Raw genomic sequence first — 55,000 nt, forward strand, 5'->3', positions numbered from 1 at the left:
AGGATAAGGGTTAAGGTAAGGTAAGTTTAGGGTCTGGATAAGGGTATGGTCTGGGTAAAAGTTTAGGGGTCAGGTAATAGTTTAGGGTCAGGATAAGGGTAAGTTTAGGGTCAGGATAAGGGGGTAATGGTAAGTTTAGGGTCAGGATAAGGGTATGGTAAGGGGTAAGTTTAGGGTCAGGATAAGGGTAAGGGTAAGTTTAGGGTCAGGATAGGGTTATGGTAATGGTAAGTTTAGGGTCAGGATAAGGGTAAGTTTAAGGATAAGGGTTAGTGGTAAGTTTAGGTCAGGATAAGGGTTAGGTAAGGGTAAGTTTAGGGTCAGGATAAGGTAAGTTTAGGGTCAGGATAAGGGTTATGGTTGGTAAGGGTCAGGATAAGGGTGGTAATGGTAAGTTTAGGGTCAGGATAAGGTAAGTTCAGGGTCAGGTTAAGGGTCAGGTAAGGGTAAGTTTAGGGTCAGGATAAGGGTTATGGTAAGTTTGGTCAGGATAAGGGTTATGGTAATGGTAAGTTTAGGGTCAGGATAAGGGTTATGGTAAGGGTAAGTTTAGGGTCAGGATAAGGGTAAGTTTAGGGTCAGGATAAGGGTTATGGTAATGGTAAGTTTAGGGTCAGGATAAGGGTAAGTTTAGGGTCAGGATAAGGGTTATGGTAAGGGTAAGTTTAGGGTCAGGATAAGGGTTAAGGTAAGGGTAAGTTTAGGGTCAGGATAAGGGTTATGGTAATGGTAAGTTTAGGGTCAGGATAAGGGTTATGGTAAGTTTAGGGTCAGGATAAGGGTTAAGGTAAGGGTAAGTTTAGGGTCAGGATAAGGGTAAGTTTAGGGTCAGGTTAAGGTAAGGGGTTAAGGTCAGGAGGGTAAGTTTAGGGTCAGGATAAGGGTAAGTTTAGGGTCAGGATAAGGGTTAAGGTAAGGGTAAGTTTAGGGATAAGGGTTATGGTAATGGATTTAGGGTCAGGATAAGGGTTAAGTTAAGGGTCAGGATAAGGGTTAAGGTAAGGGTAAGTTTAGGGTCAGGATAAGGGTAAGTTTAGGGTCTGAGGGGTAAGGGTCAGGGTAAGTTTAGGGTCAGGAGGGTTAAGGGTAAGTTTAGGGTCAGGATAAGGGTAAGTTTAGGGTCAGGATAAGGGTTTTATGGTAATGGTAAGTTTAGGGTCAGGATAAGGGTAAGTTTAGGGTCAGGATAAGGGTAAGGGTAAGTTTAGGGTCAGGATAAGGGTAAGTTTAGGGTCAGGATAAGAGGGGTTAGGGTCAGGATGGTAATAGGGGTAAGTTTAGGGTCAGGATAAGGGTTAAGGTTACGTTAGATCTAGTAGATAGTGGAAATGTTACTGATAGTCTGTAGAACATCTACAGATGGACTATCCAAATAAGGTGTTACCTTGGTTTTTGCCGAACACTACACAGCTGATTACATTTATCAAAGTTTGATGAGTTGATTATTTAAAATCAGCTGTGTATGACTTGGACAAAATCTCAAATACACACCCCTTAGGGACCCCAGGGCAGAGTTTGCGAAAATCTGTCTCACTACAGAAACAGGAGACTATGAGCTGTTCCAGTTCACACAACCCAAGACTTGTGCTGCTGCTTACTCAGGAGGGAGAGGTGGAAGGGGTAAGACGGGAGGGAGAGGTGGAAGGGGTAAGATGGGAGGGAGAGAGGGGTTCACTCCTCCTCTCTACATTTTCCTCCTCTGTCTCTGCTGCTAAAGCCACTTTCTACCACGCTAAATTCCAAGCATCTGCCTCTAACCCTAGGAAGCTCTTTGCCACCTTCTCCTCCCTCCTGAATCCCCCCCCCCTCCTCCCTCTCTGCAGATGACTTCGTCAACCATTTTGAAAAGAAGGTCGACGACATCCGATCCTCGCTTGCTAAGTCAAACGACACCGCTGGTTCTGCTCACACTGCCCTACCCTGTGCTCTGACCTCTTTCTCCCTCTCTCTCCAGATGAAATCTCGCGTCTTGTGACGGCCGGCCGCCCCAACAACCTGCCCGCTTGACCCTATCCTCTCTTCTCCAGACCATTTCCGAGACCTTCTCCCTTACCTCACCTCGCTCATCAACTCATCCCTGACCGCTGGCTACGTCCCTTCCGTCTTCAAGAGAGCGAGAGTTGCACCCCTTCTGAAAAACCTACACTCGATCCCTCCGATGTCAACAATTACAGACCAGTATCCCTTCTTTCTTTTCTCTCCAAAACTCTTGAACGTGCCGTCCTTGGCCAGCTCATCCCGCTATCTCTCTCTGAATGACCTTCTTGATCCAAATCAGTCAGGTTTCAAGACTAGTCATTCAACTGAGACTGCTCTCCTCTGTATCACGGAGGCGCTCCGCACTGCTAAAGCTAACTCTCTCTCCTCTGCTCTCATCCTTCTAGATCTATCGGCTGCCTTCGATACTGTGAACCATCAGATCCTCCTCTCCACCCTCTCCGAGTTGGGCATCTCCGGCGCGGCCACGCTTGGATTGCGTCCTACCTGACAGGTCGCTCCTACCAGGTGGCGTGGCGAGAATCTGTCTCCTCACCACGCGCCCTCACCACTGGTGTCCCCCAGGGCTCTGTTCTTGGCCCTCTCCTATTCTCGCTATACACCAAGTCACTTGGCTCTGTCATAACCTCACATGGTCTCTCCTATCATTGCTATGCAGACGACACACAATTAATCTTCTCCTTTCCCCTTCTGATGACCAGGTGGCGAATCGCATCTCTGCATGTCTGGCAGACATATCAGTGTGGATGACGGATCACCACCTCAAGCTGAACCTCGGCAAGACGGAGCTGCTCTTCCTCCCGGGGAAGGACTGCCCGTTCCATGATCTCGCCATCACGGTTGACAACTCCATTGTGTCCTCCTCCCAGAGTGCCAAGAACCTTGGCGTGATCCTGGACAACACCCTGTCGTTCTCAACCAACATCAAGGCGGTGGCCCGTTCCTGTAGGTTCATGCTCTACAACATCCGAGAGTACGACCCTGCCTCACACAGGAAGCGGCGCAGGTCCTAATCCAGGCACTTTGTCATCTCCCGTCTGGATTACTGCAACTCGCTGTTGGCTGGGCTCCCTGCCTGTGCCATTAAACCCTTCAACTCATCCAGAACGCCGCAGCCCGTCTGGTGTTCAACCTTCCCAAGTTCTCTCACGTCACCCCGCTCCTCCGTTCTCTCCACTGGCTTCCAGTTGAAGCTCGCATCCGCTACAAGACCATGGTGCTTGCCTACGGAGCTGTGAGGGGAACTGCACCTCAGTACCTCCAGGCTCTGATCAGGCCCTACACCCAAACAAGGGCACTGCGTTCATCCACCTCTGGCCTGCTCGCCTCCCTACCACTGAGGAAGTACAGCTCCCGCTCAGCCCAGTCAAAACTGTTCGCTGCTCTGGCCCCCCAATGGTGGAACAAACTCCCTCACGACGCCAGGACAGCGGAGTCAATCACCACCTTCCGGAGACACCTGAAACCCCACCTCTTTAAGGAATACCTAGGATAGGATAAGTATCCCCCCCCCTTTAAGATTTAGATGCACTATTGTAAAGTGACTGTTCCACTGGATGTCATAAGGTGAATGCTCCAATTTGTAAGTCGCTGTGGATAAGAGCGTCTGCTAAATGACTTAAATGTAAAATGTAAATGTGAGAGTGGCATGGAAGGCAGAGAGAGAGAGGGGTTGGAGAGTGGCATGGAAGGCAGAGAGAGAGAGGGGTTGGAAAGTGGCATGGAAGGCAGAGAGAGAGAGGGGTTGGAAAGTGGCATGGAAGGCAGAGAGAGAGAGGGGTTGGAAAGTGGCATGGAAGGCAGAGAGAGAGGGGTTGGAGAGTGGCATGGAAGGCAGAGAGAGAGAGAGGGGTTGGAGAGTGGCATGTAAGGCAGAGAGAGAGAGAGGGGTTGGAGAGTGGCATGTAAGGCAGAGAGAGAGAGAGGGGTTGGAGAGTGGCATGGAAGGCAGAGAGAGAGAGAGAGGGGTTGGAGAGTGGCATGGAAGGCAGAGAGAGAGGGGGTTGGAGAGTGGCATGGAAGGCAGAGAGAGAGGGGGGTTGGAGAGTGGCATGGAAGGCAGAGAGAGAGAGGGGATGGAGAGTGGCATGGAAGGCAGAGAGAGAGGGGGGTTGGAGAGTGGCATGGAAGGCAGAGAGAGAGAGGGGTTGGAGAGTGGCATGGAAGGCAGAGAGAGAGGGGATGGAGAGTGGCATGGAAGGCAGAGAGAGAGGGGTTGGAAAGTGGCATGGAAGGCAGAGAGAGAGGGGTTGGAAAGTGGCATGGAAGGCAGAGAGAGAGGGGTTGGAGAGTGGCATGGAAGGCAGAGAGAGAGAGGGGTTGGAAAGTGGCATGGAAGGCAGAGAGAGAGGGGTTGGAAAGTGGCATGGAAGGCAGAGAGAGAGGGGTTGGAGAGTGGCATGGAAGGCAGAGAGAGAGAGAGAGAGGGGTTGGAGAGTGGCATGTAAGGCAGAGAGAGAGAGAGGGGTTGGAGAGTGGCATGTAAGGCAGAGAGAGAGAGAGGGGTTGGAGAGTGGCATGGAAGGCAGAGAGAGAGAGAGAGGGGTTGGAGAGTGGCATGGAAGGCAGAGAGAGAGGGGGGTTGGAGAGTGGCATGGAAGGCAGAGAGAGAGAGGGGTTGGAGAGTGGCATGGAAGGCAGAGAGAGAGAGGGGATGGAGAGTGGCATGGAAGGCAGAGAGAGAGGGGTTGGAGAGTGGCATGGAAGGCAGAGAGAGAAGTGTTGGTGAGTGGCATGGAAGGCAGAGAGAGAGGGGTTGGAGAGTGGCATGGAAGGCAGAGAGAGAGAGGGGTTGGAGAGTGGCATGGAAGGCAGAGAGAGAGGGGTTGGAGAGTGGCGTGGAGGGCAGAGAGAGGTGTTGGTAAGTGGCGTGGAAGGCAGAGAGAGAGGTTGGAGAGTGGCATAGAAGGCAGAGAGAGAGAGAGGGGTTGGAGAGTGGCATGGAAGGCAGAGAGAGAGAGGGGTTGGAGAGTGGCATGGAGGGCAGAGAGAGAGGTGTTGGTAAGTGGCGTGGAAGGCAGAGAGAGAGAGGGGTTGGAGAGTGGCATGGAAGGCAGAGAGAGAGAGGGGTTGGAGAGTGGCATGGAAGGCAGAGAGAGAGAGGGGTTGGAGAGTGGCATGGAAGGCAGAGAGAGAGAGGGGTTGGAGAGTGGCATGGAAGGCAGAGAGAGAGGGGTTGGAGAGTGGCATGGAGGGCAGAGAGAGAGGTGTTGGTAAGTGGCATGGAAGGCAGAGAGAGAGGGGTTGGAGAGTGGCATGGAAGGCAGAGAGAGAGGTTGGAGAGTGGCATGGAAGGCAGAGAGAGAGAGGGGTTGGAGAGTGGCATGGAAGGCAGAGAGAGAGAGGGGTTGGAGAGTGGCATGGAAGGCAGAGAGAGAGAGGGGTTGGAGAGTGGCATGGAAGGCAGAGAGAGAGAGGGGTTGGAGAGTGGCATGGAAGGCAGAGAGAGAGAGAGGGGTTGGAGAGTGGCATGGAAGGCAGAGAGAGAGAGGGGTTGGAGAGTGGCATGGAAGGCAGAGAGAGAGGGGTTGGAGAGTGGCATGGAAGGCAGAGAGAGAGAGGGGTTGGAGAGTGGCATGGAAGGCAGAGAGAGAGAGGGGTTGGAGAGTGGCATGGAAGGCAGAGAGAGAGAGGGGTTGGAGAGTGGCATGGAAGGCAGAGAGAGAGGGGATGGAGAGTGGCATGGAAGGCAGAGAGAGAGGGGTTGGAGAGTGGCATGGAAGGCAGAGAGAGAGAGGGGTTGGAGAGTGGCATGGAAGGCAGAGAGAGAGGGGTTGGAGAGTGGCATGGAAGGCAGAGAGAGAGAGGGGTTGGAGAGTGGCATGGAAGGCAGAGAGAGAGAGAGAGAGAGAGAGAGAGAGAGAGGGGTTGGAGAGTGGCATGGAAGGCAGAGGGAGAGCGGGATTGGAGAGTGGCATGGAAGGCAGAGAGAGAGAGTGTGCAGATATTGTTGGGGAAGAAGTGGCAAGTGAGATTGGAAAAGTTTGAGGAGAGAGAGAAGTGGAGAGTATGAGTGTGGAATATGTGTGTGGCTATTTCTGGGTGTACACAGTTTAAGTGGTTTCAGATTTCTCATCCTACTTCACACAGGCTCAGAATATACTACTGTGTCCGTGAGAAGCAGGGCTATTGCTCAAGTCCATGTAGAATAAGAGCACCTCCACCCAGCTGCCCACTGCTCTGAGGCTAGGAAACACTGTAAAGTCCATGGAGAATAAGAGCACCTCCACCCAGCTGCCCACTGCTCTGAGGCTAGGAAACACTGTAAAGTCCATGTAGAATAAGAACACCTCCACCCAGCTGCCCACTGCTCTGAGGCTAGGAAACACTGTAAAGTCCATGTAGAATAAGAGCACCTCCACCCAGCTGCCCACTGCTCTGAGGCTAGGAAACACTGTAAAGTCCATGGAGAATAAGAGCACCTCCACCCAGCTGCCCACTGCTCTGAGGCTAGGAAACACTGTAAAGTCCATGGAGAATAAGAGCACCTACACCCAGCTGCCCACTGCCCTGAGGCTAGGAAACACTGTAAAGTCCATGTAGAATAAGAGCACCTCCACCCAGCTGCCCACTGCTCTGAGGCTAGGAAACACTGTAAAGTCCATGGAGAATAAGAGCACCTCCACCCAGCTGCCCACTGCTCTGAGGCTAGGAAACACTGTAAAGTCCATGTAGAATAAGAGCACCTCCACCCAGCTGCCCACTGCTCTGAGGCTAGGAAACACTGTAAAGTCCATGGAGAATAAGAGCACCTACACCCAGCTGCCCACTGCTCTGAGGCTAGGAAACACTGTTACCACCAATAAATACACTATATTTGAGAATTTCAAAAAGCATTTCTCTACGGCTGGCCATGCTTTCCACCTGGCTACACCTACCCCGGTCAACTGCTCGGCACCCTCCACAGCAACCCGCCCAAGCCCCCTCCACAGCAACCCGCCCAAGCCCCCTCCACAGCAACCCGCCCAAGCCCCCTCCACAGCAACCCGCCCAAGCCCCTCCACAGCAACCCGCCCAAGCCCTCCACAGCAACCCGCCCAAGCCCCTCCACAGCAACCCGCCCAAGCCCCCTCCACAGCAACCCGCCCAAGCCCTCCACAGCAACCCGCCCAAGCCCTCCACAGCAACCCGCCCAAGCCCCTCCACAGCAACCCGCCCAAGCACCCTCCACAGCAACCCGCCCAAGCCCCCACCATTTCTCCTCACCCAAATCCAGATAGCTGATGTTCTGAAAGAACTGCAAAATCTGGTCCCCTACAAATCAGCCGGGCTAGACAATGTGGACCCTCTCTTTCTAAAATGATCTGCCGAAATTGTTGCAACCCCTATTACTAGCCTGTTCAACCTCTTTCAGTATCGTCTGAGATTCCCAAAGATTGAAAGAAGCTGCGGTCATCCCCTCTTCAAAGGGGGACACTCTTGACCCAAACTGTTACAGACATATATCTATCCTACCCTGCCTTTCTAAGGTCTTCGAAAGCCAAGTTAACAAACAGATCACCGACCTTTCCGAATCCCACCGTACCTTCTCCGCTATGCAATCTGGTTTCAGAGCTGGTCATGGGTGCACCTCAGCCACGCTCAAGGTCCTAAACGATATCATAACCGCCATCGATAAGAGACATTACTGTGCAGCCGTATTCGTCGACCTGGCCAAGGCTTTCGACTCTGTCAATCACAACATTCTTATTGGCAGACTTGACTGCCCTGGTTTCTCAAATGATTGCCTCGCCTGGTTTACCAACTACTTCTCTGATAGAGTTCAGTGTGTCAAATCGGAGGGCCTGTTGTCGAGACCTCTGGCCGTCTCTATGGGGGTGCCACAGGGTTCAATTCTCGGGCCGACTCTTCTCTGTACACATCAATGATGTAGCTCTTGCTGCTGGTGATTCTCTGATCCACCTCTACACAGACGACACCATTCTGTATACCTCTGGCCCTTCTTTGGACACTGTTAACTATCCTCCAGACGAGCTTCAATGCCATACAACTCTCCTTCCGTGGCCTCCAACTGCTCTTAAATGCAAGTAAACTAAATGCATGCTATTCAATCGATCACTGCCCGCACCTGCCCTCCATCACTACTTTGGACGGCTCTGACTTCGAATACGTGGACAACTACAAATAACTGGTTAGACTGTAAACTCTCCTTCCAGACTCGCATTAAGCATCTCCAATCCAAAATTAAATCTAGAATTGGCTTCCTATATCGCAACAAAACATCCTTCATTCATGCAGCCAAACATACCCTCGTAAAACTGACCATCCTACCGATCCTCGACTTCTGCGATGTCATTATAAAATAGCCTCCAACACTCTACTCAACAAATTGGATGCAGTCTATCACAGTGCCATCCGTTTTGTCACCAAAGCCCCATACACTACCCACCACTGTGACCTGTACGCTCTCGTTGGTTGGCCCTCGCTTCAGACTCGTCGCCAAACCCCCTGGCTACAGGTTATCTACAAGTTTCTGCTAGGTAAAGCCCCGCCTTATCTCAGCTCGCTGGTCACCATAGCAACACACACTCGAGGCACGCGCTCCAGCAGGTACATCTCACTGGTCACCCCCAAAACCAATTCCTCCTTTGGTCGCTTGTCAATGACTGGAACCGACTGCAAAAATCACTGAAGCTGGAGACTCATATCTCCCTCACTAGCTTTAAGCAGCAGCTGTCAGAGCAGCTCACAGACCACTGCACCTGTACATAGCCCATCGGTAAACAGCCCATCCAATCTACCTCATCCCCACACTGTATTTATTTATTTATCTTGCTCCTTTGCACCCCAGAATCTCTACTTGCACATTAATCTTCTGCACATCCTACCATTCCAGTGTTTAATTGCTAAATTGTAATGACTACGCCACTATGGCCTATGTATTGCCTTTAACTCCCTTATCTTACCTCTTTTGCACTCACTGTATATAGACGTTTTGTTTAATTATTTCTACTGTATTATTGACTGTATGTTTTGTTATTCCATGTGTAACTCTGTGTCGTTGTATGTGTCGAATTGCTATGCTTTATCTTGGCCAGGTCACAATTGTAAATGAGAACTAGTTCTCAACTAGCCTACCTGGTTAAATAAAGGTGAAATAAAAAAATTTAAAAATAACAATGCAAGCCATTTCAATATATACGGTGTCCACACATGGATGTATAGGCGGAAATGTTGGTCGGAACCAGTATCTCACAGGTTTGCTAAGCAGGGAACTTACATGTAAAAACACATAGAAACAAAAACATTCTAAAAATCAAACTGTACTAGAGCATGCTGGGAAATATGATAATGATGAGTGAGTGTGGTTTTGCCAGTTAGACCAGCATCACCAGCTTGTCCAGCTAGCCTGACCAGCTATAATTTTTTTTTTTTTTTAAATGTGATTTGATTTGACAGTGACTGACTGGAATATCAAACCTTCATGCTTCACAGGGAGGCCAGTGTCAGAAACAGCTGGACATCACCAGCTACAGTGTGGTGACCAGTGATGTTTCTATCTTGTCTTCACTAGTGGGTTTTTTCTCCCTTTTTTTTTCTCCCTTTTTCCTGGTATCCAAATTGGTAGTTACAGTCTTGTCCCATCGCTGTATCTCCCGTACTAACTCAGGAGAGGCGAAGGTCGAGAGCCGTGCGTCCTCTGAAACACAACCCAACCAAGTCGCCCTGCTTCTTGACACAATGCCCACTTAACCTGGAAGCCAGCTGCACCAAGTAAGGAGGAAACACTGTACACCTGGCGACTGTGTCAGCGTACACTGCTCCCGGCCCGCCACAGGAGTCGCTAGTGCATGATGGGATAAGAACATCCCTGCCAGCCAAACCCCACCCCTAACCTGGACGACGCTGAGCCAATTGTGTGCCGCGCCATGGGTCTCCCCGGTCGCGCCCGGCTGCGACAGAGCCTGGACTCGAACCCAGAATCTTTAGTGGCACAGCTAGCACTGTAATACTACTCGGGAGGCCCCTTCACTGGTGTTTCTGAATGTATACTGCAGTATGACTCTGCACTGTTTAATCACTGTTTGTGTGTGTGTGTTTCCATTCCTCCACAGAGCTTTCAGACTGTGTCCATCAGCTATTCGCTGCAGCCTCCACCCTCTGGTTTAATGGTTAGGACCAGCTAGTGTGGTGACCATGGAGTTGAGGGGGATCAGGACCAGCTACAGTGTGGTGACCATGGAGTTGAGGGGGATCAGGACCAGCTACAGTGTGGTGACCATGGAGTTGATGGAGATCAGGACCAGCTACAGTGGTGACCATGGAGTTGAGGGGGATCAGGACCAGCTACAGTGTGGTGACCATGGAGTTGAGGGGGATCAGGACCAGCTACAGTGGTGACCATGGAGTTGAGGGGGATCAGGACCAGCTACAGTGTGGTGACCATGGAGTTGAGGGGGATCAGGACCAGCTACAGTGTGGTGACCATGGAGTTGAGGGGGTCAGGACCAGCTACAGTGGTGACCATGGAGTTGAGGGGGATCAGGACCAGCTACAGTGTGGTGACCATGGAGTTGAGGGGGATCAGGACCAGCTACAGTGTGGTGACCATGGAGTTGATGGAGATCAGGACCAGCTACAGTGTGGTGACCATGGAGTTGAGGGGATCAGGACCAGCTACAGTGGTGACCATGGAGTTAAGGGGAATCAGGACCAGCTACAGTGGTGACCAAGGTACTGCTCTCATTGACAACCTCACTGTGACCTTCTACAGGCACCAAGAGTGTTGAACAGACAACTATACACACAAACAGCCATTTCATTTGGGGGGGGTGACAGATTTTTCTGAGGACTTCTTCCCTCGTCTTGGTGATGATTTGATTGTGACTGACAGGAAGATCAAACCTTCGTGCTTCACAGAGGGAGGCCAGTGTCAGGAACAGCTGGACATTACAGTTTATAGTGACGTGATGTTTCTGGAGGACTTCTTCCTTAGTAGTGGTGATGATGAGGCCCAGTTCTGGTGTTCTGGAGTTCTGGTGTTCTGGAGTTTTGGTGTTCTGGAGTTTTGGTGTTCTGGAATTCAACCTCAATTTAAAAAAGCTTTTATGCATTGAAACAACTTCACACTCAAACATTAGAATGTTTGGTTTTATGGCCCCTCAAAGATAACATTTGCTTATGATCAGCTTATATACTACTTCCCCAAGTTAGATTCAGCATGGGTCTACAATACTTCTACATTGTTAGAGTATTGGTACATAACAGAAAAACGCTCTGAGCCTGATTAGATATAGTCGACATGATAACTTTTCAGCTAAGCTAGCTAGAAGGCGTGGTAGACGATGACATGAACACATGTCAGTCCAATCAAAGTAACCGGAGAAAAAATGTTGACGTATCAGTGGCTGATGACCTCAAGCCTTATTGGACTGGCACTGCCAATGTAACTATGGCAGCACCCAAGTGCGCAGAAGTTGCCTGTTTTTTTTTTGTGAACTGATATGATATAATGTTTGGGGGCGTGACTTGTAGGAGGCGTGACTTGTAGGAGGCGTGACTTGTAGGAGGCGTGACTTGTAGGAGGCGTGGCCTTAAGAATCGCTCCGTTATGAACACCAGTGGGAGGAAGTGTCAACGCCAAATTGTCTGGTATGTTGACAATAAAGATGAAACTTGTGCGTTGCCAGTTCTGTAGTCTTAATGAGACTCACGTAAAATCACGCGATACCAAAGAGAACGTTAGGGTTCTATTTTCAAGACAGTGAACATTTTATCACGATATTATGACACGAATGAATGGCAGAATTAGATGTACTTACTCTTTCTCTCTCTTACCCTCTATCCTTTATCTCTCTAACTTTGTATTTAATTTTTTTATCTCTCTTACAATAGCTTACAGGGGGGATATCCGGGGGACTTGAGGTACCGGAACACACGAGAAAAAATGTGTCAACCACAAAGTAGCAGCGCAGCAGAGTAAACAGCCAAGTAGCCTACTATATATGGTGGAGAAACGGACAGCGCTCTTCAAGGTGATGATTCCTTCAAACCATTTTAGACGTCACTTACTGAACACCCGTCATACGCATAGCCTATCTATACCAGGGGTAATCAACTCTGACCCTGCGAGGTCCGGGGCCTGCTGGTTTTCTGTTCTGCCTGATAATTGATTGCACACACCAGGTGTCCCAGGTGTAAATCAGTCCCTGATTAGAAGGGAACCATTTTTAAAAAGTACAGTGGAACTGGCTTCAAGATCCAGAGTTGAGTTTGAGGGTATGCCAACCTACTCGAGTTTAGCTGTGGGGCTTAAACAAGTCTGAATTTCTTATAGCCTAATTTTCGAGACATCAATGTTGAGCAACATGTTTTGACGTCATTGCAGAACACGGGCCATATGCACATGAACACACACTCAGCTGTGGGCCTTACAACACATCAATGTAACAGTAGAACAAATATCACAATATCAGAACATAACTTCTATCATTGTAGACTACAGCAGAACACACATGAGGATATATCGGCCTCCTTATGTTATAATATGAAGCACGTTCACGTTAACTTCACACAACTGAGTTCCTGTCTTAGTTTTTCTCAACCTTCCCACAATGCCTTTCCACATGTCAAGTCTATTTAACTCCTGACAGTCAATGTATTGTGACTGTGACATGTATCCTCTTTGCAAGTCTGTTCCAAAGACGTCATTTTGAGCGTTTACTATAAGCTGGATGTACTCTTTAGCTTTGGTCCACAATGCTTTGCTGCCACTAAATGCACCTTGGTTCGGGATGTTTCATTTCTCAAAAGTCATTGTAAGGCTGTCAGGAAGACTGCATCTGTTCGGATCTATAATCAACTTCCTGCCGTGCAGATTCACTTCCTCTGTTTAGCTCCCCGGGCGACTGGACAAACATGACCGTTACCATGGAGACACCGTGAACTTAATTGATCAGGGAATATGAGAGTATGTCAATAGAATGTGTTTTTCAGGGGTTTCAGAGTGAGAAACACCAATGATTCTTGCATTCTGGTTCTGTTTGATTAAAGTGACACCTCTAACCTAAACAACACTCCATTATAGACTACTGTCCTGATCTGGGTTACTGTTTGATTAAAGAGACACCTCTAACCTAAACAACACTCCATTATAGACTACTGTCCTGATCTGGGTTACTGTTACTGTTTGATTAAAGAGACACCTCTAACCTAAACAACACTCCATTATAGACTACTGACCTGATCTGGGTCACTGTTTGATTAAAGAGACACCTCTAACCTAAACAACACTCCATTATAGACTACTGCCCTGATCTGGGTTACTGTTACTGTTTGATTAAAGAGACACCTCTAACCTAAACAACACTCCATTATAGACTACTGACCTGATCTGGGTTACTGTTACTGTTTGATTAAAGAGACACCTCTAACCTAAACAACACTCCATTATAGACTACTGTCCTGGTCTGGGTTACTGTTTGATGGAAGACACCTCTAACCTAAACAACACTCCATTATAGACTACTGACCTGATCTGGGTCACTGTTTGATTAAAGAGACACCTCTAATCTAAACAACACTCCATTATAGACTACTGTCCTGATCTGGGTCACTGTTTGATTAAAGAGACACCTCTAACCTAAACAACACTCCATTATAGACTACTGACCTGATCTGGGTTACTGTTACTGTTTGATTAAAGAGACACCTCTAACCTAAACAACACTCCATTATAGACTACTGCCCTGATCTGGGTCACTGTTTGATTAAAGAGACACCTCTAACCTAAACAACACTCCATTATAGACTACTGTCCTGGTCTGGGTTACTGTTTGATGGAAGACACCTCTAACCTAAACAACACTCCATTATAGACTACTGCCCTGATCTGCGTCACTGTTACTGTTACTGTTTGATTAAAGAGACACCTCTAACCTAAACAACACTCCATTATAGACTACTGACCTGATCTGGGCCACTGTTACTGTTTGATGGAAGACACCTCTAACCTAAACAACACTCCATTATAGACTACTGTCCTGGTCTGGGTCACTGTTACTGTTTGATGGAAGACACCTCTAACCTAAACAACACTCCATTATAGACTACTGTCCTGGTCTGGGTTACTGTTTGATGGAAGAGACACCTCTAACCTAAACAACACTCCATTATAGACTACTGTCCTGATCTGGGTCACTGTTTGATGGAAGACACCTCTAACCTAAACAACACTCCATTATAGACTACTGACCTGATCTGGGTCACTGTTACTGTTTGATTAAAGAGACACCTCTAACCTAAACAACACTCCATTATAGACTACTGTCCTGATCTGGGTCACTGTTTGATTAAAGAGACACCTCTAACCTAAACAACACTCCATTATAGACTACTGTCCTGATCTGGGTCACTGTTACTGTTTGATTAAAGAGACACCTCTAATCTAAACAACACTCCATTATAAACTACTGTCCTGATCTGGGTTACTGTTACTGTTTGATTAAAGAGACACCTCTAACCTAAACAACACTCCATTATAGACTACTGACCTGATCTGGGTCACTGTTACTGTTTGATTAAAGAGACACCTCTAACCTAAACAACACTCCATTATAGACTACTGCCCTGATCTGGGTCACTGTTTGATTAAAGAGACACCTCTAACCTAAACAACACTCCATTATAGACTACTGCCCTGATCTGGGTCACTGTTACTGTTTGATTAAAGAGACACCTCTAACCTAAACAACACTCCATTATAGACTACTGTCCTGATCTGGGTCACTGTTACTGTTTGATTAAAGAGACACCTCTAACCTAAACAACACTCCATTATAGACTACTGCCCTAATCTGGGTTACTGTTTGATGGAAGAGACACCTCTAACCTAAACAACACTCCATTATAGACTACTGCCCTGATCTGGGTCACTGTTACTGTTTGATTAAAGAGACACCTCTAACCTAAACAACACTCCATTATAGACTACTGTCCTGATCTGGGTCACTGTTACTGTTTGATTAAAGAGACACCTCTAACCTAAACAACACTCCATTATAGACTACTGCCCTAATCTGGGTTACTGTTTGATGGAAGAGACACCTCTAACCTAAACAACACTCCATTATAGACTACTGCCCTGATCTGGGTCACTGTTACTGTTACTGTTTGATGAAAGAGACACCTCTAACCTAAACAACACTCCATTATAGACTACTGCCCTGATCTGGGACACTGTTACTGTTACTGTTTGATTAAAGAGACACCTCTAATCTAAACAACACTCCATTATAAACTACTGACCTGATCTGGGTCACTGTTTGATTAAAGAGACACCTCTAACCTAAACAACACTCCATTATAGACTACTGACCTGATCTGGGTCACTGTTACTGTTACTGTTTGATGGAAGAGACACCTCTAACCTAAACAACACTCCATTATAGACTACTGTCCTGGTCTGGGTCACTGTTTGATTAAAGTGACACCTCTAATCTAAACAACACTCCATTATAGACTACTGACCTGATCTGGGTCACTGTTACTGTTTGATTAAAGAGACACCTCTAACCTAAACAACACTCCATTATAGACTACTGTCCTGGTCTGAGTCACTGTTTGATTAAAGTGACACCTCTAATCTAAACAACACTCCATTATAGACTACTGACCTGATCTGGGTCACTGTTACTGTTTGATTAAAGAGACACCTCTAACCTAAACAACACTCCATTATAGACTACTGACCTGATCTGGGTCACTGTTACTGTTTGATTAAAGAGACACCTCTAACCTAAACAACACTCCATTATAGACTACTGTCCTGGTCTGGGTTACTGTTTGATGGAAGAGACACCTCTAACCTAAACAACACTCCATTATAGACTACTGTCCTGATCTGGGTCACTGTTTGATTAAAGAGACACCTCTAACCTAAACAACACTCCATTATAGACTACTGTCCTGATCTGGGTTACTGTTACTGTTACTGTTTGATGGAAGACACACCTCTAACCTAAACAACACTCCATTATAGACTACTGTCCTGATCTGGGTCACTGTTACTGTTACTGTTTGATTAAAGAGACACCTCTAACCTAAACAACACTCCATTATAGACTACTGACCTGATCTGGGTCACTGTTACTGTTTGATGGAAGAGACACCTCTAACCTAAACAACACTCCATTATAGACTACTGTCCTGATCTGGGTCACTGTTACTGTTTGATGGAAGAGACACCTCTAACCTAAACAACACTCCATTATAGACTACTGTCCTGGTCTGGGTTACTGTTTGATTAAAGAGACACCTCTAACCTAAACAACACTCCATTATAGACTACTGCCCTGATCTGGGTCACTGTTACTGTTACTGTTTGATTAAAGAGACACCTCTAACCTAAACAACACTCCATTATAGACTACTGACCTGATCTGGGTCACTGTTACTGTTTGATGGAAGAGACACCTCTAATCTAAACAACACTCCATTATAGACTACTGTCCTGATCTGGGTCACTGTTACTGTTACTGTTTGATTAAAGAGACACCTCTAACCTAAACAACACTCCATTATAGACTACTGACCTGATCTGGGTCACTGTTACTGTTTGATGGAAGAGACACCTCTAACCTAAACAACACTCCATTATAGACTACTGTCCTGGTCTGGGTTACTGTTTGATTAAAGAGACACCTCTAACCTAAACAACACTCCATTATAGACTACTGCCCTGATCTGGGTCACTGTTACTGTTACTGTTTGATTAAAGAGACACCTCTAACCTAAACAACACTCTATTATAGACTACTGTCCTGATCTGGGTTACTGTTACTGTTACTGTTTGATGGAAGAGACACCTCTAACCTAAACAACACTCCATTATAGACTACTGTCCTGATCTGGGTTACTGTTACTGTTACTGTTTGATTAAAGAGACACCTCTAACCTAAACAACACTCCATTATAGACTACTGACCTGATCTGGGTCACTGTTTGATTAAAGAGACACCTCTAACCTAAACAACACTCCATTATAGACTACTGACCTGGTCTGGGTCACTGTTACTGTTACTGTTTGATGGAAGAGACACCTCTAACCTAAACAACACTCCATTATAGACTACTGACCTGGTCTGGGTCACTGTTTGATTAAAGAGACACCTCTAATCTAAACAACACTCCATTATAGACTACTGACCTGATCTGGGTCACTGTTTGATTAAAGAGACACCTCTAACCTAAACAACACTCCATTATAGACTACTGTCCTGATCTGGGTCACTGTTACTGTTTGATGGAAGAGACACCTCTAACCTAAACAACACTCCATTATAGACTACTGTCCTGATCTGGGTCACTGTTTGATTAAAGAGACACCTCTAACCTAAACAACACTCCATTATAGACTACTGTCCTGATCTGGGTCACTGTTACTGTTTGATTAAAGAGACACCTCTAACCTAAACAACACTCCATTATAGACTACTGCCCTGATCTGGGTCACTGTTTGATTAAAGAGACACCTCTAACCTAAACAACACTCCATTATAGACTACTGTCCTGATCTGGGTCACTGTTACTGTTTGATTAAAGAGACACCTCTAACCTAAACAACACTCCATTATAGACTACTGTCCTGATCTGGGTCACTGTTTGATTAAAGAGACACCTCTAACCTAAACAACACTCCATTATAGACTACTGTCCTGATCTGGGTCACTGTTACTGTTTGATTAAAGAGACACCTCTAACCTAAACAACACTCCATTATAGACTACTGCCCTGATCTGGGTCACTGTTTGATTAAAGAGACACCTCTAACCTAAACAACACTCCATTATAGACTACTGACCTGATCTGGGTCACTGTTTGATTAAAGAGACACCTCTAACCTAAACAACACTCCATTATAGACTACTGCCCTGATCTGGGTCACTGTTTGATGGAAGAGACACCTCTAACCTAAACAACACTCCATTATAGACTACTGTCCTGATCTGGGTCACTGTTACTGTTTGATTAAAGTGACACCTCTAACCTAAACAACACTCCATTATAGACTACTGCCCTTAATTATCTCTCTCTCTCTCTCTCTCTCTCTCTCTCTCTCTCTCTCTCTCTCTCTCTCTCTCTCTCTCTCTCTCTCTCTCTCTCTCTCTCTCTCTCTCTCTCTCTCTCTCTCTCTCTCTCTCTCAGATAGATTGGACACCAGTGTCAGTGATAGAATGATGTGTGTGACAATGCAGATGTTGGTTGATATATCTGCCCTGCTGCCTCTTCCTCTCCACCCCTGCCCTCTATCCTCTCCTATTGTCCCATACAATAATCTATACTCTTATTTATGCTTTGGACGAGTGCACTGCAGTTCTCCCTCGAGTTCGTGACCCCGACTATGAATACCACTGCTGTAGATAATAGAAGACTCAGAGAGAGAGAGAGAGAGAGAGAGGAGGAAGAGGAGGGGTCGTTGGGGCGTTTTCCAGTCTAGAATACTTTCACTTTCAACGGTCTTCTGCAAAGCAGAACGAGCGCATTTCTTCTTCAGCTCGTCGAACAGAAAAGCGGAAGACTTCGCGGAGGGACGTTCGTTGTTAGTTCGATGGAAAATGGCGATTTTATTTGGTCTACTTATTTCATCATTGTCTCTGTATTGTGACTTCACCGGTAAGTTAGACTTCTGTCTAATTCCACAACTCTGTGGCGGAATTAAGTTGAGTTTAATAGTTTAGGTATTTTTTTCCTGTTTTATTTCCTTAAATAAATGTTGGTACTGTGCATTTGATTTAAAGTATTTTAGATAACTAATGACTGACAGTGAATGGTTGAATTCTTTAGGAATACATCCTCCCTCCTGCCATGGTTCAATGACGTACTAAATTCCATGTGTGTGTAGGTGTTAGTGGTGCTCAGGTAAGCTGTTTGTTCACCCGCAACCGCCCGGAATTACTAATAACCCATCCACAACAACCTGACTAGATGTGATAAAGTGAAAATCTGAGGGCCGCACTCAACCCTAACCCGCTAATATAGAAAATATGCAATAGGCTACAGTCAAAGAGAGCGGAACGATTTTTTTGACAGGGGGATTAGTTTTTTTTAACCTGATTTAGAGATAAATGATAATTTCCTACATTTTGGTAGGCTATTTGTTAGTCGACTATTCTATAATTAGATGCATGTAGCTTCTCCTTCGTCATTATATGTTGACCTAGAATACTAAATAAACCCTTGATCAACATAATAATGTTCCTGTTCCTGGAGAGATGCCCTCCTGAAGGTTTAAACTCCAACCCTGTTCCTGATTAACACTGATGTAGTCTCTGATAGGGCAGCACTAACACTGATGTAGTCTCTGATAGGGCAGCACTAACACTGATGTAGTCTCTGATAGGGCAGCAGTAACACTGATGTAGTCTCTGATAGGGCAGCAGTAACACTGATGTAGTCTCTGATAGGGCAGCACTAACACTGATGTAGTCTCTGATAGGGCAGCACTAACACTGATGTAGTCTCTGATAGGGCAGCACTAACACTGATGTAGTCTCTGATAGGGCAGCAGTAACACTGATGTAGTCTCTGATAGGGCAGCAGTAACACTGATGTAGTCTCTGATTGGGCAGCAGTAACACTGATGTAGTCTCTGATAGGGCAGCACTAACACTGATGTAGTCTCTGATAGGGCAGCACTAACACTGATGTAGTCTCTGATAGGGCAGCACTAACACTGATGTAGTCTCTGATAGGGCAGCACTAACACTGATGTAGTCTCTGATAGGGCAGCACTAACACTGATGTAGTCTCTGATAGGGCAGCACTAACACTGATGTAGTCTCTGATAGGGCAGCACTAACACTGATGTAGTCTCTGATAGGGCAGCACTAACACTGATGTAGTCTCTGATAGGGCAGCACTAACACTGATGTAGTCTCTGATAGGGCAGCACTAACACTGATGTAGTCTCTGATAGGGCAGCACTAACACTGATGTAGTCTCTGATAGGGCAGCACTAACACTGATGTAGTCTCTGATAGGGCAGCACTAACACTGATGTAGTCTCTGATAGGGCAGCACTAACACTGATGTAGTCTCTGATAGGGCAGCACTAACACTGATGTAGTCTCTGATAGGGCAGCACTAACACTGATGTAGTCTCTGATAGGGCAGCACTAACACTGATGTAGTCTCTGATAGGGCAGCACTAACACTGATGTAGTCTCTGATAGGGCAGCACTAACACTGATGTAGTCTCTGATAGGGCAGCACTAACACTGATGTAGTCTCTGATAGGGCAGCACTAACACTGATGTAGTCTCTGATAGGGCAGCACTAACACTGATGTAGTCTCTGATAGGGCAGCACTAACACTGATGTAGTCTCTGATAGGGCAGCACTAACACTGATGTAGTCTCTGATAGGGCAGCACTAACACTGATGTAGTCTCTGATAGGGCAGCACTAACACTGATGTAGTCTCTGATAGGGCAGCACTAACACTGATGTAGTCTCTGATAGGGCAGCACTAACACTGATGTAGTCTCTGATAGGGCAGCACTAACACTGATGTAGTCTCTGATAGGGCAGCACTAACACTGATGTAGTCTCTGATAGGGCAGCAGTAACACTGATGTAGTCTCTGATTGGGCAGCAGTAACACTGATGTAGTCTCTGATAGGGCAGCAGTAACACTGATGTAGTCTCTGATAGGGCAGCAGTAACACTGATGTAGTCTCTGATAGGGCAGCAGTAACACTGATGTAGTCTCTGATAGGGCAGCAGTAACACTGATGTAGTCTCTGATAGGGCAGCACTAACACTGATGTAGTCTCTGATAGGGCAGCACTAACACTGATGTAGTCTCTGATAGGGCAGCACTAACACTGATGTAGTCTCTGATAGGGCAGCACTAACACTGATGTAGTCTCTGATAGGGCAGCACTAACACTGATGTAGTCTCTGATAGGGCAGCACTAACACTGATGTAGTCTCTGATAGGGCAGCACTAACACTGATGTAGTCTCTGATAGGGCAGCACTAACACTGATGTAGTTTCTGATAGGGCAGCATTAACACTAATGTAGTCTCTGATAGGGCAGCAGTAACACTGATGTAGTCTCTGATAGGGCAGCAGTAACACTGATGTAGTCTCTGATAGGGCAGCAGTAACACTGATGTAGTCTCTGATAGGGCAGCACTAACACTGATGTAGTCTCTGATAGGGCAGCAGTAACACTGATGTAGTCTCTGATAGGGCAGCACTAACACTGATGTAGTCTCTGATAGGGCAGCACTAACACTGATGTAGTCTCTGATAGGGCAGCACTAACACTGATGTAGTCTCTGATAGGGCAGCACTAACACTGATGTAGTCTCTGATAGGGCAGCACTAACACTGATGTAGTCTCTGATAGGGCAGCACTAACACTGATGTAGTCTCTGATAGGGCAGCATTAACACTGATGTAGTCTCTGATAGGGCAGCACTAACACTGATGTAGTCTCTGATAGGGCAGCACTAACACTGATGTAGTCTCTGATAGGGCAGCACTAACACTGATGTAGTCTCTGATAGGGCAGCACTAACACTGATGTAGTCTCTGATAGGGCAGCACTAACACTGATGTAGTCTCTGATAGGGCAGCACTAACACTGATGTAGTCTCTGATAGGGCAGCACTAACACTGATGTAGTCTCTGATAGGGCAGCAGATAACTCACTCGGGTAGATAACGTCGGTAGTCCAGTTGTGAAGGCCTGGTGGGGAGGATAGGTGATTGTAGCCCAGGAGTGACTGATGGAACTCTTCAGCTGGCTAGCTCCGGAATAATTGAGGTTTGCTCCGGAATCGACGTAAGCCGATAGTCACACGGATAGCAGCTAGCTAGCTGCGAGATCCAGGTATGAATGTCCAGAGTTAGTGGTTGAAATCCGGGGACATGGAGAGAAAAATGGGTCCGGTATGTTCCGAGCCGCACCGTACAAAACTGGCGATAGATTTTCGAGCTAAAGGGTAGCTGATGATCACAAACTGTGGTTAGCTGAATACTAACGATTAGCCAGTAAAGAAGCTAACTAGCTTCTGATTAGCTTCAGGCTAGCTTCTGGATTATCTTCTGGCTAGTTTCTGGATTAGTTTCTGGCTAGCTTCTGGATTAGTTTCTGGCTAGCTTCTGGATTAGTTTCTGGCTAGCTTCTGGATTAGCTTCTGGCTAGCTTCTATGGAGGATTACAGATTTGAGGTAAATAATACTTTATTTTTTTATAAATATAAGTTGGTTAGGCGGGTTGCAGGAGAGTGTTTTGAAGATGAGTTTATAGAAAATCAAAAATATAAATAAAAAGGTATGCGAAGAAAGTTGTAGAAATATATACATATATATACGGACAAGGACAAAAGACGTCTAAAATGCTATGCCATGTTGGAGCAGAGGAAGGATGCAATGCTCATTTCCTCTCTCTGTTCCGTTAACCTTTGGGGTGGTCGTCTTGGTAACGGTAGGTCATATGCAAAACCACTTCAGAAGCAAAAAAAAAATGAATCTGAGCATCCTTGTATATGGAGTATGGGAATTGTATCAGGATTGAGATCCACATACGAATGTAGTTTAAATCAAAACTCAAAAGATAAACTCATGTCGTTTTTTGAGCTGTTGACATATTGGGGAAAAAAATTCAGATGTATATCAGACATGCCAAATTATTGTCAAATGATCAGAATTGTGTTGCCTGTGTAAACGCAGCCTAAACTTCTGTTTCCCTCCTCAGGAGCTTCCTGTCAGGCTGCTGGAAGTGCCTTGGTGGCTGTGCTGCTCCTCCAACTCATTCATTGGCTTTAAGACCACTTCCTGAACCCACTGATTGGCTGAATACATGTGCTTTTATTTATTTTTCTTCTTCAAAATCCCTCCCACTGTGATTGGTGGCTGTCTGTCCACTTTCTGCTAACTACTGATGAATAAATAAATACAATTATTGATTGATTGATAGCCATGACAACAATACTTTGATAATATTACCTTGTAACTTTATGATTTTGCCTTAAATCAACAGTTTGGATCCACCTACACATTAAAGGGTTTTTCTTTATTCGTACTATTTTCTACATTGTAGAATAACAGTGAAGACATCAACTATTATGCTGTGCCAATAGTAGGACACACCTACTATTCCATGGTTTCCATGGTTTCTATATGTGTATATATATATCATGTATTTAATTCATGTTACACCTACTATTCCATGGTTTCTATATGTGTATATATATATATATATGTGTATGTATGTGAATATATATATATATATATATATATATATAAAATGGATTTAATTCATGTTACACCTACTATTCCATGGTTTCTATATGTGTATATATATATATATATATGTGTATGTATGTGAATATATATATATATATATATATAAAATGGATTTAATTCATGTTACACCTACTATTCCATGGTTTCTATATGTGTATATATATATATATGTGTATGTATGTGATATATATATATATATATATATATATATATATATATATATATATATATATATATATATATATATATATATATATATATATAATGGATTTAATTCATTTTACACCTACTATTCAATGGTTTCCATGGTTTCTATATGTGTATATATATATATATATATATATATATATATAATGGATTTAATTCATTTTACACCTACCATTCCATGGTTTCCATGGTTTCTATATGTGTATATATATAATGGATTTAATTCATTTTACACCTACTATTCCATGGTTTCCATGGTTTCTATATGTGTATATATATATATATATAATGGATTTAATTCATTTTACACCTACTATTCAATGGTTTCCATGGTTTCTATATGTGTATATATATATATATATATATATATATATATATATATATATATATATATATATATATATAATGGATTTAATTCATTTTACACCTACTATTCAATGGTTTCCATGGTTTCTATATGTGTATATATATATATATATATATATATATATATATAATGGATTTAATTCATTTTACACCTACCATTCCATGGTTTCCATGGTTTCTATATGTGTATATATATCATGGATTTAATTCATTTTACAGTGTTATTGCCTGCGTTTTCTTTCACTATCTCTGACCATTGGTGATCTTAGTCAGCTATGACACATAATACTTCATTTCACATTTCCTTATTAAGTTATGGTGTCAGATAACATACAATGAAACTAGACTTCTGTTAATAATATACAAATGACCTTGTTCCAGGTGAGGATGTTGTTCAGCACTAGTGTGTCAATAGCAGGGCATCTTTGACTCTACTAATCATATTACATTGTTTGGTGGGGATGTTGTTCAGCACTAGTGTGTCAATAGCAGGGCATCTTTGACTCTACTAATCATATTACATTGTTTGGTGGGGATGTTGTTCAGCACTAGTGTGTCAATAGCAGGGCATCTTTGACTCTACTAATCATATTACATTGTTTGGTGGGGATGTTGTTCAGCACTAGTGTGTCAATAGCAGGGCATCTTTGACTCTACTAATCATATTACATTGTTTGGTGGGGATGTTGTTCAGCACTAGTGTGTCAATAGCAGGGCATCTTTGACTCTAGATTACACCTACTAATCATATTACATTGTTTGGTGGGGATGTTGTTCTGCACTAGTGTGTCAATATTCATGTCCCAAATGACTCCCTATTCCCTACACACTACTTTAACCAGAGTAGTTAGTACCAAGGCCAAGGGTATTCATGTCCGAAATGACTCCCTATTCCCTACATACTACTTTAAAACCAGAGTAGTCAGTACCAAGGCCAAGGGTATTCATGTCCCAAATGACTCCCTATTCCCTACATACTACTTTAAAACCAGAGTAGTCAGTACCAAGGCCAAGGGTATTCATGTCCCAAATGACTCCCTATTCCCTACATACTACTTTTAACCAGAGCTTTAACTTTGTCTGTTTCATGCCTCACTCTGCCTCTCCTCTCCCAGCAGCAGCAGTCCTGTTGTTTCTGATGGATGGAAACTCTGTGTGTGTGTGTGTTTGTATTTCCCTTCTGATAAGAAACTCTCCCTTCCTCTGAGTAAACACGTACCACTCAGAGTCGGGGGGAGATGGAGGAGTGAAAAAGAAGGAAGGGGTAGAGAGTGGGGTTGAAAAAGTTAGAGGAGAGAGGGCAGAGGGATTGATGGAGAGAGGGAGAGGGAGAGAGGGCAGAGGGATTGATGGAGAGAGGGAGAGAGGGTAGAGGGATTGATGGAGAGAGGGAGAGAGGGCAGAGGGATTGATGGAGAGAGAGAGGGAGAGAGGGCAGAGGGATTGATGGAGAGAGGGAGGGAGGGCAGAGGGATTGATGGAGAGAGGGAGGGAGGGAGGGCAGAGGGATTGATGGAGAGAGAGAGGGAGAGAGGGCAGATGGATTGATGGAGAGAGAGAGGGAGAGAGGGCAGATGGATTGATGGATTGATGGAGAGAGAGAGGGCAGATGGATTGATGGAGAGAGAGAGGGAGAGAGGGCAGATGGATTGATGGAGAGAGAGAGGGAGAGAGGGCAGATGGATTGATGGAGAGAGAGAGGGAGAGAGGGCAGAGGGATTGATGGAGAGAGGGCAGAGGGATTGATGGAGAGAGGGAGGGAGAGAGGGCAGAGGGATTGATGGAGAGAGAGAGGGAGAGAGGGCAGATGGATTGATGGAGGGAGGGAGGGAGGGCAGAGGGATTGATGGAGAGAGAGAGGGAGAGAGGGCAGATGGATTGATGGAGAGAGAGAGGGAGAGAGGGCAGAGGGATTGATGGAGAGAGGGCAGAGGGATTGATGGAGAGAGGGAGGGAGAGAGGGCAGAGGGATTGATGGAGAGAGAGAGGGAGAGAGGGCAGAGGGATTGATGGAGAGAGAGAGGGAGAGAGGGCAGAGGGATTGATGGAGAGAGGGCAGAGGGATTGATGGAGAGAGAGAGGGAGAGAGGGCAGATGGATTGATGGAGAGAGGGAGGGAGAGAGGGCAGAGGGATTGATGGAGAGAGAGAGGGAGAGAGGGCAGAGGGATTGATGGAGGGAGAGAGGGCAGAGGGATTGATGGAGAGAGAGAGGGAGAGAGGGCAGAGGGATTGATGGAGAGAGGGAGGGAGAGAGGGCAGATGGATTGAGGGAGAGAGGGAGGGAGAGAGAGAGGGATTGATGGAGGGAGGGAGGGAGAGAGGGCAGATGGATTGATGGAGAGAGGGAGGGAGAGAGGGCAGATGGATTGATGGAGAGAGGGAGGGAGAGAGGGCAGATGGATTGATGGAGAGAGGGAGAGAGGGCAGAGGGATTGATGGAGGGAGGGAGGGAGAGAGGGCAGAGGGATTGATGGAGGGAGGGAGGGAGAGAGGGCAGATGGATTGATGGAGAGAGGGAGGGAGAGAGGACAGAGGGATTGATGGAGAGAGGGAGGGAGAGAGGGCAGATGGATTGATGGAGAGGGAGGGAGAGAGGGCAGATGGATTGATGGAGAGAGGGAGGGAGAGAGGACAGAGGGATTGATGGAGAGAGGGAGGGAGAGAGGACAGAGGGATTGATGGAGAGAGGGAGGGAGAGAGGGCAGAGGGAGGGAGAGAGGGAGGGAGAGAGGGCAGATGGATTGATGGAGAGAGGGAGGGAGAGAGGGCAGAGGGATTGATGGAGAGAGAGAGGGAGAGAGGGCAGATGGATTGAGGGAGAGAGGGAGGGAGAGAGGGCAGAGGGATTGATGGAGGGAGAGAGGGCAGATGGATTGATGGAGAGAGAGAGGGAGAGAGGGCAGATGGATTGATGGAGGGAGGGAGGGAGAGAGGGCAGATGGATTGATGGAGAGAGAGAGGGAGAGAGGGCAGAGGGATTGATGGAGAGAGAGAGGGAGAGAGGGCAGAGGGATTGATGGAGAGAGAGAGGGAGAGAGGGCAGAGGGATTGATGGAGAGAGGGATGTAGAGAGGGAGGAAGAGAGGGCAGATGGAGGGAGGGAGGGAGGGCAGATGGATTGATGGAAAGAGGGAGGGAGAGAGGGAGGGAGAGATGGAGGGAGGGCAGATGGATTGATGGAGAGAGGGAGGGAGAGAGGGCAGAGGGAGTGAGGGAGAGAGGGCAGAGGGATGGAGGGAGGGAGGGCAGAGGGAGATAGAGAGGGAGATAGAGAGGGAGATAGAGAGGGCAGAGGGAGATAGAGAGGGAGATAGAGAGGGCAGAGAGAGGGAGATAGAGAGGGCAGAGGGAGGGAGATAGAGAGGGAGATAGAGAGGGCAGAGGGAGATAGAGAGGGCAGAGGGAGATAGAGAGGGCAGAGGGAGATAGAGAGGGCAGATGGAGGGAGGGAGGGCAAAGAGAGGGAGATAGAGAGGGCAGAGGGAGATAGAGAGGGAGATAGAGAGGGCAGAGGGAGGGAGGGCAGAGGGAGATAGAGAGGGAAATGGAGAGGGCAGAGGGAGGGAGGGAGGGCAGAGGGAGATAGAGAGGGCGAAGAGAGGGAGATAGAGAGGGAGATAGAGAGGGAGATAGAGAGGGAGATAGAGAGGGCAGAGGGATGGAGGGAGAGAGGGAGATAGAGAGGGTGAAGAGAGGGAGATAGAGAGGGAGATAGAGAGGGCAGAGGGAGGGAGAGGTACATCTGAGAATCTGACTGAACACTACTTGAATGCACCATTAACAGAGACATTATAAACTCCTGGAATATAGGTCCCAAACAGCACCCTATTCCCTATGTGGTGCAACGTCACTGGTCAAACGTAATGCACTACATAGGGAATAGGGCTCTGTTCAAACGTAGTGCACTATATAGGGAATAGGCCACTGGTCAAACGTAGTGCACTATATAGGGAATAGTGTGCCATTTGGGACAAGTATAAGAGGAGGAGGAAGGCTGACATTACAGAGAGGTAGTTCAGGAATGTTGTGTGTGTTAAGATCTAATCAACTTCCTCAGTTCTGTTTAGCTCTCTGGCACACAAATATCATACCGCCCAATAATGTTACCCTCCCCTGTTATTGTAATGGTGAGAGGTTAGCATGTCTTGGAGGTATATGATATAAAATGCTAACCTCCCCTGTTATTGTAATGGTAAGAGGTTAGCATGTCTTGGAGGTATATGATTTAAAATGCTAACCTCCCCTGTTATTGTAATGGTGAGAGGTTAGCATGTCTTGGAGGTATATGATTTAAAATGCTAACCTCCCCTGTTATTGTAATGGTGAGAGGTTAGCATGTCTTGGAGGTATATGATATAAAATCGAAAATCAAATCAAGAGTCGGCTTTCTATTCCGCAACAAAGCCTCCTTCACTCACGCTGCCAAGCTTACCCTAGTAAAACTGACTATCCTACCGATCCTCGACTTCGGCGATGTCATCTACAAAATGGCTTCCAACACTCTACTCAGCAAACTGGATGCAGTCTATCACAGTGCCATCCGTTTTGTCACTAAAGCACCTTATACCACCCACCACTGCGACTTGTATGCTCTAGTCGGCTGGCCCTCACTACATATTCGTCGCCAGACCCACTGGCTCCAGGTCATCTACAAGTCCATGCTAGGTAAAGCTCCACCTTATCTCAGTTCACTGGTCACGATGGCAACACCCATCCGTAGCACGCTCTCCAGCAGGTGTATCTCACTGATCATCCCTAAAGCCAACACCTCATTTGGCCGCCTTTCGTTCCAGTACTTTGCTGCCTGTGACTGGAACGAATTGCAAAAATCGCTGAAGTTGGAGACTTTTATCTCCCTCACCAACTTCAAACATCAGCTATCCGAGCAGCTAACCGATCGCTGCAGCTGTACATAGTCTATAGGAAAATAGCCCACCCATTTTCACCTACCTCATTCCCATACTGTTTTTATACTGTTTTTATTTATTTATTTTTCTGCTCTTTTGCACACCAATATCTCTACCTGTACATGACCATCTGATCATTTATCACTCCAGTTTTAATCTGCAAAATTGTATTATTCGCCTACCTCCTCATGCCTTTTGCACACATTGTATATAGACTGCCCATTTTTTTTCTACTGTGTTATTGACTTGTTAATTGTTTATTCCATGTGTAACTCTGTGTTGTCTGTTCACACTGCTATGCTTTATCTTGGCCAGGTCGCAGTTTTAAATGAGAACTTGTTCTCAACTAGCCTACCTCGTTAAATAAAGGTGAAAAAAAATAATAATAAAAAAAAAAATGCTAATCTCTCCTGTTATTGTAATGGTGAGAGGTTAGCATGTCTTGGGGTTATGATATATATAATGCTAATCTCTCCTGTTATTGTAATGGTGAGAGGTTAGCATGTCTTGGGGTTATGATATATATAATGCTAATCTCTCCTGTTATTGTAATGGTGAGAGGTTAGCATGTCTTGGGGGGTATATGATATAAAATGCTAACCTCCCCTGTTATTGTAATGGTGAGAGGTTAGCATGTCTTGGAGATATGATATAAAATGCTAACCTCCCCTGTTATTGTAATGGTAAGAGGTTAGCATGTCTTGGAGGTATATGATTTAAAATGCTAACCTCCCCTGTTATTGTAATGGTAAGAGGTTAGCATGTCTTGGAGGTATATGATATAAAATGCTAACCTCCCCTGTTATTGTAATGGTGAGAGGTTAGCATGTCTTGGAGGTATATGATATGAAATGCTAACCTCCCCTGTTATTATAATGGTAAGAGGTTAGCATGTCTTGGAGGTATATGATTTAAAATGCTAACCTCCCCTGTTATTGTAATGGTAAGAGGCTAGCATGTCTTGGAGGTATATGATATAAAATGCTAACCTCCCCTGTTATTGTAATGGTAAGAGGTTAGCATGTCTTGGAGGTATATGATTTAAAATGCTAACCTCCCCTGTTATTGTAATGGTGAGAGGTTAGCATGTCTTGGAGATATGATATAAAATGCTAACCTCCCCTGTTATTGTAATGGTAAGAGGTTAGCATGTCTTGGGGGTATGATATTTGTGGGTCTGTAACCTTCTCACTCTCCATAATCACGGTCGCATCCACATGAATGTAGAAGTGTTTAGAAACATATTATATTCTTATTTATAATAAAAGAGACTCTAAAGTGACACAACACACTATTTACCAGTGATTTCTATTGGGTCCAAAATCATCTGAAACAATCAAAACAAACAGCAAATGTATCCAACAAGATTGTAGAGTCATGAGCTTTATGTGATCATCTGGTACTCGGAATATGGGACCAAATACTTACTACTTTAATACACATAGAGGTGAATTTATCCCAATACTTTTGGTCCCATAAAATGGGTGATACTTTGTAAAAAAAATAGTGCTATAATTTCTAAACGGTTCACCAAATTAAACCTGACAGTTTGCAGTTTAACCTCGTAGTCGTTGTATAATTTCAAATCAAAAGTGCTGTAATTTCTAAACGTTTCTAAACATATGTCACTGTCCCAATACGTTTTGTACACAGACACTGAGTGTACAAAACATTATGAACACCTGCTCTTTCCATGACATTGACTGACCAGGTGAAATCTATGATCCCTTATTGATGTCACTTGTTAAATCCACTTCAATCAGTGTAGATGAAGGGAGAGGGGGGGGGGGCGGGATAAAGCAGGATGTTTAAAGCCTTGAGATATTAGAGACATGGATTGTGTATGTGTGCCATTCAGAGGGTGAATGGGTAAATCTATTTAAGTGAACAGAGTATGTTAGTAGGAGCCAGACACACCGGTTCATGTCAAGAACTGCAATGCTGCTGGGTTTTGGTAAACTCAGTGTAGAACTCTGGTTAAAAAAACACAGAAACTGAAGTCATTTGGGTAAGTAACCTGCTCCCTTTCAATAGAATGGGCTCATCAGATGAGACACTGTGTGTGTTTGTGGTGAGAGACGCCTGGTGGCACAGAGAATAAATCAAAACAGTTTTCTATTTCTAATACACTACTGTCCTTATTTGGGTCTCTCTCTCCCCCATCTCCCTCTCTCTCTCCCATCTCCCCTCTCTCTCTCCCATCTCCCTCTCTCTCCCATCTCCCTCTCTCCCATCTCCCTCTCCCCCATCTCCCTCTCTCTCTCCCCCATCTCCCTCTCTCTCTCCCATCTCCCTCTCTCTCCCCCATCTCCCTCTCTCTCTCCCCCATCTCCCCTCTCTCTCCCCATCTCCCTCTCTCTCTCCCCCATCTCCCTCTCTCTCTCCCATCTCCCTCTCTCTCCCCCATCTCCCTCTCTCTCTCCCATCTCCCTCTCTCTCCCCCATCTCCCTCTCCATTTCTCTCTCTGTCTTTCACACCTCTCTGTAGCCTGTAATGTCACACAGAAATAGGGGAGGAACAGAACAACGTTTTTCTTGAGCTTTTTAGGAAATTCCAAACCAATGACACCGACAGGAACCTACTACACCCCACCCCCCGCCCCCCATCCTCTCCCCCTCATTGAGAGAGAGAGAGAGAGAGAGAGAGAGAGAGAGAGAGAGAGAGAGAGAGAGAGAGAGAGAGAGAGAGAGAGAGAGAGAGAGAGAGAGAGAGAGAGAGAGAGAGAGAGAGAGAGAGAGAGAGAGAGAGAGAGAGAGAGAGAGAGAGAGAGAGAGAGAGAGAGAGAGAGAGAGAGAGAGAGGGGAGCAGGGCGGATCGTTGGGGAGTTTCCAGTAAAAAAGATTCAGCTCGCCTAACAGAATACAGTGTCCTTCACTGAGGGACGCTCAGGGATTATTACAGGGAATGGAGATTGTAATACTTGTTTCATTATTGTCTCTGTATTGTGACTTCACCGGTAAGTTAGACTTCTGATCTAGTACAATGTTGTGATACAGGTGCTTGGTAAATTAGACTTCTGGTCTAGTACAATGTTGTGATACAGGTGCTTGGTAAGTTAGACTTCTGGTCTAGTACAATGTTGTGATACAGGTGCTTGGTGAATTAGACTTCTGGTCTAGTACAATGTTGTGATACAGGTGCTTGGTAAATTAGACTTCTGTTCTAGTACAATGTTGTGATACAGGTGCTTGGTAAATTAGACTTCTGGTCTAGTACAATGTTGTGATACAGGTGCTTGGTAAATTAGACTTCTGGTCTAGTACAATGTTGTGATACAGGTGCTTGGTAAATTAGACTTCTGGTCTAGTACAATGTTGTGATACAGGTGCTTGGTGAATTAGACTTCTGTTCTAATACAATGTTGTGATACAGGTGCTTGGTAAGTTAGACTTCTGGTCTAGTACAATGTTGTGATACAGGTGCTTGGTAAATTACATTCTACTGAGATTACATCGGGAATTGTTCTAAGATGATCGTACCATTGATCATTTAACTATTTGATTTCAGGATTCCTGTTAGTATCCCCCCCAAAAAATACTTAAAAGCGAATATATATTTAGCTTTGACACATATTTAACCCATTTTTTTGGGGGGGGGGACACCGCAATGTATTTATTTTTACCTTTCCCGTTTCCATAGTGATGTCACAGTAGTTTGTTTACCAAGAGGTTCGGACGCCACAGACGGAAGTTGGCACATCGGCGGTACCGACTTCAGACGAGTCCCGTGGGGTTTGTGAGGGTCGTAGAGCAGAACGGGGAACACATTCATATTCGCGAGAGTCTCATCGTTACACTGTAGCTCTGCCTCTTTCCACAGCAGATGCAGAATGACGACAAAAGGCGGATGCAGTAGACTGAGACGCAGCACACACATAACAACAGCTTCAACAGACATATTTTGATGGGGATGTTATTACTACACCAATTAGATTGAGGCAATCGACTCCGAATAGCTTAGGTGTTTTTCTGTTTCGTTTTTCTATTTTAGTACTTTATTTATTTAATATGAGGTATTTTGAAATTGATCAATTGATCAATTGGAAAGCCTGTGTGTTTCGTGGTACTTATTAGGGCAGAGTGAAATAGTATTTGGAGTCCAAAGATTCTGTGTGGATCTGGCTGTAGGCCAGTGTGTGTGTGTGTGTGTGTGTGTGTGTGTGTGTGTGTGTGTGTGTGTGTGTGTGTGTGTGTGTGTGTGTGTGTGTGTGTGTGTGTGTGTGTGTGTGTGTGTGTGTGTGTGTTAGGCGTCACAGAGCACAATGGCAGGAAGAGGAGGGTCCAGATGTTGTCTGTGTTGCCATAGTGATAACTAGAGGTCATTAGAAGCATGGGGTCTGCTAGTACGGGAGGTGTGTGTGTGTGTGTGTGTGTGTGTGTGTGTGTGTGTGTGTGTGTGTGTGTGTGTGTGTGTGTGTGTGTGTGTGTGTGTGTGTGTGTGTGTGTGTGTGTGTGTGTGTGTGTGTGTGTGTGTGTGTGTGGGTTATGGAGTGTAACATGTAGTTGATTACCATACAGATAGATATAAACATGAGACAATAATATCGTCCTGTTTGGTTTGAACAATAAAATCAACAATAACAGAACAATAAAGTTTTCACTTGTCCTTGGTCTTCCAGATGCTGAGTGCCTGGTGGTCAGTCCTGCCAGGCTGGTGGTGAAGCATGGAGACCCAGCCTCCTCTAACTGCAGCTCAGATATCCCTGTAGAGATGGCCTGGGAAGCCACCCAGGGAGGGGTTGGTCTAACAGACAACAAGGTGAAGATCCTACGCTGGAGGGTGGACAGGTGAGAGAGGCAGACACAGATGAGACTTTTAAAACTTGTTAAAAACGTGTTAGAAAAGCCTTTAATGAATGGTTTTACTGTTTTAGACAGTTCTGGCTTCTATTTTTGATTTATTTTAAATGCACTTTAAATATTCCATTTGATTTGACAGTGTGACTGACTGGAATATCAAACCTACATGCTACACAGAAGGAGGCCAGTGTCAGGAACAGCTGAACATCACAGTTTATAGTGAGTGACATCTCTCTTATCTTATCTTCTCTGGTGTTTCTGAATGTATTCTTACTATGGCTCTGCAGTGTTAAACACTGTGTGTTTCCCTTCCTCCACAGAGCTTCCAGACAGTGTCTCCATCAGTTACAGGAAGTATCCTGATCCGATGGTTGAGGGGAATCAGTACCTGCTGCAGTGTCTTGTCCAGAACATCGCTCCTATTGGGAGACTCACGGTGACCTTCTACAAAGTCTCTACCAATGGTGAACGGACAGTGTTATACACACAACCACTGAACAACGACATTCACCAATTGAACAATGACACTAGGGAACCGGTAAACGAGAGCTATTCCCTGCAGTTCTCCCCCACTAATCTTGATGACGGGGCCCAGTTGTTGTGTTCAGCCATGTTGGATCTGGGACCAGAGGGACCCCGACCTCCTCCTGTAATGGACTCAAACCGCCTCAACACCAACGTGCACTGTGAGTCCTTCTGGTTCTCTGTCTACACACATTTAGTAGAACAGTTAGTTAGACACCAGACGAGTCATGACGTTGACAGATGCTGTTTTCACTTCATTTTCTCTCATGAATCAACTTGTTTCTCATCTCTCTTTATCGCTCATTAATCAACTTGTTTCTCATCTCTCTTTATCGCTCATTAATCAACTTGTTTGTCATCTCTCTTTATCGCTCATTAATCAACTTGTTTGTCATCTCTCTTTATCGCTCATGAATCAACTTGTTTCTCATCTCTCTTTATCGCTCATTAATCAACTTGTTTGTCATCTCTCTTTATCGCTCATTAATCAACTTGTTTGTCATCTCTCTTTATCGCTCATTAATCAACTTGTTTCTCATCTCTCTTTATCGCTTGTTTCATCCCCCCCCCCAGACAAGCCTCAGATCACTATGAGTCCTGGATGTTTCTCCATGAGCATCACGGAGGGTGACACCCTATCACTTAACTGTAGTGCAAAAGGTAACCCTGCCCCCTCGTACGATTGGTTGCTCTCCCATGCCGACCCCAACCCCATGGAAGAGAGATCCGTAGTGACCATCACCAACATTGCCAAGTCTCACTCTGGAGATTACACCTGCATCGCCAGAAACCTCCTGGGAAACAGCACCTGTACTGTTAACGTGGAGGTCACAGGTGAGACAGATGGTTGATTGGTTGGATGGATGATTGGTTGGATGGTTGGTGGGTTGGATGGATGATTGGTTGGATGGTTGATTGGTTGGGTGGTTCATTGAATGATTGGTTGGTTGGATAGATGATTGGTTGGATGGTTGATTGGTTGGATGGTTGATTGGTTGGATGGATCATTGAATGACTGGTTGGTTGGATGGATGATTGGTTGGATGGATGATTGGTTGGGTGGTTCATTGACTGATTGGTTGGTTGGATGGATGATTGGTTGGATGGTTGATTGGTTGGGTGGTTCATTGAATGACTGGTTGGTTGGATAGATGATTGGTTGGATGGTTGATTGGTTGGGTGGTTCATTGAATGACTGGTTGGTTGGATAGATGATTGGTTGGATGGTTGATTGGTTGGGTGGTTCATTGACTGATTGGTTGGTTGGATGGATGATTGGTTGGATGGTTGATTGGTTGGGTGGTTCATTGACTGATTGGTTGGTTGGTTGGATAGATGATTGGTTGGATGGATGGATGATTGGTTGGGTGGATAGATGATTGGTTGGATGGATAGATGATTGGTTGGATGGTTGATTGGTTGGGTGGTTCATTGACTGATTGGTTGGTTGGATGGATGATTGGTTGGATGGTTGATTGGTTGGGTGGTTCATTGACTGATTGGTTGGTTGGATGGATGATTGGTTGGATGGTTGATTGGTTGGATGGTTGATTGGTTGGATGGATCATTGACTGATTGGTTGGTTGGATGGATGATTGGTTGGATGGTTGATTGGTTGGATGGTTGATTGGTTGGATGGTTGATTGGTTGGATGGATCATTGACTGATTGGTTGGTTGGATGGATGATTGGTTGGATGGTTGATTGGTTGGATGGTTGATTGGTTGGATGGATCATTGAATGACTGGTTGGTTGGATGGATGATTGGTTGGATGGATCATTGAATGATTGGTTGGTTGGATGGATGATTGGTTGGATGGTTGATTGGTTGGATGGTTGATTGGTTGGATGATCATTGAATGACTGGTTGGTTGGATGGATGATTGGTTGGATGGATCATTGAATGATTGGTTGGTTGGATGGATGATTGGTTGGATGGTTGATTGGTTGGATGGTTGATTGGTTGGATGAATGGTTGATTGGTTGGGTGGTTCATTGAATGACTGGTTGGTTGGATGGATGATTGGTTGGATGGTTGGTGGGTTGGATGGATGATTGGTTGGATGGTTGATTGGTTGGGTGGTTCATTGAATGATTGGTTGGTTGGATAGATGATTGGTTGGATGGTTGATTGGTTGGATGGTTGATTGGTTGGATGGATCATTGAATGACTGGTTGGTTGGATGGATGATTGGTTGGATGGATGATTGGTTGGGTGGTTCATTGACTGATTGGTTGGTTGGATGGATGATTGGTTGGATGGATGGTTGATTGGTTGGGTGGTTCATTGAATGACTGGTTGGTTGGATAGATGATTGGTTGGATGGTTGATTGGTTGGGTGGTTCATTGAATGACTGGTTGGTTGGATAGATGATTGGTTGGATGGTTGATTGGTTGGGTGGTTCATTGACTGATTGGTTGGTTGGATGGATGATTGGTTGGATGGTTGATTGGTTGGGTGGTTCATTGACTGATTGGTTGGTTGGTTGGATAGATGATTGGTTGGATGGATGGATGATTGGTTGGGTGGATAGATGATTGGTTGGATGGATAGATGATTGGTTGGATGGTTGATTGGTTGGGTGGTTCATTGACTGATTGGTTGGTTGGATGGATGATTGGTTGGATGGTTGATTGGTTGGATGGTTGATTGGTTGGATGGTTGATTGGTTGGATGGATCATTGACTGATTGGTTGGTTGGATGGATGATTGGTTGGATGGTTGGTTGGTTGGATGGTTGATTGGTTGGATGGTTGATTGGTTGGATGGATCATTGACTGATTGGTTGGTTGGATGGATGATTGGTTGGATGGTTGATTGGTTGGATGGTTGATTGGTTGGATGGATCATTGAATGACTGGTTGGTTGGATGGATGATTGGTTGGATGGATCATTGAATGATTGGTTGGTTGGATGGATGATTGGTTGGATGGTTGATTGGTTGGATGGATCATTGAATGACTGGTTGGTTGGATGGATGATTGGTAGGATGGATCATTGAATGATTGGTTGGTTGGATGGATGATTGGTTGGATGGTTGATTGGTTGGATGGTTGATTGGTTGGATGAATGGTTGATTGGTTGGGTGGATCATTGAATGATTGGTTGGTTGGATGGATGATTGGTTGGATGGATCATTGAATGATTGGTTGGTTGGATGGATGATTGGTTGGATGGTTGATTGGTTGGATGAATGGTTGATTGGTTGGATGGATCATTGAATGACTGGTTGGTTGGATGGATGATTGGTTGGGTGGTTCATTGAATGATTGGTTGGTTGGTTGGATAGATGATTGGTTGGATGGTTGATTGGTTGAATGGATGGATGGTTGATTGGTTGGATGGTTGATTGGTTGGATGAATGGTTGATTGGTTGGATGGATCATTGAATGACTGGTTGGTTGGATGGATGATTGGTTGGGTGGTTCATTGAATGATTGGTTGGTTGGTTGGATAGATGATTGGTTGGATGGTTGATTGGTTGAATGGATGGATGGTTGATTGGTTGGATGGTTGATTGGTTGGATGAATGGTTGATTGGTTGGATGGATCATTGAATGACTGGTTGGATGAATGGTTGATTGGTTGGGTGGTTCATTGAATGACTGGTTGGTTGGATGGATGATTGGTTGGATGGATCATTGAATGACTGGTTGGTTGGATGGATGATTGGTTGGATGGTTGATTGGTTGGGTGGTTCATTGACTGATTGGTTGGTTGCGTGGAAAGTATTCAGACCCCTTGACTTTTTCCAAATTGTGTCACTTTACAGCCATATTCTAAAATTGATTCAATTGTTTCCCCCACCTCATCAATCTACCCAGAATACCCCATAATGACAAAGCAAAAACAGGTTTTTAGACATTTTTTGCAAATTTATAATAAATACAAAATGTTATCACATTCACGTAAGTATTCAGAACCTTTACTCAGTACTTTGTTGAAGCACCTTTGGCAGCGATTACAGCCCCGAGTCTTCTTGAGTATGACGGTACAAGCTTGGCACACCTGTATTTGGGCTCCCGAGTGGTGCAGCGGTCTAAGGCACAGCATCTCAGTGCAAAAAGCGTCACTACAGTCTCTGGTTCGAATTGTTAGGCTCTAAATCTCAGAGTGAAAAACTCAACGAACATTTATGAAAGTTCAACCAAGTTTATTCCGCCCAGAGGGTCAATACATCTGCATTCAGACAACACATGTTTACAAGGCCTGATTGGTGGAGTTCTGCAGAGATGGTTGTCCTTCTGGAAGGTTCTCCCATCTCCACAGAGGAATTCTAGGGCTTTTTCAGAGTGACGATTGGGTTCTTGGTTAAACTCCCCAACCAAGGCCCTTCTCCTCTGATTGCTCAGTTTGGCCGGGCGGCCAGCTCTTGGAAGAGTCTTGGTGGTTCCAAATTCTTCCATTTAGGAATGATGGAGGCCACTGTGTTCTTGGGGACCTTCAATGCTGCAGATATTCTTTGGTACCCTTCCCCAGATCTGTGCCGCGACACAATCACATCTCGGCGCTCAATGGAGAATTCCTTCGACCTCGTGGCTTGGTTATTGCTCTGACATTCACTGTCAACAGTGGGACCTTACATAGACAGGTGTGTGCCTTTCCCAATCATGTCCAATCAATTGAATTTACCACAGGTGGACTCCAATCGAGTTGTAGAAACGGCTAAAGGATGATCAATGGAAACAGGATGCACCTGAGTTCAATTTCGAGTCTCATAGCAAAGTGTCCAAATACTTATGTAAATAAGGTATTTCTGTTTTTCATTTTTAATAAGTATTAAAACATATATTTAAACTGTTTTCGCTTTGTCATTATGGGGTATTGTGTGTAGATTGATGAGGGTATTTTTTTATTGAATCCATTTTAGAATAAGGCTGGAACATAAAGTGTCCTCCTCCTCTCCTCCTCCTCCTCTCCTCCTCCTCCTCCTCTCCTCCTCCTCCTCCTCTCCTCCTCCTCCTCCTCCTCCTCCTCCTCCTCCTCCTCCTCCTCCTCCTCCTCCTCCTCCTCCTCTCTGCATCTCCCCCTCCTCCTCCTCCTCCTCCTCCTCCTCCTCCTCCTCCTCCTCCTCCTCCTCCTCCTCCTCCTCCTCCTCCTCCTCCTCCTCTCCTCTGCATCTCCCTCTCCTCTCCCTCTACTCTCCTGCCCTCTAGTGGACTACCTGCCCATCTTTGCAGGGCTGGCTGCAGCTGTGGTGGTGATCCTCTTGGTTGTCTCCTGTTTCACCTACTCCTCTTACTATAAACACAGGCGCATGGGCCACTACCAGCTGAAAGACATGTTGCCACGACGACACAAGAACAAACACGTGGTGCAACACAACGGAATGGACCAGTCCTTTATGTAGAGGAGGGGTTGGGGTCAGAGCATGTGGAATCCTGATGAGTGGGTGTGGCTCTCCACTTCCTTTATGTAGAGGAGGGGTTGGGGTCAGAGCATGTGGAATCCTGATGAGTGGGTGTGGCTCTCCACGTCCTTTATGTAGAGGTGGGGTTGGGGTCAGAGCATGTGGAATCCTGATGAGTGGGTGTGGCTCTCCACGTCCTTTATGTAGAGGAGGGGTTGGGGTCAGAGCATGTGGAATCCTGATGAGTGGGTGTGGCTCTCCACGTCCTTTATGTAGAGGAGGGGTTGGGGTCAGAGGCTACCGCTCCCTCACAGAAAAAAAAACACACTGCTCCAAAATCGCTCCATTCATTTTTATCACAATTTAAATCACAATTTAATCTATTTTTTTGACTACCTGGACCTACCAATTGTTTTTAAGTATTGAAACTAAACAATATGGATGTGAATGAAAGGTATTTGAATTCATGAAATGATGAACATGATTTAAAAAAAATGGTATTTGTAAACTTTATTTAACTTGTCAAGTCAGTTAAGGGAGTTTTTCCTAGCCACCGTGCTTCTACACCTGCATTGCTTGCTGTTTGGGGGTTTTAGGCTGGGTTTCTGTACAGCACTTTGAGATATCAGCTGATGTACGAAGAGCTATATAAATACATTTGATTTGAGTTAAGAACACATTCTTACTACAAACCCGGATAACGCTGGGCCAATTGTGCGCAACCACTGCCGGTTGTGATACAGCCTGGAATCGAACCAGGTCTGTAGTGACGCTTCTATCACTGAGATGCAGTGCCTTTAGACCGGACCCAATTTCATAATAGGCTACATGTCATATTAAACAGCATATAAACACTAAGTTGGTCAGGAGCCTGAGAAGGAACCAAAATGAATTATTTAGGTTAGATTATTTAAATTATTTCCAGGCTCTAGCCTACAAAGAAATACATTGTGAAGCATTTACCAGTGCAACGCAGTAGCCTGTTATGGACCAGAGTATGTGAGCGATGCTGAAACGGAGCAGAGCTCAATTTGACTGGATCGTGGAGCGAGATTCCCAAAGGCTGGAGCGTCGGTCTTCTCCAATTTCGCTCCAGAAGCACTCACTTCAGCTGAGGGCGCGCCCGGCCCAGCATGCATTTGTAGTCTACGTGTGTGCTGCTAATAGACCCTTGCTTTAGCTACTGTCATGGAGTTCACTAAATATGTTTTATAAAGAAACGGATTAAACACACAGGTGCTAAATCAAGGTGACTTACAAATATGAGGACCAAGAGCAAGAGAGGGAGTGTAGTGACTGTTATGTGTAAGGATGCCACCTGCTGGTATGGTGCTAAACTGGTAGGTTACATACCGGGTGCCACCTGCTGGTATGGTGCTAAACTGGTAGGTTACATACCGGGTGCCACCTGCTGGTATGGTGCTAAACTGGTAGGTTATATACCGGGTGCCACCTGCTGGTATGGTGCTAAACTGGTAGGTTATATACCGGGTGCCACCTGCTGGTATGGTGCTAAACTGGTAGGTTACATACCGGGTGCCACCTGCTGGTATGGTGCTAAACTGGTAGGTTACATACCGGGTGCCACCTGCTGGTATGGTGCTAAACTGGTAGGTTATATACCGGGTGCCACCTGCTGGTATGGTGCTAAACTGGTAGGTTACATACCGGGTGCCACCTGCTGGTATGGTGCTAAACTGGTAGGTTATATACCGGGTGCCACCTGCTGGTATGGTGCTAAACTGGTAGGTTACATACCGGGTGCCACCTGCTGGTATGGTGCTAAACTGGTAGGTTATATACCGGGTGCCACCTGCTGGTATGGTGCTAAACTGGTAGGTTACATACCGGGTGCCACCTGCTGGTATGGTGCTAAACTGGTAGGTTATATACCGGTGCCACCTGCTGGTATGGTGCTAAACTGGTAGGTTACATACCGGGTGCCACCTGCTGGTATGGTGCTAAACTGGTAGGTTATATACCGGGTGCCACCTGCTGGTATGGTGCTAAACTGGTAGGTTATATACCGGGTGCCACCTGCTGGTATGGTGCTAAACTGGTAGGTTACATACCGGGTGCCACCTGCTGGTATGGTGCTAAACTGGTAGGTTATATACCGGTGCCACCTGCTGGTATGGTGCTAAACTGGTAGGTTACATACCGGTGCCACCTGCTGGTATGGTGCTAAACTGGTAGGTTATATACCGGGTGCCACCTGCTGGTATGGTGCTAAACTGGTAGGTTACATACCGGGTGCCACCTGCTGGTATGGTGCTAAACTGGTAGGTTACATACCGGGTGCCACCTGCTGGTATGGTGCTAAACTGGTAGGTTATATACCTGGTGCCACCTGCTGGTATGGTGCTAAACTGGTAGGTTATATACCGGGTGCCACCTGCTGGTATGGTGCTAAACTGGTAGGTTACATACCGGGTGCCACCTGCTGGTATGGTGCTAAACTGGTAGGTTACATACCGGGTGCCACCTGCTGGTATGGTGCTAAACTGGTAGGTTACATACCGGGTGCTACCTGCTGGTATGGTGCTAAACTGGTAGGTTACATACCGGGTGCTACCTGCTGGTATGGCGCTAAACTGGTAGGTCACATACCGGGTGCCACCTGCTGGTATGGCGCTAAACTGGTAGCTTACATACCGGGTGCCACCTGCTGGTATGGTGCTAAACTGGTAGGTTACATACCGGGTGCTACCTGCTGGTATGGTGCTAAACTGGTAGGTTACATACCGGGTGCCACCTGCTTGTATGGTGCTAAACTGGTAGGTTACATACCGGGTGCCACCTGCTGGTATGGTGCTAAACTGGTAGGTTATATACCGGGTGCCACCTGCTGGTATGGTGCTAAACTGGTAGGTTACATACCGGGTGCCACCTGCTGGTATGGTGCTAAACTGGTAGGTTACATACCGGGTGCCACCTGCTGGTATGGTACTAAACTGGTAGGTTATATACCGGGTGCTACCTGCTGGTATGGTGCTAAACTGGTAGGTTACATACCGGGTGCCACCTGCTGGTATGGTGCTAAACTGGTAGGTTACATACCGGGTGCTACCTGCTGGTATGGTGCTAAACTGGTAGGTTACATACCGGGTGCCACCTGCTGGTATGGTGCTAAACTGGTAGGTTACATACGCATAAACATTTCGTTCATTTTCGTTCTATTATTTATACAATAGGCCATAATTGATTTTGGCCCAATAGGCCTGGCATATTCCCACGTTCAAGGAGCTTTCCGTTTTGATTGGGCTATTTTACCTAAAAACCTTTAGGGATACATATAGATTTTTTTTAAACAGCTCTGCCTAGGCTGGCCAAATATATGAAACGCCATTTGGGTCTTTGCATGCCAAAAAAATATACATGTCAAATAACACTTTTTGACGTGTCAATTAACACTATTTGACGTGTCAATTAACACCATTTGACGTGTCAATGAACGCCATTTGACGTGTCAATTAACACTATTTGACGTTTCAAATGAGCTTGTTGACCAATCAGGACCTGAAAATGCGTTCATATTTTTTTTTACGTAGTTATTACACATTAATTACACAATCACTTGTATTTCATATGTCCCAACGGTTCATCGTTACGTATTGTTTTGATGCTGGTAAAGTTGTCTCGCGCACCTACAGTGCAGGTCATAAATAAAAGCTAGCTCGCTCATGGATGCAAACAATGTTCTTCCCCAAAAACATAGCAAAACGACATAATCTGTTTCAGTAGCTATATAGTTAGCTAGGTATTATTTTTAGATGATGACACCTAGCTATATAGTTAGCTCGGTGTCATCATCTAAAAAGAACCCTAATTTATAAGACAGTTTTTATTTGATTAATGGTGGTCGGACCCATCTATGTGATGCGAGCCACAGTAAGGATTAGCTAAATAGTGGACTTTGCGGTTAGCCTTCAAAATAAAAGTATGTAATTGACAGTGATGCAAATTAATACAAATTGTAGAATTATGCCATAATTGAATAGATCATGCTAAATGAGTTTGGAATCATTTGTTAATTTGACAGAAATCTTTTGAAATCACACTGGATGTATTAGACTTTAGAATTGCATTGGGGGACATACTTATTTCACTGTACAGCCTTAACTATGAATTGTGGATCAATGACATGGGGTATCAGTCTACTCAGTGACACCCAGAGAACATCGTAGTTCTTATTGTGGGACTCTGAAACCACTGTGAATAGAGACACATTTATTGTCAACCTCCTGTATATACACATACTGTGTATTGAACACTATTCCAGAGGAACAACAATACTGTGTGGATGTTTTGTCTGATAACTCTGAGGAGGATGTTGGGAAAACATATATATTGGGTATTGATTGAGTCGACTGAGACCCCATTTCATTGATCCCCAATCCTGAAGTAAAGCTGTACAGGGAGATGTGAATGTCACTACACACAACAGGCTGACTGGGGAGATGTGAATGTCAATACACACAACAGGCTGACTGGGGAGATGTGAATGTCATTACACACAACAGGCTGACTGGGGAGATGTGAATGTCATTATACACACAACAGGCTGACTGGGGAGATGTGTATGTCACTACACACAACAGGCTGACTGGGGAGATGTGAATGTCATTACACACAACAGGCTGACTGGGGAGATGTGAATGTCATTATACACAACAGGCTGACTGGGGAGATGTGAATGTCACTACACACAACAGGCTGACTGGGGAGATGTGAATGTCACTACACACAACAGGCTGACTGGGGAGATGTGAATGTCATTATACACAACAGGCTGACTGGGGAGATGTGAATGTCAATACACACAACAGGCTGACTGGGGAGATGTGAATGTCATTACACACAACAGGCTGACTGGGGAGATGTGAATGTCAATACACACAACAGGCTGACTGGGGAGATGTGAATGTCAACACACACACAACAGGCTGACTGGGGAGATGTGAATGTCACTACACACAACAGGCTGACTGGGGAGATGTGAATGTCATTACACACAACAGGCTGACTGGGGAGATGTGAATGTCATTACACACAACAGGCTGACTGGGGAGATGTGAATGTCACTACACACAACAGGCTGACTGGGGAGATGTGAATGTCATTACACACAACAGGCTGACTGGGGAGATGTGAATGTCATTACACACAACAGGCTGACTGGGGAGATGTGAATGTCACTACACACAACAGGCTGACTGGGGAGATGTGAATGTCATTACACACAACAGGCTGACTGGGGAGATGTGAATGTCATTACACACAACAGGCTGACTGGGGAGATGTGAATGTCATTACACACAACAGGCTGACTGGGGAGATGTGAATGTCACTACACACAACAGGCTGACTGGGGAGATGTGAATGTCATTACACACAACAGGCTGACTGGGGAGATGTGAATGTCATTATACACAACAGGCTGACTGGGGAGATGTGAATGTCACTCTCTCTCACTGCAGGAGAGAGAGAGGAGGAGGAGGAGGGCTCCCCCTTCACTGCCCTTATAGAAGCAGGAGAGAGAGGAGGAGGAGGAGGGCTCCCCCTCACTGCCCTTATAGAAGCAGGAGAGAGAGGAGGAGGGCTCCCCCCTCACTGCCCTTATAGAAGCAGGAGAGGGAGGAGGAGGAGGAGGGCTCCCCCTCACTGCCATTATAGAAGCAGGAGAGGGAGGAGGAGGGCTCCCCCTCACTGCCATTATAGAAGCAGGAGAGAGAGAGGAGGAGGGCTCCCCCCTCACTGCCCTTATAGAAGCATGAGAGAAAGAGAGAGAGGGCGGATCGTTGGGGAGTTTCCAGTCAAAACGCCTAACAGAATACAGTGTCCTTCACTGAGGGACGCTCAGGGATTATTACGGGGAATGGAGATTGTAATACTTGTTTCATTATTGTCTCTGTATTGTGACTTCACGGTAAATTAGACTTCTGATCTAGTACAATGTTGTGATACAGGTGCTTGGTAAATTAGATGTCTGTTCTAGTACAACATTTACATTTAAGTCATTTAGCAGACGCTCTTATCCAGAGCGACTTACAACGTTGTGATACAGGTGTATCTTTTTATATAATATATATATATATATATATATATATATATATATATATATATATATATATATATAATTATATTATTTATATATTATATTATATTATATTATTTATATATTATATTATATTATATATTATATTATTTATATATTATATTATATATATATTATATTGTTTTATATTATATTATTTATATATGATATTATATTATATTATTTATAGTTTATATTATATTATATTATATTATTTATATATTATATTATAAATGTTTCACACATATTTAACCCCTTTTTTTTGTTGGCACAAAACTACCTCCATTTATTTATTTATTTATTTATTTGTGAGTCTCATCTTTCCAGTCTTTCCCAGCCTAATTGCCATGACCTCACTCCCAGATGGTGTCTCAGAGAGAGTTGGGAGTTGCAATTTTCAACAGGACAAATATAAGAATGTATTTTTATCTATGTAAAACAATTTTTTTTTAATCATGTAAGTTTCCCCTATTGTCCTGTAGGTGGTGCTGTTGTTTCACATTCACTGTACAGCTAGTGGAGTTTAGTGTGTTATTAGCCCACAGTGCTCTGGTGGAAGGTAGTGCACTAATAGAGAGAAAAGGAGCCAGCCAAGGGTGGTCAGTGCCAAAGCCAAGGGTGGTCAATACCAAAGCCGAGGGTTGTCAATACCAAAGCCGAGGGTGGTCAATACCAAAGCCGAGGGTGGTCACTACCAAAGCCGAGGGTGGTCACTACCAAAGCCGAGGGTTGTCAATACCAAAGCCGAGGGTTGTCAATACCAAAGCCGAGGGTTGTCACTACCAAAGCCGAGGGTTGTCAATACCAAAGCCAAGGGTGGTCAGTTCCAAAGCCAAGGGAGGTCAGTTCCAAATCCGAGGGTGGTCAGTTCCAAAGCCAAGGGTGGTCAGTTCCAAAGCCAAGGGTTGTCAATACCAAAGCCGAGGGTGGTCACTACCAAAGCCGAGGGTGGTCACTACCAAAGCCGAGGGTGGTCACTACCAAAGCCGAGGGTTGTCAGTTCCAAAGCCGAGGGTTGTCAATACAAAGCCAAGGGTTGTCAGTTCCAAAGCCGAGGGTGGTCAGTTCCAAAGCCGAGGGTTGTCAATACCAAAGCCGAGGGTGGTCAGTTCCAAAGCCGAGGGTGGTCAGTTCCAAAGCCGAGGGTGGTCAATACCAAAGCCGAGGGTTATCACTACCAAAGCCGAGGGTGGTCAATACCAAAGCCGAGGGTGGTCAATACCAAAGCCGAGGGTGGTCAGTTCCAAAGCCGAGGGTTGTCAGTACCAAAGCCGAGGGTGGTCAGTTCCAAAGCCGAGGGTTGTCAGTTCCAAAGCCGAGGATTGTCAGTACCAAAGCCGAGGGTGGTCACTACCAAAGGCCAAGGTTATTCAATACTCAGTACCAAGGGTAGTCAGTACCAAGGGCTGTAAATTACCAAATGGCTCCCTATTCCCTACATACTACTTTTAACCAGAGCTTTAACTTTGTCTGTTTCATGCCTCACTCTGCCTCTCCTCTCCCAGCAGCAGCAGTCCTGTTATTTCTGATGGATGGAAACTCTGTATCTGTGTCTGTATTACCCTTCTGATAAGAAACCATCTAGCACATTGGGGGAGATGAAACAATGGTGCATCATTAATTTTCAATGAAGGGAAGCGAAAGGGGCTGGGGACCTGAAAGGATGGTGAAGTTAGCGACATGATGGGGAAGCTAGTGACATGAGGGTGAAGCTAGCGACATGTGGGTGAAGCTAGCGACATGATGGGGAAGCTAGCGACATGATGGGGAAGCTAGTGACATGGGGGTGAAGCTAGCGACATGATGGGGAAGCTAGTGACATGAGGGTGAAGCTAGCGACATGACAGTGAAGCTAGTGACATGATGGTGAGGCTAGCGACATGATGGTGAGGCTAGCGACATGGCAGTGAAGCTAGCGACATGATGGGGAAGCTAGCGACATGAGGGTAAAGCTAGTGACATGAGGGTGAAGCTAGTGACATGAGGGTGAAGCTAGCGACATGACAGTGAAGCTAGTGACATGAGGGTGAAGCTAGCGACATGAGGGTGAAGCTAGCGACATGAGGGTGAAGCTAGCGACATGAGGGTGAAGCTAGCGACATGAGGGTAAAGCTAGCGACATGAGGGTGAGGGTGAAGCTAGCGACATGAGGGTGAATCTAGCGACATGAGGGTGAAGCTAGCGACATGAGGGTGAAGCTAGCGACATGAGGGTAAAGCTAGCGACATGAGGGTGAGGGTGAAGCTAGCGACATGAGGGTGAATCTAGCGACATGAGGGTGAATCTAGCGACATGAGGGTGAATCTAGCGACATGAGGGTGAAGCTAGCGACATGACGGTGAAGCTAGCGACATGAGGGTGAATCTAGCGACATGAGGGTGAATCTAGCGACATGAGGGTAAAGCTAGCGACATGAGGGTGAATCTAGCGACATGAGGGTAAAGCTAGCGACATGAGGGTGAAGCTAGCGACATGAGGGTGAGGGTGAAGCTAGCGACATGAGGGTGAAGCTAGCGACATGAGGGTGAATCTAGCGACATGAGGGTGAATCTAGCGACATGAGGGTGAAGCTAGCGACATGAGGGTAAAGCTAGCGACATGAGGGTGAGGGTGAATCTAGCGACATGAGGGTGAAGCTAGCGACATGACGGTGAAGCTAGCGACATGAGGGTAAAGCTAGCGACATGAGGGTGAATCTAGCGACATGAGGGTGAATCTAGCGACATGAGGGTAAAGCTAGCGACATGAGGGTGAATCTAGCGACATGAGGGTAAAGCTAGCGACATGAGGGTGAAGCTAGCGACATGAGGGTGAATCTAGCGACATGAGGGTGAGGGTGAATCTAGCGACATGAGGGTGAAGCTAGCGACATGAGGGTGAAGCTAGCGACATACGTAGAATGTATGCACACATGACTGTAAGTCGCTTTGGATAAAAGCGTCTGCTAAATGGCATTTATTTATGAGGGTGAATCTAGCGACATGAGGGTGAATCTAGCGACATGAGGGTGAAGCTAGCGACATGAGGGTAAAGCTAGCGACATGAGGGTGAGGGTGAAGCTAGCGACATGAGGGTGAAGCTAGCGACATGAGGGTGAAGCTAGCGACATGAGGGTGAAGCTAGCGACATGAGGGTGAAGCTAGCGACATGAGGGTGAAGCTAGCGACATGAGGGTGAAGCTAGCGACATGAGGGTGAAGCTAGTGACATGAGGGTGAGTCCGGGGACACGAGGGTGAAGCTAGCGACATGAGGGTGAAGCTCGCGACATGAGGGTGAAGCTAGTGACAAAATACTTATTTTCCACCATAATTTGCAAATAAATTCATTAAAAATCCTACAATGTGATTTTCTGGATTTTTTTCCTCATTTTGTCTGTCATAGTTGAAGTGAACCTATGATGAAAATTACAGGCCTCTCTCATCTTCTTAAGTGGGAGAACTTGCACAAATGACTAAATACTTTTTTGCCCCACTGTAGATGGCACCCTTTCATAAACCCTGATTGATGAATGTCAATCAGATCATTCAAGCAAGACTTTAACGTTTTCACGAAGATTAAGGCTATGAGTTTGTAGTCTTTATTTAGGAGTGTGATTGGACCCCAATCAATATTTAAGAGATCCTTGTGTGGTTTAGGTATAAGAGTAATAACCCCTTGCTTCAGAGAGGCAGGTAGTTCTTCTTTCTTTATAGCCTCCTTAAAAGGTTTCAAGTAAAAATGGTGCTATTTCATGTCCAGAGTTATAAAAACATATTGGTCAAGCTTGTTAGGTGCATAATCCTCACAGGGTGGAACCTAACAGGGTGGAACCTAACAGGGTGGAACCTAACAGGATGGAACCTAACAGGGTGGAACCTAACAGGATGGAACCTAACAGGATGGAACCTAACAGGGTGGAACCTAACAGGATGGAACCTAACAGGATGGAACCTAACAGGGTGGAACCTAACAGGATGGAACCTAACAGGGTGGAACCTAACAGGATGGAACCTAACAGGGTGGAACCTAACAGGATGGAACCTCACAGGATGGAACCTCACAGGATGGAACCTAACAGGGTGGAACCTAACAGGGTGGAACCTAACAGGATGGAACCTAACAGGGTGGAACCTAACAGGATGGAACCTAACAGGGTGGAACCAGGATAACAGGATGGAACCTAACAGGGTGGAACCTAACAGGATGGAACCTAACAGGGTGGAACCTAACAGGATGGAACCTCACAGGATGGAACCTAACAGGGTGGAACCTAACAGGGTGGAACCTAACAGGGTGGAACCTAACAGGATGGAACCTAACAGGGTGGAACCTAACAGGATGGAACCTAACAGGGTGGAACCTAACAGGATGGAACCTAACAGGGTGGAACCTAACAGGATGGAACCTAACAGGGTGGAACCTAACAGGGTGGAACCTAACAGGGTGGAACCTAACAGGGTGAACATTTGGAGCCCAAATTAGACACTTGAAGAGGATTTTAACTTCTCTATCAAACATATTTTAACAGGTTTATGAGTGGCACTAACACCATGGAAAAATAGATCAAACTGAGTGTTTATATGTATGTAGCGTTACACCGTTGTTTTCCCACCACAGAAATGATGACACTTCCTGGATGTGGTGTCATTGTAGGAAGGGGTTGTTTTCCCACCACAGAAATGATGACACTTCCTGGATGTGGTGTCATTGTGGGAAGGGGTTGTTTTACCACCACAGAAATGATGACACTTCCTGAATGTGGTGTCATTGCAGGAAGGGGTTGTTTTACCACCACAGAAATGATGACACTTCCTGAATGTGGTGTCATTGTAGGAAGGGGTTGTTTTACCACCACAGAAATGGTGACACTTCCTGAATGTGGTGTCATTGTAGGAAGGGGTTGTTTTACCACCACAGAAATGGTGACACTTCCTGAATGTGGTGTCATTGTAGGAAGGGGTTGTTTTACCACCACAGAAATGGTGACACTTCCTGAATGTGGTGTCATTGCAGGAAGGGGTTGTTTTCCCACCACAGAAATGGTGACACTTCCTGAATGTGGTGTCATTGTAGGAAGGGGTTGTTTTCCCACCACAGAAATGGTGACACTTCCTGAATGTGGTGTCATTGCAGGAAGGGGTTGTTTTCCCACCACAGAAATTATGACACTTCCTGAATGTGGTGTCATTGCAGGAAGGGGTTGTTTTCCCACCACAGAAATTATGACACTTCCTGAATGTGGTGTCATTGCAGGAAGGGGTTGTTTTCCCACCACAGAAATGGTGACACTTCCTGAATGTGGTGTCATTGCAGGAAGGGGTTGTTTTCCCACCACAGAAATGATGACACTTCCTGAATGTGGTGTCATTGTAGGAAGGGGTTGTTTTCCCACCACAGAAATGATGACACTTCCTGAATGTGGTGTCATTGCAGGAAGGGGTTGTTTTCCCACCACAGAAATTATGACACTTCCTGAATGTGGTGTCATTGTAGGAAGGGGTTGTTTTCCCACCACAGAAATGATGACACTTCCTGAATGTGGTGTCATGATAGGAAGGGGTTGTTTTCCCACCACAGAAATGATGACACTTCCTGAATGTGGTGTCATTGTAGGAAGGGGTTGTTTTCCCACCACAGAAATGGTGACACTTCCTGAATGTGGTGTCATGATAGGAAGGGGTTGTTTTCCCACCACAGAAATGATGACACTTCCTGAATGTGGTGTCATTGTAGGAAGGGGTTGTTTTCCCACCACAGAAATGGTGACACTTCCTGAATGTGGTGTCATTGTAGGAAGGGGTTGTTTTACCACCACAGAAATGATGACACTTCCTGAATGTGGTGTCATTGTAGGAAGGGGTTGTTTTCCCACCACAGAAATGGTGACACTTCCTGAATGTGGTGTCATGATAGGAAGGGGTTGTTTTCCCACCACAGAAATGATGACACGTCCTGAATGTGGTGTCATTGTAGGAAGGGGTTGTTTTCCCACCACAGAAATGGTGACACTTCCTGAATGTGGTGTCATTGTAGGAAGGGGTTGTTTTACCACCACAGAAATGATGACACTTCCTGAATGTGGTGTCATTGCAGGAAGGGGTTGTTTTACCACCACAGAAATGATGACACTTCCTGAATGTGGTGTCATTGTAGGAAGGGGTTGTTTTCCCACCACAGAAATGGTGACACTTCCTGAATGTGGTGTCATTGTAGGAAGGGGTTGTTTTACCACCACAGAAATGATGACACTTCCTGAATGTGGTGTCATTGTAGGAAGGGGTTGTTTTCCCACCACAGAAATGGTGACACTTCCTGAATGTGGTGTCATGATAGGAAGGGGTTGTTTTCCCACCACAGAAATGATGACACTTCCTGAATGTGGTGTCATTGCAGGAAGGGGTTGTTTTCCCACCACAGAAATTATGACACTTCCTGAATGTGGTGTCATTGCAGGAAGGGGTTGTTTTCCCACCACAGAAATGGTGACACTTCCTGAATGTGGTGTCATTGCAGGAAGGGGTTGTTTTCCCACCACAGAAATGATGACACTTCCTGAATGTGGTGTCATTGTAGGAAGGGGTTGTTTTCCCACCACAGAAATGATGACACTTCCTGAATGTGGTGTCATTGCAGGAAGGGGTTGTTTTCCCACCACAGAAATTATGACACTTCCTGAATGTGGTGTCATTGTAGGAAGGGGTTGTTTTCCCACCACAGAAATGATGACACTTCCTGAATGTGGTGTCATGATAGGAAGGGGTTGTTTTCCCACCACAGAAATGATGACACTTCCTGAATGTGGTGTCATTGTAGGAAGGGGTTGTTTTCCCACCACAGAAATGGTGACACTTCCTGAATGTGGTGTCATGATAGGAAGGGGTTGTTTTCCCACCACAGAAATGATGACACTTCCTGAATGTGGTGTCATTGTAGGAAGGGGTTGTTTTCCCACCACAGAAATGGTGACACTTCCTGAATGTGGTGTCATTGTAGGAAGGGGTTGTTTTACCACCACAGAAATGATGACACTTCCTGAATGTGGTGTCATTGTAGGAAGGGGTTGTTTTCCCACCACAGAAATGGTGACACTTCCTGAATGTGGTGTCATGATAGGAAGGGGTTGTTTTCCCACCACAGAAATGATGACACGTCCTGAATGTGGTGTCATTGTAGGAAGGGGTTGTTTTCCCACCACAGAAATGGTGACACTTCCTGAATGTGGTGTCATTGTAGGAAGGGGTTGTTTTACCACCACAGAAATGATGACACTTCCTGAATGTGGTGTCATTGCAGGAAGGGTTGTTTTACCACCACAGAAATGATGACACTTCCTGAATGTGGTGTCATTGTAGGAAGGGGTTGTTTTCCCACCACAGAAATGGTGACACTTCCTGAATGTGGTGTCATTGTAGGAAGGGGTTGTTTTACCACCACAGAAATGATGACACTTCCTGAATGTGGTGTCATTGTAGGAAGGGGTTGTTTTCCCACCACAGAAATGGTGACACTTCCTGAATGTGGTGTCATGATAGGAAGGGTTGTTTTCCCACCACAGAAATGATGACACTTCCTGAATGTGGTGTCATTGTAGGAAGGGGTTGTTTTCCCACCACAGAAATGGTGACACTTCCTGAATGTGGTGTCATTGTAGGAAGGGGTTGTTTTACCACCACAGAAATGATGACACTTCCTGAATGTGGTGTCATTGCAGGAAGGGGTTGTTTTACCACCACAGAAATGATGACACTTCCTGAATGTGGTGTCATTGTAGGAAGGGGTTGTTTTCCCACCACAGAAATGATGACACTTCCTGAATGTGGTGTCATGATAGGAAGGGGTTGTTTTCCCACCACAGAAATGATGACACTTCCTGAATGTGGTGTCATTGTAGGAAGGGGTTGTTTTCCCACCACAGAAATGGTGACACTTCCTGAATGTGGTGTCGTGATAGGAAGGGGTTGTTTTCCCACCACAGAAATGATGACACTTCCTGAATGTGGTGTCATTGTAGGAAGGGGTTGTTTTCCCACCACAGAAATGGTGACACTTCCTGAATGTGGTGTCATTGTAGGAAGGGGTTGTTTTACCACCACAGAAATGATGACACTTCCTGAATGTGGTGTCATTGTAGGAAGGGGTTGTTTTCCCACCACAGAAATGGTGACACTTCCTGAATGTGGTGTCATGATAGGAAGGGGTTGTTTTCCCACCACAGAAATGATGACACTTCCTGAATGTGGTGTCATTGTAGGAAGGGGTTGTTTTCCCACCACAGAAATGGTGACACTTCCTGAATGTGGTGTCATTGTAGGAAGGGGTTGTTTTACCACCACAGAAATGATGACACTTCCTGAATGTGGTGTCATTGCAGGAAGGGGTTGTTTTACCACCACAGAAATGATGACACTTCCTGAATGTGGTGTCATTGTAGGAAGGGGTTGTTTTCCCACCACAGAAATGATGACACTTCCTGAATGTGGTGTCATTGTAGGAAGGGGTTGTTTTACCACCACAGAAATGATGACACTTCCTGAATGTGGTGTCATTGTAGGAAGGGGTTGTTTTCCCACCACAGAAATGGTGACACTTCCTGAATGTGGTGTCATTGTAGGAAGGGGTTGTTTTTTTAAATGGAGAATAATAACAAACTGACAGCGTGGAAAGTGATATCAGGGACACGGAAAAACTTTAAATAATAATAAATACAATAATCATGAAAATAAAACGTCATTGATGAGAGAAAATTGGACTAGAAACATAAAATGATGAAGAGAGACATTAAATATGTTATTATTTTAAGACTTATATTTCTTGTGGAAGTCGATGAATAACAACCAATGATAGAAAACTCCTTCATCCACAAAAACATGTTTAAAAAAAAATCTAAATGCATAACATTTCCCTTTCGTGTTTTTTTTAAAGGTAATAGACACCTGACCTTGTATTTAAAGCATTTTGAAATCCACATGTTATATACGAAATAAAACGTGATATTTCCTGGGCACAGAAAACACACCGCATCTCAGCATTGACGTGACTAGCTGCTTAGCTGTTAAGAGCGTTGGCCCAGCAACGGAGAGGTGGCTGGTTCGAATTCCTGAGTCGGCAAGGTGAAACAAATCTACTGTTCTACCCTTGAGCAAGGCATTTTGTCCCCAAACAGCACCTGCTCCCCAGGCACTGGTGACATGGATGTGATTATAGCAGCCCCCCTTTCACCTCTCTGATTCAGAGGAAAAACACATTTCGGTTGAATGCGTTCAGTTGTGCAACTGACTAAAGGCTTCGTTGTAAATAAGAATTTGTTTCTTAACTGACTTGCCCAGTTCCGTAAAGGTATCCATCCCTTTTCCCAAAGGGCACTGCCCATCAGGCTGACCACTAGAAAACACGGCTATTATGGTAAAACCTTGTTGATCAGCTGATGAAACTTTCTCCAGCTAGCAGCTTTGTGGTAGCTTGTTTGAATGGCCATATTGCGGTAGCTTGTTTGAATGGCCATATTGCGGT

At 45.4% G+C, this 55,000-nt stretch overlaps 1 protein-coding gene across 3 annotated transcripts; it reads left to right on the top strand.

Moving 5' to 3' along the window:
* Positions 1-18,409: 18,409 nt before the first annotated feature.
* Positions 18,410-39,943, top strand: LOC124027089 (junctional adhesion molecule B-like). 3 transcript variants are annotated; one of them, XR_006837340.1, is made up of 7 exons: positions 18,410-18,609; positions 33,357-33,525; positions 33,677-33,756; positions 33,858-34,223; positions 34,636-34,896; positions 39,220-39,489; positions 39,628-39,943. XR_006837340.1 is itself a non-coding variant. In XM_046339633.1 (6 exons), the coding sequence occupies exons 1-6, from the start codon at positions 18,552-18,554 to the stop codon at positions 39,411-39,413; spliced, it is 1,128 nt and encodes a 375-aa protein (XP_046195589.1). In that variant the 5' UTR covers positions 18,411-18,551; the 3' UTR covers positions 39,414-39,942. The 3 variants fall into 3 exon arrangements, 2 of the variants coding, with proteins under 2 accessions (XP_046195589.1, XP_046195591.1); XM_046339633.1 differs by having other exon boundaries at positions 18,411-18,609; positions 39,220-39,942; XM_046339635.1 differs by lacking the exon at positions 18,410-18,609 and adding an exon at positions 31,563-31,694 and having other exon boundaries at positions 39,220-39,941.
* Positions 39,944-55,000: the final 15,057 nt, after the last annotated feature.

This window comes from Oncorhynchus gorbuscha, unplaced genomic scaffold (assembly GCF_021184085.1).
Source record: "Oncorhynchus gorbuscha isolate QuinsamMale2020 ecotype Even-year unplaced genomic scaffold, OgorEven_v1.0 Un_scaffold_2947, whole genome shotgun sequence".
Lineage (NCBI taxonomy): Eukaryota > Metazoa > Chordata > Actinopteri > Salmoniformes > Salmonidae > Oncorhynchus > Oncorhynchus gorbuscha.

Excerpts from the sequence above, each read along its gene's own strand:
- LOC124027089 (XM_046339633.1), top strand. The coding sequence starts at position 18,552 with ATGGCGATTTTATTTGGTCTACTTATTTCATCATTGTCTCTGTATTGT. Across the intron at positions 18,610-33,356 it reads TCTGTATTGTGACTTCACCG|ATGCTGAGTGCCTGGTGGTC; the intron begins GTAAGTTAGACT and ends TTGGTCTTCCAG. Across the intron at positions 34,897-39,219 it reads TGTTAACGTGGAGGTCACAG|TGGACTACCTGCCCATCTTT; the intron begins GTGAGACAGATG and ends CCTGCCCTCTAG.